The 72,089-nt window shown below is 36.4% G+C and overlaps 1 protein-coding gene across 4 annotated transcripts; it reads right to left on the bottom strand.

The window, feature by feature from the left end:
• Nucleotides 1-12,887: 12,887 nt before the first annotated feature.
• On the bottom strand, nucleotides 12,888-69,233 carry CD36 (CD36 molecule). Of its 4 annotated transcripts, none has more exons than XM_044245903.1 (15): nucleotides 69,190-69,233; nucleotides 44,098-44,191; nucleotides 43,420-43,629; nucleotides 33,205-33,365; nucleotides 28,770-28,917; nucleotides 28,155-28,334; nucleotides 26,807-26,898; nucleotides 24,860-24,906; nucleotides 21,781-21,850; nucleotides 20,479-20,666; nucleotides 19,318-19,436; nucleotides 18,023-18,096; nucleotides 17,406-17,460; nucleotides 16,160-16,324; nucleotides 12,888-13,810 (listed from the first exon to the last, which is right to left on the bottom strand). In XM_044245903.1, the coding sequence occupies exons 3-14, from the start codon at nucleotides 43,537-43,539 to the stop codon at nucleotides 16,160-16,162; spliced, it is 1,419 nt and encodes a 472-aa protein (XP_044101838.1). In that variant the 5' UTR covers nucleotides 43,540-43,629; nucleotides 44,098-44,191; nucleotides 69,190-69,233; the 3' UTR covers nucleotides 12,888-13,810. The 4 variants fall into 4 exon arrangements, with proteins under 4 accessions (XP_044101838.1, XP_044101839.1, XP_044101840.1 ...); XM_044245904.1 differs by lacking the exon at nucleotides 69,190-69,233 and adding an exon at nucleotides 57,978-58,062; XM_044245905.1 differs by lacking the exon at nucleotides 69,190-69,233 and adding an exon at nucleotides 52,177-52,195.
• Between the last annotated feature and the right edge of the window lie 2,856 nt (nucleotides 69,234-72,089).

Genomic DNA, 72,089 nt, shown 5'->3' with positions numbered 1-72,089 from the left:
ACTCTTCCACAAAATGAGATTAAAATCTCTTTCAGCTATAAAATTCTGTGGCACTATACTAAATCTTCACTTCATAGTAAAAAAAACAAATCACATTTTTAAATTGATACTCTTCCCCTATTTTCATATCTTATTACTTAGATTATTTATATGCATTAGTGTTATTAAAAGAAAATGTAGAAAATCAATAAACGAGGTCTTAAAAGATGATTAAAATAAGTCTTCTCTGTTGTGGGAAAAAGGATAAAAAATGCACATGAGAGAATCATTGAATCTACATAAAAGTAACCTATATGGATAGAATATTTTTGAATTTTGTGAATCACCACTTAAAATTTCATTTTATCTTCACAATAACCCTGGGAGGCCTTTCGAGCAAGTTTTATTACTACTGTCTGCCAGTGAGCAAACAGGAACAGAAATACTTAGTGGATCAATCTCACACAGGCTGGCAATTACAGAAAATGCATTAAAATTCAAGTCTGTTACTATGTGCAGAGAAGCAGCGTTAAGATCTCACGTGGAGCTTGTGAGAAATGCAGCATCTCAGACCCCAGCCCAGACCTATGCAATTAGAGACTGTGTTATCACAGGATTCCCAGGTGATCTGATGCCCATTCAAGTTTCAGAAACACCAATAGCCCATGAACCATTTATAGACCAAGATGTCTTTCCAAGATATTTAAAGTAGCCACGTGGCCTTGAAGGAGCATTTAAGTCACTTTTCATCTGAGTGAAAGACTTAAATGTGGGAAAATGTTGTCTTAGGTGAGAGGACAAATTTCGAAATAGCCAAATCTCTTGAGGTATGTAAGATATTAGGATGTTTTGAATAATTTCAATCAATTTATTTGGAAAATGTTAATCAGGGTGATTCTAGAGTAACAATACCAATTTTCTTGTTGGTGTATTTCTGTACAGCATATGATAACTAGCATAAGCCTTTTTTAAAAATCTAGAATTTTTGAGGTTAAAAAAAGTTTAGCTCACTTCTTTCGATTTATAGATGAGGCAAAGGAAATTTAATCAGACAGTTATTGGCAGCACAAAATTTGGAGCACCTGTCTGCTGGTCTATTACTCTCCAACCAAAACATTTTATTCCTCACAAATATGGATTATAGTTTGTCTGGATGACCGTTTCCCGGAGGCTGTTCTGCAGAACACTAGTCCTGCAAGTTGCTCTGGGGAAAAAAAAAAAAAAAAAAAGTTTGCGAAATACTGCTTTCTCATGGCTGTTCTTCATAAGTCTTGGTACATTCTTACAATGTGGTCCTGTTGTATGGAAATGAGTCTAACTCTTCACCTCCATTTACCAGGACCTGAATGAATGCTCTTTGATGTCCCCTTGTGCTATATTTCTTTCTCCTCCGGGCAGAAAAAATTCTGTAGTTTGAAGGGCTCCTGAGATTTATTTGGACCCACATGGATAATACAGGATAATCTCCCAACTGAAGTCTATAACTTGAATTACAGCTGAGAAGTCTGTTTGCCTTGTAACAAAACAGAGTCTCTGCTTTTTGGGATTAGGGCATAGATATCTTTGGAAGGCCAGTCTTTTTACTGCAAATGTCAAATCCTTGCAGAGATCTTCCCTGAGTCCCTAGTATTGAGGAACTGCTCAGCACTGTATCGTATTACTTAATTTAATTATTTATACCTCTCTTTTAAAAAATTGTTGTATCTGGTGATCCTGGAAGGATGTTTGGCACATAACAGGTGCTCAGTAAATATTTGATCTCTCAATTTCATCTAAGCCTCTAGCCTTTCCAAATGTATTATTCATAAAATTCAGGGTGCATGTTTGTTTGAGAAACTTAACATTCCATGCACCAAGGCCATTTTTATGTTCTACAGACACACACGTGCACACATGTATACGGTCTGCATGTAAGTGCGTGCATATTTGTGCACACACAAACCCTGGATTTCCTCCTTTTTGTCTGCTTTAAAACTTTACGTGAAACATGGATTTTTGTGTGACTGAGAAGTTAAGGGTCAGGTGCTTTAGGCACCCCACCAAATAATCTGTTTGCTTTTGAAGCTCGCAGGCTGCCTGCTGAAGTTCAGTGCCGTCCTTATTTATCTGTATCCCAGCACTTGCATAGGAACAAAGAGCTTCCTTTTTTGAGTCACGGTCTATCTTCTTTGTCTTATTTTATCATACCCATTATCCTGGAGCCCTTGAGCAATAGGAAATATACAGAATTCCTTTATTACACAGTAGACTGAGTGGGAAGAAGGTTTAAATGTTCTTCCACATCGGCATTCCCAAATTGAAATTTTTTAAGTCACTACTACAAATACTTATTGGAAAACACTGTGTTCCATGCTTAACTTTAGAAAACATTGGATTAAAGGAGTTCAGTGGTATCTTGGAACATATATCATGCTTATATATCTCACAACTCTCTAAGAGGGCTATTTAGTTTGTAATATCCTAAATATTTCACCAGAGGACCAATTTTTTTTTCCCCTATAGAACTAAACCAAGAATTAGTGTGCTAAGAGACACCACTTAGTAAACATTACTACAGGCTATCTTCAATCTCAGTATAAGGGTCTTCCAGGTTTCCGAATTTATTAACACAGTTTGTATATAGGCTGTTGGTGGCTCCAAAAACAAAAGAAACCGTTTGGAGGAATCCTTTTTTTTTGGAGGGGGGTGATCTTTTATTCAGATTTTTTTTTTTTTTTTTTAATTATAACAGACCCTTACAGCATAACTCAACAACTTATTTTCCATGCCATGTGTTTCCAAGTTGGGGCTGGTGGCTGTGATGCTGTCACTCAGGAAACCAGGCTTCCTCTGTGGTGGTGTCACGTGTAGCAACAAGTAACAACAATTTAAAAGCTTTTCAGTGTTTCTGAGGAAGTATTGCATTACACTTCTATCTGTAGACAATTAGCCAGAATTTATTGCCCAAGACCTAAATGTCGGGGTCTGAGAGATGCAGGGAAGTAGGCAAAATGTTCGGCACCTTCTCTGTTGTTACTAACAGTGCTTCTTCATTTCTTTTTATGAGTGACGTTTCCATGGCATTAGGAGCTTGTCTCCTGAATGTCAAGAGAGATTACTACATGTGTTGTGAGATGGTAAATAAAGTCTGCCGCAGAATGAGGAAATACTGAATGTGAGAGAAGATTAAAGCATTAGTAAGATACGTGTCATGTCCTAGTGAGAGAAGAATTTCAGAAAGTCTTGGCGAGGAACCAAAGGAATATTTGGCATTTGCTGAAAAATGGTAGCTGCGTAGTCCAGGAATGTGTCATGTGGCACACAAAGTTACTACAACAGTGCAGTCACTACCGTGATCAGATGATTAAAGTTAGTGTGTCAATGAAAGTCAGAGAGTAGGGGAAAACAACGGTTTTATTTTTACTTATTGTTAAAGATTTTGTTTATTTGAGAGAGAGAAAGAGAACAACAAGCAGGGGAAGCAGCAGGCAGAGGGAGAGGGAGAAGCAGACTCCCTGCTGAGTAGGGAGCCCGCTGTGTGGCTCGATCCCAGGACCCTGAGATCATGACCTGAGCCAAATAGTGCCCAAGACAGTGGTTTTAAATATTGAGCACTTTATATGTGCCTCCCCCCCCCCAGGCACTTTATATTCATGCGTTAAGGGTACAGTTATTTTACAGTGACTAAAAAAACAAACAAAAAAAACAAAACAAAAAACAACTGTGAGAAACAAGCAAAATAGGAACAGCCAATGGTGTTTTAAAGAATGTACTTAGCATTCATAAGTAATTATTCTCAAGCCAAAGGAATTCAGAGTCATAAAACATTGAGATCATTGAACAGTAATTTTTCCTCTTGGAAATTTATAGCACCTTAAAGTGTCTGAAAAGCTTCCCAGGAAGAAATCAGTTTAATGGTATTTACCCACATTTATCAAATAGCTATTTATCATATAGCTAAAAAGAGTGAAGAAAAACGAACCTAACACAAACTGCTTAGCCATGTATGCTCCTGAAAGAGATAGGAACCATCAGGCTTCTTGTCTTGCAGGATGTGCCAAGAAAGGAAGGTCCTAGCTATTTCTTAGGCAGTCCTTCTCTAAGGTTTATATTTGCAGTGATCGATGGAGAGAGGGATAAGCAAATGTCTCACTCCCATCCCAAACAAAAAGCAGCCTTGCTTACTATTTACTCTCCAAGTGGTGGATTCCTGAAACGCCATGTTCCTCAGCTGGGATACAAACCCACTATGTGCATACACACCCACAACACCCATCTGGGCCATATTCCATCGGCTCTGTGAGACTTATGGTTAAGAGCAGCTGAGAGCAAATACACTGTTGCTCGTGCTTTGGTGTACTACCAGTAACAGTCTTTTGTCTCTTTCCCAGGAGTATCCTATGTCTGCTGCCAATATCTATGAACAGTTTAGACTAAATTAATAGGGTATATTCACCTACAGGGGGCAACAGTACAACACGGTAATAATCAACTTTCAGCTCCTTCCAAAGGTTGATTAATTTGAACAATTTTTCCAGGGTTATGAGTTCTATTTGGCAGAGGAGAAATAGGAGTTATTAGACAATCCTCTCACAGTTGCTGGGGTCTACCAAATTTACACGGTCTTAGTTAGCGTCTGAGTGCTTACTCTGCCTCATTCACTGTTGAAAGCACTTTATTTTTGTTAAAGATTTTATTTGAGAGAGAGAGAGAGAGAGAGTGTGTGTGTGTGTATGAGCAGCAGGGAGGGGCAGAGGCAGAGGGAGATCTTGGCAGAGAAAGAGGGAGAAGCAGGCCTCCTGCTGAGCAGGGAGCCAGGAGCAGGGCTCCATCCCAGGACCCTGGGATCATGACTGGAGCTGAAGGCAGCTGAATGAGACACCCAGGCGCCCCTTGAAAGCACTTTGTTACCGCACTTAACCCTCAGAGCCACTCCATAAATGTCCTCATTTTACAGATGAAGAAACTAAGACATAGAGGGGTTAATAATTATCCCAAGACCATACAGTATGTGGTGGACCTGAAATTCAAACCCAGACGGCAGAACTAAATTTCTAACCATCAAATTAAGAAAAAGGAGATAAATTTTTAGATTTAGTCACAGTAGAAACCAGAACTATTATAACCAAAGTAAAAATAAAAAACCTAATTGAAGATTTTCTCAACTATCAAAACCCTGAATTTTCAAATATCTTCCCATAAAGATAAAAGCAAATAAAAATATTCTTATCCAACAGGTATAAAGAGTATCTGACAAAAGAGAAAATGAGTTTTGAACTAGAAGGGAGGGCCCTACCAGTTTCAAATATGATAATTCTTATTTAACCATTCAGATAGTATCAAACAGAGCAACCCCTGTGAGAGGGGCTTTTAGTCCCAAATATCAAGAGTTCCATTCTTGGTGTGGTAAAGCAACACAGTTAAATAGCTGTTCTTTATAGCCCCAATTTTGGATGACATATGTCTTATATAGCAATGATAGACTGGTTTAATATTAGTGTATAGGAAACGTCCCCATTAACCAAACCACTCAAAATAATCACCCATCATACCATAATTTACAACGTTTAAGTACTTCTAGCACAGGGATCCATAAACTATGACCTGGGGGCCAATTTTAGTCCATTCCTGGTTTTTGTAAATAAAGTTTGATTGGAATCCAGCCATGTTTGAGGTTGCTTTCATTGCTATGATGAGAGAGCTAAGTAGTAGTAAATGCCACAGAGCCCATTAGGCCCTGGAAAGCCTGAAATATTTTCTATCTGGTCCTTTCCAGAAAAAGTATGGCTGATTCCTATGTTAGTAGCTTAAGCACATTTTCATCAGTGTTAAGTACCTTAATGCATGTATGTGAAACCGAGTCCCATGTAACTTTGTTCAGAAGTAAACCCTAGGATTAATAAAACTTGGGAGACTTTTTCATGGTAATATTTCTACAATGTGGCAGTGAATTAAGCTTATTGATCATATGTTTATCCCATTGCAGGGTGTTAGTGTTTAAACCCACACATCAACTTGCCCATTTCATAGTTAACTTGAGGGACCTCCCCTTCCTCTAGAGACCAGGGATTTTTCTCTCCGTGTTTTCCATGATAGACCTTGCTAACTATTCAGGGCCTTTGGTTTATGCAGAACTTGGACCTGTCTACTTATCTTTTTCAGCCAGTTCATTCTTTTTCAACCAAACAATTTCATGCAACTACCATCAAACAGCTGCTAAATGAACTTATTTGCCATCTGGGCCTTATGCTGCATATACAATTTGTAATTTGTTGTTTATTTAGCAAGACTGTTAAATATTTTCCTATTTTGCATTGCTGAGTTACTCTAAACAAACTTGTTGATTGTTTTTTCAGTCCTACTAGAGGAACTATAGTGTTGTGTAGGAAACTTCTTGACTTGTAGTATCCTCTGAGTACGTCCAGGAGCTATCCCACAGGTCTTGGCACAGAACATCTCAGAGAACTTAGCTTATCTAATGCCATGATCTATCAATTTAAAATGCACAGTGAGGAGCTATGAAAGATTGAGTAGGTTTACAAACTTAGGACAGAGTGGAGGCCCCGCTATGCCTGAATCCCACGCTGTTGTGGCAGTCTACCCTGCTGATGGTGAGGAGAGTTAAGACCGGAGTTGGGATTTGAACAAGGGGGTCCAAAACACAAGGGCGCTTGGTGTCAAAATCCACCCTTGTTGAATTAGACACAGGAACAAGTATGTCTAGCCACAGCTGTGGAGAACCAGTGACCTGATAGACAGCCATGGCTTTGGTTTTTGCTTTTTTCTGTATGTAACGGGCAGGGGGGAAATGAGATATGTCTGTGTCTCTTATAAATGTATTATACGCATTTAGTGACTCAGACGTACTTGGTAATTTCATACCTTCCTATTTTCATCAAATGCTTAACTTTACGTCTAACATGTCACACAAACTACTTCCTTAGACACTTGGTTTCATCTCTCCATATTATTTCTTTTATTAACAGAGCTGAATATTCTTTTTTAAAATTGAGGTATAATTGACATAAAGTATTAGTTTCAGCATTACAACATAACAATTCGATATTTGTATAATTCTAAAATGATTACCACTACAAGTCACATCTCTCACTGTATGTAGTTAGGAAACTTTCTTTCTTATGATAGAACTTTAGAATTTATTCTCATAGTAACTTTTGAATCTGTAATATCGTTATCAATAACTGTAGTCACCATGCTGTACATTATGTCTCCATGACTTAGGCATTTTATAACTGGAACATTGCCGCCTTCAACCATTTTAATCCCCGAATACACACACCCCACCTCTAGCAACCACCAATCTTTTTATCTGTAAGCTGGGCCTTTTTAGGTATTTATTTATTTGGATTCCTTGTATAAATGAGATCATAGAGTATTTGTCTTTCTCTGACCAACTTAGTTCACTTAGCATAATGCCCTCAAATTTCATCCATGTTGCAAAGGGCATTTTTTATGACTGAATAATAGTCCATAGTGTGTGTGTGTGAGATGAATTGACAAATACTTGTGTTGTTTCCATATCTTGGCTATTGTACGTAATGCTGCAATAAACATCGGTATTCAGATATCTTTACTAGTTGGAATTTCTGTTTTCTTCAGAAAATACACAGAAGTAGAATAGCATAATGCTATAGCAGTTCTATTTTAAATTTTTCAAAAAAAGATTTTATCTATCTATCAGAACAAGCAGGGGCAGTGGCAGGCAGACGGAGAAGCAGACTCCCCACTGAGCGAGGAACCCAATGAAGCACTTGATCCCAGGACCCCTGAGATCATGACCTGAGTCGAAGGCAGATGCTTATCAGATATATCATTTACAAGTATCTTCTTCCTTTGCATAGGTTGCCTTCTGATAGTTTCCTTTGCTGTGCAGAAAGTTTTTATTCAATGTAGTTCTACTTGTTCATTTTTCCCTTTGTTGGCTTTACTTGTGATGTCAGATCCAAAAAGTCATTGCCAAGACTTATGTCATGGAGCTTTCCGCCTATGTCTCCTCTAGTTTAACAGTTTCAGGTCTCACATTCAAATCTGTTATCCATTTTGAGTTAATTTGTGTGCAGGTTGTAAGATAGTGGTCCAGTTTCATTCTTTTTCATGTGGTCATTCATTTTTCTCAATACCATTTATAAGGAAACTGCCCTGTATGTGTTGTGTATTTTCGGTTCTTTTGTTGTAAAGCAATTGACCATGTATGCATGGGTTTGTTTCTTGGGTCTCTATTCTTTATGTTTGTTTTTATGGCATTACCATACTGTTTGGAAATCAGTAAGCATGATCCTTCCAACTTTGTTTTTCTTTCTCAGGATTTCTTTAGCTATTCTATGGTTATACACAAATGTTAGGATTATTTATTCTGTTTCTGTGGAAAATGACATTGTAATTTTGATAGGATTTGCACTGAATCTGTAGATTGCTTTGGGAAGTATGAACATTTTAACAATATTCTCCCAAATCATGAGCATGGAGTATCTTTCCCTTTATTTATGTTACCTTCAATTTCCTTGATTAATGTCTTATAGCTTTTGCCATAAAGACCTTTCACCTCCTTGCTTAAATTTATTCCTAGTTATTTTACTCTTTTGGATGAAATTGTAAAAAAGATTGTCTTCCTAATTACTCTTTTACTGGTGGATAGCTATACTCTTTTATTGGTGTATAACTGATTTCTTTGTATGAATTTTGTATCCTCCAATTTATTGAATTCATCTGTTGGTCCTAGGAGTTTCTTGGTGGAATCTTGAGGACTTTCTACATAGTATCCTGTCATCTGCAAATAGTCACCATTTTACTTCTTCTAATCTGGATGCTTTTTACTTCTTTCTTTTGCCTAATTGTGGTGGTCAGGACTTCCCATACTATGTTGGATAAAAGCAGTGAGAGTGGACAGTCTTGTATTGCTCTTGATCTTAGAGTAAAAGCTTTCAGCTTTTTATGGTTGAGTATAATGTTAGCTGTGCTGGAGTCACATATGGCCTTTGTTGAGGTATGTTCCCTCTATATTCACTTTGTTAAATTTTTTTTTTTTATCACTAGTGGATGTTAATGTTGTCATATGTTTTTCATGTATCTTTTGAGACAATCATATGATTCTTCTTCATTTTGTTGTTCAGTGGTGTATCACATTGCTTGATTTGTGATGAAGCTGTAAGTGTTCTTTCTTCTTCTTCTTTTTTTTTGGAAGAGTTTGAGAAGGATTGGTAATAATTCTTCCTGAAATGTTTGGTAGAATTTACCAGTGAAGCTGTCTTGTTCTGGCTTTCTGTTTGTTGGGAGGTTTTTAATTATTGATTTAATCTTCTAGTAATCAGTGTGTTCAGATTTTCTATTTCATCATTTTTCAGTCCTGCTTGACTGTATATTCCTAGGAATTTTTCTATTTCTTCTAATTTTGCCAAATTTGTTGGCATATTTGTTCATAGTATTATCATGATTCTTTGTACTTCTGTGGTATCAGTTGTAATGTATCTCTCTCATTCAGATTTTGAGTTTTCTTTTTATTTTCTTGGTTAGTCTTAACTAAAAGTTTGTTAATTTTTCTCTTTTCAAAGTATCACCCTTATTATCATTGATCTTTTTCTATTTTCTTTTTATTCTTTTTTTTATTTATTTTTACTCTGATCTTTATTTTTTTTTTCTTCTAACTTTGGGATTTGTTCCTTTTTTAGTTCTCTGAGATGTAATGTTAGGTTATATACTTGAGAAATTTGTCTCTTGATGTAGACATTTGTTGGTATGAACTTCCCTCTTAGAACTGCTCTTGTTGCTTTCCACATGTTTTGCTATGTTTTATTTCCATTTTCATTTGTTTCAAGATATTTTTTGATTTCTCTTTTGATTTCTTCTTTGTCTCATTGTTCAGCAGTATGCTGTTTCATTTCCATGTATTTGTAACTTTTCTAGTCTACTTCTTACAATTGATTTCTGGTTTTATACCATTGTGGTCAGAAAAGATATTGATATGATTTCAGTCTTTTAAAATTTATTAAGACGTATTTGTGGCTTAACAGATGATCCATCCTAGAGAATGTTCCGTGTGCACTTGAGAGGGATGTGTGTTATCTTCCTTTTGGATGGAATGCTGTATTTATCAATTAAGTCCATCTGGCCTAACATGTTATTTCTTTACTGATTTTCTGTCTGGATGATTTATTCATTGATGCAAAAGGAATATTCAAGTCCCCCATTTTATTATATTGGTGTCTCTTTCCCTCTTTAGGTTTGTTAAAATTGGCTTTATATTTTTAGATGTTTCTATATTGGGTGTATAAATATTTACAAGTATTTTATCCTTTTGTTGGATTGATACCTTTATCGTTATATAATGTCCTATGTCATTTATGATAGTTTTCATCTTAAAGCATATTTTGTTTGCTGTAAGTATAGCTACTACAGCTTTCTTCTGGTTTCCATTTCATGAAATATCCTTTTCCACCCCTTCATTTTTTGTCTGCATGTATCTTTATACCTGAAGTGAATTTCTTGTAGGCAGCCTGTATCTTGGTCTTGTTTTCATTTTTTAAGTCCACTGAGTCATTCTGTCTTACGATAATAAAATTTAGTCCATATACATTTTAAGTATTTACTGATAGGAATGTGTTTTTGCCGTTTTGTTCATTGTTTTCTGGCTGTGTTGTAGTTCTTCTCTATACCTTCTCTTGCCTTCTTCTATTGTGGGTTGATGACCCTCAGAATGCTATGTTTACATTTCTTACTCTATTTTTTTGCGTATTACGAGAGGTTTTTGCTTTGTGGTTATCATGATACTTATATGGAAAACTTGTAATAGTTTAAGTTGATAAGAACTTAAGTTTGAATGCATTTTTAAAGCTCCACATTTTTTTGGCATCACATTTTACATTTTTTTGAATCTTGTGTGACCCTTAATTGGTTATTATAGTTTTTCACTGCTGTCTTTTAACCTTTATACTAGCTTTAGTAGTGATTAATCTGTAACATTTACTACATATTTATTTGTGTGATTTATATTTTATATGTTTTATTATTAATTAGTCTGCTTTTTTTTTTTTCAGCTTGAAGGCCCTCTTAAATTTTTTATAAGGCCAGTTTAGTGATGATGAACTCCTTTAGCTTTTTTGTCTGGAAAACTCTATCTCTTCTGAATAACTTTGCTTTTGGGTGGAACATTTTTGGTTGGGATTTTTTTCTTCTTTGTGCACTTTGCATATATTGTGCCGCTATACTGTAGCCTGCAAACTTCTGCTGATAATTTTGATAACCTTATGGGGAGTTCCCTTGTGTGTAACAAGTAGCTTTTTCTTTCTGATTTTTTTTTTTTTTCCCTTGTCTTAAACTTTCAACATTTACTTGTATGTCTCAGTGAGGCTCTCCTTGGGTTCATCTTATTTGCAATTTTATGGGCTTCCTGGATCTGGAGGTCTATTTTTTTTTACCTAGGTTAGGGAAGTTTTAAGCCTTTATTTATTTAAATAAGTTTTCATCTCTTTCTCTGTCTCCTTTTCTCTGGGTCCCCTTTAACTCAGATGTCAGCCTGCTTGATGTTTTCCTTAAGTCCTTTAAGCTATCTTCACATTTTTCCTTTTTTTGGTGAGTTCCTCTACCGTGTCTTGAATTCATTGACCCTTTCCTCTGTTTCATCTTGTCTTCTAATCCGTTGAATCCCTCTCATGTACTTTCAGTGCAGTTATTTATGCTTTAGCTCTGTCACTGCTGTTTGATACTATTATCTTCTGTCCCTCTATTGAAGTTTGCTGTGTTTATCCATTCTTATTCTGGGTCTTTTGAGTATCTTTATGAGAATTTCTTTGAATTCTTTATCAGGTAAATTACTTAAGTTTTATTATTATTATTTTAAAATTTGGAACATATTCTTCTGTGGTCTTCATTTTACTTGACTCTCTGTGGTTTTCTTTGCCTTAAATGAAATAGTCTTGAGTTTCCTTCTGTAGATGACCCTTATTGTTCAACCCTGCCCTAGCTCCTGTTCTTGAAAGTATTGTCTTTCCTATAGGGTATTTTTAATATAATTTACTTAATTTGCATATGTATTGTCTTTCCTCTTGTATATATTTTACACAATTTAAAGAAAATGTTGAGTAATGATAAAGATTAGAACATGCAATTAGCTAAATACTAAACACACATAAGTGAAATCTTTTTCCTGATACCTAAATGCTGTGAGATGATTTACTTTGTGAAGATTTTAAAGTCTGAAGCACTGCTTGGATACACAGATCTTGTGTGCGGTGGATATATATGTTTTTCCTCCAATTCTTCATCCCACTTAGCTGAAGGAATTAAATTTCCTTCATACATCTTTTAGATCACCATGTCAACTTTTAAGTATCAGATGTCTAGAATCTCTATACCTCACAGGGATACCTCTCTTCACCTGCTGCCTCTCAACTAAATGTAAAGACATAGATCAGTACACTTTTTGAGATTTTCTTAAGATCCCTCCAAACTGGAGGTGTCTTTGGGATTTTCAGTATTTGCCCTGGAAGATAATGTGAGAAAAACAAGTTATTTTTTTATTTTAGTATCCAAACCAGTTATGACTACTTGGTCATGTAAACCACTATGAATAAAACACAAGATAGAATGTGGTCTATTTTCCCTTCCTGTGAAAGCTTTTCAGGAGAACTAGTGCTCTGCATTAAGTGAACCCTTGCTAAAGAAAGAAGATTTACCTAAAGTAGGTCTCCTAATAAGAAGGAAAAATCCTTAAGCTCTAGATTGAAGTCCTAGTGCTGTCAAGGATGAAACCGAGTATATCTTTTGTTTTTCCTCATATGGGCTTAAAAACAGCCTAGGACAAAATGGTCATGGTTGAACTCAGCATAGTGCCAGAAGGAAATGGAGATTCAGACAGAATACTTCTTACAGAAAACTAGGGTAATTGTCTTGTGACAGAAGAACCACACAAAGTATAGGAAGGAAGAACGTATTTTAATGGTTGAGACCATTCTGAGGTGACTATGAAAGCAAGAACTATTACAAAAAATAACTTTAATGCACATTCTATGCTTGGTAGTCTTTCATATAGTAATTCTTTTATTACCATTTACATCTCTTAACACCTAGCACAGTATTCTGAAGGTGCCAAGTGTAAATTGTATGTAACTGAGTAGAAAGAGCACATATTCATATTGCCAGAAGAGCTACAGAATGTGGAAGATGGCAAAGTCCTTAAACATGAAGAGCCAAAATGTGCTGAAAACAATGTCCGTTTGCATAATCAGTGTCAAAATATAAGCCCATATTGTTATACAGTAAGAGAATGGTTACAATGCCTGCAGTTGCTGTACAGAGGATTCCATAGAGAGAGAATCTTGAGTAATATATAACTTTACTTTCCATTCTTAAATGTCTTTCAAAATAGTCGGTGCTCATGAACTGTGATGTACTGACAGTCCTGGGGTCAGTCTATTGCAAATGAATGGGGACACTGATGTTTTTCCCTTGATAATGAAGACAGGAGTTTGGGTCCAAGATTTGTTGAGAATGTCCACTGTGTTGAATTTGCCACCAGGGAACCAGTTAGTGAACCAGTACCAAATAAAAACAGTTGGTTCATTCTTGAGCCATGTCTATAAAAACTGAAATCAATTTGATTGTGCACATGATGAATTCTAAAAAGTTCCAGTTTTGTGTGCAAAGTGGATTTTACCAACATCTTAAAATCCTTTAGAAATGTGCTGCTGCTTAGTGAAAAAAAAATGCCACCATTTCTTTAACTAGAGGATAAGGTATGTTTTGAAAAAATAAAGCATCTTAAGTCTTCGTTTTGTAGGCCAACAGTAACAAAGGTCCTGACGTAGCTGGTACAGAAAGGTGAAAACTCATTTACTGCCTGAAAAAATAGAAGAAATTTTACTTCTTTAAAGCAGTGGAAAAATAAAACAGGTAATATTTATGTTCTATATATGCAAGATATCATTCTTTCTATTATTTAGCCTAATTTTTCAAATGACAAAGAAAAGTTCTCAGATGGACATTATGGATAAGGCACTATATATATATTCCCAATCATGGAAGGCTACTTTCTGACTCTCAAGAATTAGCCAGATAAAGAGTGGTAGCTAATTAAACCACTTTTTGCCATCCCTGCAGGCCACCTTTCATTTAGAGGTGTATACACTATTGCTTTTGAAAGAACTATTGGCTTAATCTGTGATCCATTGAGTAAAACCATATGTTAACTCCACCATTTTTATTCCCTCTTGTATGTCCATCTTAGTTTTTCAACTGTTTACAAATCTATCCAAAGACCTAACTTTTATAATATTCAAAACTGATGCTCATTAAAGGGAATCTATCTTCCATGATTTTTCTAGAACTAGTAATCTGCAAAGAAAATTTTTCTTCTCTTACAAAGAAATAGTTTTATAAAAAGCAGTAACTTTTTCTTGTAACAACATCATGTCAAAGCAAAACTAACATACTTGCTGACGAAGACACTCTGAAAGTTTTCACTTATTCACCTTAACTTAGGCATGTATGGACTGAAGAAATTTGACATTCAGGGCTTGTTAAACACTGATGAAATTTATCATGTAATTGTGCTAGAGAATACAGAAAACAAATTACAACTACAACCTTTTGAAAAGTATGCTTTCCCACTAGAACAAGTTTTTTGCAGTAATTTATTAGATAAACTGCCATATGAATATCTTTGTCTAATCATAACTTATTTTTTACAGTGTTAATGATAGGTCTTAAGGTGATGCAATATGTCCTCTATTCTAATGTGAATGTATGTAGGCAAAGTTATCTAGTCTACTTCCTAGTGAATAAATAATGGCTAAAATGATCAGAACAAGATTCAGCTGCTTTCCTAGACACCGGCTGTGAATCTCACACAAAAATATTGAACAGAAAATTCCACTGTACATTTTTTTTTTAGCAATCAATTTGACTGATTCACATATTAAAGATGAACAATTCTGCACTGTTATAATGTTCTGGAATGTGTCCAGAAGATAGAATGAATGCTAAATAGTCCCTGACTATTGGGAACTCATGAAATTTCATTAGGAATTAACTGTGATAATACATGAAAACTGTTTAGCAAGAATTAGCAAAAAATTTTTTCCAAGATTATTCTTGGTACAAAGTAAAAAGCTCCATAGTTATGGGTAGCAACTCCAGAATTTCTATATAAGACATCTTGGGGTCAACAGTATGATTTGAAGTTGTGACTTTCCAAGTAAGCATATTGCTTTTACTGAGGTTGTATTTTGTTGTTCTGAAGAGCTTGGGAAGAGAGACTGGTGGAAACATTTGGGGAAGTAGAAGAAACATAGGGGGAAATGGAAAATTCTCCCTTAGAGGCCATACCAATGCCACCCATGATGATTAAAGGCTTCCATTAGGGGAGATAGGATCAGGCTTTCATTCCTGTTTATGAACAAGGGGGCATGGGCACGAATACCTAAAACACAGAGATCTGAACTACTTCTACAATTTTTCTAAAACTCAAATATTGCCCACATTTAAGAGATTTTTCCTTTAAACTGAATAATTTAGTTTTGTTGTGTTGAACATGATCCTTTCATATTCTCTTGTACTGCTATATTCAAAGTCAAATCATACAACTTAATCATACATTGGGGCTTCCACAGAACATTTGGGGTGTACACCCTAATTTTAGACCAGCATGTCTATACGCAGCAATTCTGTTTTTATATTAACAAGTTTTGTTCATTTTACTTCAGTGTTCTTTTAACAGCATATTTTTCTTCTATCTCTATTGTTTTGTAATGAGTTTTTGTTTGTTTACTAATTTCTAGCTTAAGTTTTTTTCCCCCTTTCCCCTTGCATAACCTTCTCTAGGCAGTGATATATTAATTACCTTTTATTTCTTTATAATTAGTGAGAATCAAGAAATGAAGAGTCAGAATAAAGCTATATTCATACTAACTTTTCAAAGGTGATAATTTCATCTTTTATTTCATTCCTCCCAGAACTTAAGATGTAATGTAGTGATCTGCTTGCTATTCACAGGCCACATTTACTTGTCCAGTCTTCGTTTTTGTTCTAATTTAGACATCCCAAAACTTGGAGGGTATATTAAAAATGATAGTAGTCTAGACAAGTCTAGAAATGATCACAGCCTAATTTGTAACTCCTCTTTAGTAAAATGAAAACATATGAAAACTAATATTATTGAAGCACTATATAAATTTCTTGGTATACTTACTTATTTTACTCTCTTTGATCTGCATGCACAGTATGAAATCATAAAAGCAACAAACATCACCACACCAACACTGAGTAAGATAATTTCTACCAGGCCAAGGAGGTTTATTTTTCCAGTCACTTGTTTTCTGAACTTTTCTGCCTTCTCATCACCAATGGTACCAGTCTGTAATCAGATTAATAATTAGCATTATAGGAGTAGATCAGTGGAGCAAAATACTTGAAACCTTCCACTTACTTATTACTCTTTTCTCCAAACACTTGCATAGGTATTAGTCATCTGTATCTTTAAGACAAGCCAATAGAATTCACCTTGCACGTCAAGGGCAGCAATAAATACCAAGGTAGTATACTTACAGAGTGAAATATAATCCCCTTCCCTTTGAATATGTTGTAATAATCCCCTTTCCTTTGAATATGTTATATAGTGCTATTGAACATACTAAGCTTCATTGATCTTCAAAATGGCCTTATTAACATATCCACAATTTTCTAATAGATGTTTCCTATTGACAGATGAAGTGGCAGAGGTCAACAGTTCTGATCCCTCTCAAGTTTTATGTTCTGCATTTCCTAATTCTAGGGCTAATTAATTCCATGGTTTACACTACAAATATCTCATCAGGCAATAGGATAGATGGCCTGTACCTACTCTAACCGGGTCTTTACAAGCTTGGTTGATTTTATTAACAATGTAATATTCGCGGAGTCTTGAGTTATTTGGAGTTATGTGTACATATGACTTCTCCTAAAACAAGCACTATGACAAGAAAAAGTGCTTAAAAGATAAATTTTGAAAATAAGCAAAATGATAGAAAATGCTTTGACTTTTTAAAAGAAAAACACTGAAAACTAACACAAACTTGGTATTTCTGTCTGGTTGGGTTTTCTCAAATAGGTAGAATATATATCATACTCATCTATATGGGTAAGAAAACATACACAATTTCAAATACTATACATACATTTTCAGTTTTGAGACACCAAAAACTTTTTTTTTTAAAGATTTTATTTATTTATTTGACAGAGAGAGATTACAAGTAGGCAGAGAGGCAGGTAGAGAGAAAGAGGAGGAAGCAGACTCCCTGCTGAGCAGAGAGCGATGCGGGACTCGATCCCAGGACCCCGAGATCATGACCTGAGCCGAAGGCAGCGGCTTAACCCACTGAGCCACCCAGGCGCCCAAAACTTTTTTTATATACATGGAAGTTTACTGCTTTTAATGACAGAGATTAAAAAATACTAACCTCATTAAGCCAAAGAACAGGCACAATATAGTGTCGCTTCAGATTCTTTAATGCTCTGTAATACGTACATAAAAAATAATTATGAAAACACATATATGGCAGAAATTTCAATAAGTACTAATGTAAATATATGTTCAGAAATTAGCTGCTTTTGCAACTTGGTTAAGTTCCTTGATTTTTTTTTCCCCTATAATAAATCATTTAAATGTTAATGTGACTGTTTCTCAGACAACTTTCACTCTTAAAAAACTTTCCAATACCTATTTCTAATTAGACAGACTTTTTCTAAGCACAGATTTCCCATTTCCTCAATGGGAAAGTGAAATAGGAATTCCAAAAACTGGTCATAGAAATATTTGGACAGCTTACAAAATGAGAGATACCACCAAACACTCAAAACACTCCAAAATATGTATAGTTATCATTTCAATAAACACTGGATGTAATTCTAAGTTACAAATGAAAATCATCATATACATTTAATAATGATTTAATGACCTTAAGCCAAAGAGAAGTTGAAAATTTGTATTCTTTCCACTTACTTTAATAGACTAACTCACATTCTTACAAGAAAATACTAAAAATCAGGTAACCATAAACTTGTTCAAGAGACTCACTCAATTTTTCTTGCTGGCTTGACCAATATGTTGACTTGCAGCCGTTTTGCAAATCGTAAAGTGAATCCAGTTATCTAAAAAGAGAACAAACTAGTTATTAACTTAAAAAAATCCCCAATTTTTATTGTTATTTGGAAATTAAGATGAAATTATCCTACTTGAAACTTGTGAAATTAATTTTGACATATTAAGTATATTACATATTACACTGCGTATTACGAGAATCACATGTGTACATGCAGGTAAGCATGGGTACGCCTGTGTAAGCACACAATTTCCTCACCCAAACAGATGTCAAGGTTTTAGTTAGATGTGTGGTATCTACCAAAAATGGTTTTGGGTAATGAACAAAATACTGCAGTGCTGAGCTGATCGTATAGATTCCTGAACTCTGCATCATCAAATGTATATTTACTCAGAATCCATGTATCATCAGTTTAATTATAGTACTACCTTTCTCATTATTTAAACTGACACATGATCACTAAAATTTTGATATTTAACTTTTTTATTGATTTTTCTTCACACTAACTATAATAGATCTTGCCCCCGATTCACATATATCCATAAAAATCTTTTAATTCCTCATAATACGCACTATTTCCTCAGGCAAGCAATATTTATAGTTACAAAGTGTTTTTTTAAAGATTTGTTTTAGAGAAAAAGAGAGAAGAGGGTATGAGTAGAGAGGGACAGGGGCAGAGAATCTTCAAGCAGACTCTCCACTGAGCACAAGGCAGGTTTGATCTCAGGACCCATGAGATTATAACCTGAGCCAAAAGCAAGTCGGGGGGCACTTGGGTGGCTCAGTGGGTTAAAGCCTCTGCCTTTGACTCAAGTCATGATCTTAGGGTTCTGGGATCGAGCCCCACCTCAGACTCTCTGCTTGGCAGGGAGCCTGCTTCCCTTTCTCTCTGCTTACTTGTGATCTCTCTCTGTCAGATAAATAAGTAAAAATCTTAAAAAAAAAAGAGGCTTAACTGACTGAGCCACCCAGGTGTCCCATAAACTGCTGTTTTATGCTTATCTAATATTTACTGTTTTAAGCCAATTAGAAACTTTCTCATTGATATTCCTGACTTACGAACCACTGAATAGGCCTATAAAGTTCCATACGCTGAAAAACCAAGGTTTAATGACTTTGGCATTTTATAAGCAACAATAGAAAGAAATCAATGTAATTTTCACTGAAATGAAAATAGTAATTTATCAAGATTGTGGTTCAATAAATGTGATTAACAAGAAGGAGAGAATTTATTTTTTCTTTCAGTTTAATCAATAATATATTTGCTTACAGGTTCAACATCTAAGTATGTGCTATGTTCATCTTCATTTGGACTTAAGCCTTCAATAGGTTCTCCAATATCAGGACTCGCATGTAGAAAATGAGGAAGTGAAATGTATACAGGCTTTCCTGAAAACAAATTTAAAAAAATAATTGGGGATAAATCATTTCCCTCATTTCACATACCACTCAGAAAATATTTCCTTAAAAAAAAAAACTTTTTAAATAAAAGGAGGCATCGCGGGGCTTACACACTGACTGGGGAATAAAGGTGGGGAGGAAATGATATGACCTGATCACTACTGTACAGAAATAAAATACAAATCTCCTCATCATCCTAGGCAGTTAATGTCCAATGTCTACTGTTCTTCCTTAGGTGTTAATTTTCAGTATGTTAAGTTTAGCTGCTAAGCACAAAATTTCAAGCATTATGTTCATGTTTCAGGCAGTGATATATCTGTGAACTGAAAATTAATTTAAGAGGTTTTCTTTCTTCATTACATTAATCCCAGTACGAAGGAGGTAAGCTAAATAAGACAGACTTCCAAATTGCATTTTAGTCAATTCTTGCTTCAAAGACATACTGAAAACATATTTTTATTAACCAATTTCTTGGGAAGAAAAAGCTAGAAAAATGGAAGATGGATAAGTTGGGGTGCTCAGAGGAGTCTAGGAATTATTTTTATCTTATCTATCTGAAAAGACACAGGAATGGTTACAAACCAATATCCAATCAGTACTTAATATCAAAAATATACAATGATGTGAAGTGTGTAAACCTGGTGATTCACATACCTGTACCCCGGGGGATAAAAAATATATGTTTATAAAATATAAAAAATTATTTAAAAAAATACAATGAATTTATAGAAAAAAAAAACCCACAAAACACACCATGTAAACCCTTTTAAAAAATGGGCTAAGGACCTAAATAGGTATTTTCCAAAGAAGCAGAGAAAATAATAATGCCACCTAATAATAACTAAGTGGGACCTGAAAAACAAAACAAAATCAAAACAACACTTTTCTACCACCACATTTACTTCCTGGCCTTATTGCTTTCTTGCTTTGATTTTAAATTTTTGGTGGAAAGGGATCTTGAGTAAAGGTTGCATTCAAAAGAATACTGCAAATTGTATCATGGACTGTGCCACTGAGAACATTCACTCACCTTCTTTGCATTTGCCAATGTCTAGCACACCATATGATGTACAATTTTTTGAGATAACTTTTTCTGTGCAGAAACAATGGTTATCTGGATTTTGAAGTGGAGATGCAAAGGCCATGGATGGAAGAACAAATCTATAGACAGGGATTCCTTTCAGATTAATGTCTGCTCCAAATACAGCGTAGATTGACCTAAACACAGATAAGAAAGAGCTTTATTCAAGGAAACTGAACTACATTCTGGAGATTTTTTTTCTTTTATTTTTAGATTTCTATTCTTGCTTCAATTTAGAGAAACTGCTTTGGATACTCTTGTCAGAATTTTAAATTCTCACTTATTTCACAGGAAAAAAATTCTTGGGAAACTGCAAGGTATACCAAGACATACTACCTGAGTATTTACCTTTATGCTCAAAAGTTTCCAAGAGCAACTTTTGCTGTGAACTACCATGGGAATTTATATGGAAGACTTTCCTCACAGTTCATTTCCTCTATAGATTAAATATTCATATGACTTCCCTCAAATCTTTTATTTGTGGCCAGGTTAAATGAAATACAATTAAAATTTGTTTCTTTCAAAACTCAGTCCTGGAGAGGAAGACCAAGTACACACTGCGGCGTGTGCATGTGAGTTCTTGATATACCTATCTCATTATTTCCTAAGTGACTGCTTCAGGTACCAAGTACTCACCAACATCAAGGCAATGTGCTGGGACTCAATACATATTCGAATCCCCACGTAACTCAACGTAAAGAAACACTGCTCTCTTCAATGTCACAGGTAAGGAAAATATTGAGATATTTTCAAATGTTTTCCCATCATCTAGACTTTAGGAACAGGGCTAGGACTCAACTGGCCTAGGCTCCAGTGCTTTGGTGATATCTGCTGGGAGCCACCAATTTTAAGAGGCTGGAGTAGCAGAGCACGTGACCATTGTTCTGTGTTAATGGCATCCCCTTCTCTGGACATCATTAGAAAGATGGGCATGACCTTCTAGATGGGACTGTTATTGAATATAGTTTAGTGTAGTCAATAAATAAATAAATAAGGAAAAATAGGTCTTAAAAATTGAGAAAAAATAATTCGTATAATGTATATGATCCATCTGCAACCGTCAATTTTTATAAAAGTTATTAAGCACATTATGAATATTTGTTTATTCTGAATAAAGCAGGAAAAAATTTCCCTATGTGTCCTTTTTTCCCTCAGATAATATCATTATTAAGTGTGAGCTTTAGGTCTGTGTTTTGTCACTTGGGGAAACACGTTTTGACTTCCAGAACTGCATCATTGTCTTTGTATTACCTGCAAATGTCAGAGGAAAAGAAACGCAATACTCGTGTCTTCTCAACAAAAGGTGGAAATGAGGCTGCATCTGTTTAAAAATCAAGCCAGTGAAAAGAGATTAGATGTAACGTGTATTCTAGAAAAATCCTGTGATCTCTATGCCAGTATGATCAATAGAAATATAAGGCAACCTGTATATGTAATTTTTAAATTCTTCAGTAGCCACATTTTTTTTAGCAAGTAAAAAGAAACAGGTAGGGCGCCTGGGTGGCTCAGTGGGTTAAGCCACTGCCTTCGGCTCAGGTCATGATCTCAGGGTTTTGGGATCGAGTCCCGCATCGGGCTCTCTGCTCAGCAAGGAGCCTACTTCTTCCTCTCTCTCTCTCTCTCTGCCTGCCTCTCTGCCTATTTGTGATCTCTCTCTGTCAAATAAATAAATAAAATCTTTAAAAAAAAAAAAAAAAGAAACAGGTATATTTGATTTAACCCAGTATATCTCAAATGCCATCATTTCAGCATGTAATTGATACAAAAATTAACAAAATACAATGTGTATATTTATAGCACATTTCAATTCATAATTCCATTAAGCCCATTTCTTAATTTCTTTCCTTAATATCAACATGTGCTTAGCAGTTATCCTATTCAATAAGTCTATTAACTATATATATTCTTTGGTATTTAATTTCATATTAAATCTTCCCACTCCTTAAAAATGAAAGTTTACAAAAATAATGGCAAAATCACATGTTAAAATTGTGATTGTGTTTGTTTTTGAAATCCCTCACCCCATCAGTAGGTGGCACTTTTCTTACTATGAAGTTCCCTTAGAACTTCTGTTAGATTTATGTTGTTCTTTAGGGAGTGATACACTAGTCTGTCCTAATGGCTGATTAATATTTTTAAAAAATCATTTATTAAAATTCACTAACCAAAATTTCTTCCACACGCTTGGAAAACATACCTATCACACACATGATATATGAAGAAATAACTGGATAACTCCTGCATTTGGTTCTCTAGTTAGTTTCACTCAAATGAACCATACCACTGAATGTGTTTGTTGAAAACAGGAAAACCCCTCCCTCAATTATGCATTCAGGGTTCTTTTTCTGGTTAAATGCCTCAGCCTTGTGATCTTGTTACATTTCACTTATACTCTTGTAATAAGTGAAATATAATAGAAGATCTCAGGGAACTTGATTCCGGCATTGAGAGAACTGGATCTTAAGGATGGCTTGAACTCTCCAGATAGGTCACTCAATGGACATTGTCTACAACTGCCTTCCCAACACAGTGACCATTAAAGGAAAAGGAAAAAGCTCCAGGAAACAGAAGGTTTCAGATTGGGGATGGAGGGATGGGTTATCCTGGTAATGGGTATTAAGGAGGGTATTAAGGAGCACTGGGTGTCATATGCAAACAATGAATCATGGAACACTACATCAAAAACTAATGATGTACTGTATGGTGACTAATATAAAAAATAATTTAAAAAGCTCTAAGACTCATCATCTGAAACATCATTGAAGATTATGCCACAACTATTCTTAATTACCAGGGAAATAACTTACAAGATGCTGACTTTTTTTTTAAAGTTCAGATGTGTATTAATTTTTTCATTTTATGTCTCTTCTCACTTACTGGAGAAGGCAGAGGAGGCACTTTTAAATAATCATAACCTTTTCTGTTTTGTCAGTCTCTTTTCTCCAGTGCTATAAACCAAGAATCTCTTTCAGAGATCACATCAGAGTCCCCTGCCCTGTCCAATCTACCTCTGATCCTAGTTTGTTTTCCTTCTATTTTCTTCTTAGATACCTTTAACTTTATGCTTGATGCTCATATATTTATTTTTGTGTGTGTGATTAATGAATCCTTTACCTCTCCTTTTAAAACTCGCATTTGGATAGAATTTAATTGCTTGTTTTTTTTCTTAAACCCATAAAGAATCCTTTAGTATTTAGGAGCAGTACAATGTATTTCTCTGTATCTAAGGTCTGAAGTATTATGCTTCTGTAATTACGGAAGTGAGTAGCATTAGAGCACTTGACAATTTATTTGCAGAAATGCTTTACTTAGAGGCTTTCTTGAAATTCGGTACAAAGCAAACTCAACAAGGTTTTGCTGTTCTTTTTCTATAAGATAGTGGCAACAAAATTAAACAGATGTGTGAAACCCAACAGTACCTTTGGAAAAGTAAATATCCCGTGTTTCCTTTTTATTCCGTACCCTTTACATAACTTTGTATTTAACTGTCTTCATCTTTATTATATATTTTTTCCTACAAGGTACAGCCTCACCAACTTTGGAAACCTCATGCTTCTGTCTCAGCTTCTGCATTGCTGGGAGCTCTCCTCATCTCAAGTTTTAATTACCTCATGGTATTTGATTCCCATTTGCTTTTTAAAATCTTAATTCTTTAACTAATAGGTCTAGCTGCACTTTGCCTTCGCTTTTCTTCAAGGAGAGTAAGCAGCCAGATCTAACCCTGCTGTAAAATCTAAGTTCATACTACTTTTCCCCACTTCTAATTTAGAATTTTCATTTTGCACATGTTTTTCATGGAGAGTAGACCTCTAACCTTAAGTTTTTGTTCTCCCCCGCCAACCTGACCATTTATTCAAAAGAGATGGCTGTCTTGAGACTTCATGGATTCTACCTCAGCTTGAAATCCCATTTTGAAATATGTTTTACCTTTTGTAATTATCTTTATTTTAAAATTCTGTCAATTTTAAATTATCTGTACATTACTTATAAAATATGTGAATATTTTATAACTTAAAACTCTTTAAGTGTTTTTTTTTTTTTAACCCTTTACTTTGCCAGGAAGGTGGCTCATGAAGTTGAGCTTTTATATAGCAAATGTTTCCCTAGTCATGCAGGAAAGGCTAGTCCTCAGAGATAATCCTCCAAAATCCCATCACATTAGACAGACATTTACTAAGCCTTGTAACAATAGAGACTGAATGTTGTTGCATGGTTCTAAAGATAGGTAAATGCATATCCTTAACTTTCAGAACACTATAGGTACAGGGGTGGAATTTGTGCGATAGAGGGAGGCAGGTTCATTGTATTACCACGAAACAAATGCCCTTACCTGTACCATTAATCATGTCACAATAACTTGGCCAATAGGAGAGATTCCTGAGGAATAAAAAGAAAGGAAATCAACAAACATTCTCTCTTTACAGCCCGTTTCTCACATTACTTTATCTATTATGATTTGGTACTTCTGCTAAAATAAAGATTAGATGTGTGACAAAAGCCAAGTTGAAGAATTGTTCTAAACCACTGAGCCCATGTTTTGTCTGAAGGATCCATTAAGTGGCCAGATTATATATTAAAAATTGCCAAATGCTAATTCAAAACAACTTAGAGAACATTTCTGAAGAAAGAAAATGGAGAAATACATCTGAAATTTAGACCTCTACCTAGGGGAGAATTTTTTTTCACCCCATTGGGAAAGATGGACGAATTGGTAGTATTTTAAGTGTTCTAAATAAATAGGAGAAAAATAAGTGGTTAACTGATGTAAGCTCAGTCTGAGGGAGAAGAGGGGTGTGGGGAGAAGGAAAGAAAAGCAGATGCTGAAGAAAGAGAAGAGACTGGAAACCTGCAGATCATCAATTTATACTTTTCTCCCTTTTAACGCTTGCAGAAGCTGGCATTCAAGTAGGATGGAGCTAATTCCTACCCTGGTGTCTACACAAGATATATATATATATCTGGAAGCAATACAAACAACAGTAGTAATAGTTTCTCTGTATCTTCAGTCACTTTTTGGTGATGGAAAACCTTTTTCCCACTGGTAACATATCATCCAGTGACATGTCAAGGCAAGCTGGCTGTTGCTTTTTTTTTTTTTTTTTTTTTAACAGAATAAGTGGACAGTCATGCTCAGTCTTGCCAGGATCAGTAAAATTGATCTTGTCATAATCTCAAAATGCTGTGGAATTCTCACTCCGATTAGAAGCACTTAGCAACTCTCCTCAAAATGTCTCTGTAATATTGAAATGGCAGAAATGCTCATGTTCCCCAATATACAGTGATGCTATTTCCCCCAAAATAAGCATTTAGAAGTGTTTTTCTTCCACTAGACTTTTCTATAGAAAGATGTACTACCTTAGTGAATATTTAATGGCTGTATGCAAATTTTAGATAGACACTCAGTGTGAGGCAGTGGTTACTTATATTAATAAAAACATTTCATCTCTTTCAATTCTGACTACTGTATTCTTTACCAGGAAATAACTGAGCTAAAGCACATTTATTAACCTTGATTAGAAAAGGACTCTCTTCCCTGACACTTACTGAGAATCTTCCCATTTTTTACACATAGGATAAATTATGTATACTCCAGATGAACAGTCAGGAGCTAGGGGGAAAAAGCAAATCATGACTATATGAATTTATCTCATTCTATTACTTGTTCAAAGGAGGCACGGTCTTTATTTTCAAGTTTGATATGCCGATTTTAGAACTGCATTTGAAATACTAATTCCGTTTTTGCACTGATAAAGGCTTAAAAATGCTGATTTGCCAATACAGAAAATTATTTCAAGAAATTTTTGAAGGGAAAAGTCATGAAAACATTTGCATGGATTCATTAAGTTTTCATCTTTATAGACCCATGCAGTCATGCCGTGACATGAACAATTTTTGATAGGCTTCATAGAAGTGCAACACACCCGGCACACTGTTTTTCTAGCTGCTAGTTGTTGGCTTATGTATTGATTTTCATCTCTTCCTTTGCGGTCACATAACTGTAGACCCATCCTGCAGCAAAGATGGAAATAGTCCCTTTGGATTTCTTTACATAAGAGAACCTGAGCATGAGGGTAATCCAAATTCTCAACTGGGCTGATTTTCAGCAGCTACACGTGGGTGTGACCAGCTGTCATAACTAAAGGGTTAATACCAGGCAGAACAAACTTTCCAAGGCTGAGATACTGGAAGGTCTGGACCACAGTTGGTGCCTGTGCCTTGTTGAAGGAATACCACACTTGCCTCCCCGTACACACACTTCCCCTGGATACTTACTTACCTTTTACCTTTGTAAGTGTCAATTATGGCAACTTGGCTTATGTTGTCTTTCCCAGTGAAAACTGTATACACGCCATCTGCAGTGTTGTTGTACTGAAAAGATAGGTACAAGAAGAAATCACTTCTAGAACAAGCCATATTTTCCAAGTTTTAAAATATGTAACTCGCTTTTGCGTTTTTCCAGATTCTGGTGGTTTGTGATTACATGGCTGGAAATACATATGCAATGAAGGTTTAACATTATTGGTCTCAAACATTTTAAAAAGATAGCATATAAAAGGCACCTAGAAATAAGTGCTCGAGGTTGAGACAAAGGAAGGAAAACCTGTAGCAGAAGCTGACATGATCCAAACTGTAGTGCTCTTTGTCCTAGCTAAGCCGGTAAGGTAATTTTACCACTACTATTATACTGAGGTGAGGGGATATTAAAAAATACCTATGAGAACAAGGACAGACTTCTAGAGGTATTCCAAATGTCATGGTCTTTTCTTTCTTTCTAAATGCTATGATCTTTAATAAGCGGATACTAAAAATTAGGCCTACAAAATTAAAACAGAATTAGCCAAGGAAAGAGTTATGAGTTTTTGAGTTTAAAAAAAAAAAAGATACTAGCTGAATCTCTGATCCTTTTAAGGCTTTCTACATTCATATTTATTGACCTATATAGCCTTGCAATCCTGAACACTAAAACTAAACAACAACAAATTGGAGAATATAACTAATACTACATATAGTGCCAAATAAGCCACAGTCAAAATTCCAATTCGATAGTTAGCTTGTCCTGTTTATAATTTAAAACCTTAAGCTATAAGTAAGTGCATTGCCAGGTTCGCTCTTTCTGAAATCTGCCGTTATTTCATGACAAGCACATTAAAATAGGACATTGCTGATTCATCCGTCTCATTGTGTGCAAACTTAAATTTATATTAACACAAATCTGTAAGAGGTCTGAAGGAGGAATGATAAGATGAATCCATTTAACACAAATAAAAATATGATTATTAAACTTGATTTTTTGAGAAGGGAAATCAAAACCAAAAATAGAATTCAAAGCCTTATTTTGTATTTTACAACCTACTTTAGACAGATTGTGAATTTCTCCAAGAGTGGAAACCTAATTAAATCTCAACTTCTTCATTTTAAATTTAATTGTTAAATTTAGATGAATTAAGTTTTCCAACCAGGAAAGCTGAAGCCATCTGAGACAGAGATGTTAAAAAATTAGGATATTTATTCCCAGATCAGAAATCATGTAAACACACTAAATTATAAAATTATAGATTACCAATGCCATCATATTTATCCAATTAACATATAAAAAAAATCAACATTCATATTTGAGCACTCACGGGATAAAACACACCAACTGTCGTAGAAATAGGATATGGAACCAAACTCAAGAACGGATCTGTATAGCCCCACAAGAACTCTCTCACAGTTCTTCTTTGAAACATAGAAGATTTTGACTTTTTGATAAGTGAATTGAGTACCACTTGAACAAATGCATTTGGATAGAGATGGGGTGCAGCCTACAAAAAAAAAAAAATTACTGCTTGAGACATCAATTTTAGTACCTATTTAGTACCTAACAAATAGATGGATCCAATACTACAATTATGTTCAATGGGGGGAAAAAATCTGACTGTATCTTTAAAATTATTACCCAATCTTGCCAGGACAAAAAATGTAGTTTGTCCAATCCCTAGATAATTACATTTCTCTGCCTCAGTGCCAGTCACAAGGAGACATTTAAAATTAGACCCTATTTTTTTTTTAAATGGTATACTACTTTAAGTGGTCTTCTAATTCAGATGTTCTGTTCCAAATGTCCTACACTCCATTCAAAATGATGACATAGGAATGTATTTTTATAAAAATGACAAGAATATTATCTGATGATTGACTAATAATGGTCAGTTCTAGAGTATTTCAAAACAATTTGGTTATTTGTCTAGTCTACTCACAGCTACAGCCAGATTGAGAACGGTCAAAGTGTCATTCTCTGTTCCAACAGAAAGTGAAGGTTCGAAGATGGCACCATTGGGCTGGACAAAAGAGACTGTGTGGCTCTCGGAGTCGTGGGTTATATTTTCTTTGGCTAGATAACGAACTCTGCAAAACAGAAATCAATAAAATTCAGAATAAATGTCTCAAGTGAGCAGGTCTCCACTGCCATCCATTCAGGTAACAAATAACTTTTGAGTATATAGAATATGTCAAAAATTATGCTAACCAATTTGTTTAAAACGATAAATAAGCCAATGCTGGGTCTTGGGCAAATAGAGAAGGGGACCTAAAATCTGTATACATGGGAAAGGTAATAGGTGTTTATAAGAGTTTTCACAGAATCCATGGGAAATAGATACAAATCCAGGTTTATGATGGTAGGAGTAAGGGTTAAGACACAGTTTGGTAGCAATTCCATGTAAGTGGTCTGACTGACAAACAGAAGTTAAATGAGGAGAAACAGGGTAAAAGCCACATCATGTATTGTTAGAAATGCAAATTGTTGAATTTGGTTGGATGGCAGAGTGAGTAAGAATGGTGGGAAATAAAGCCATCAAAATAAGTAAGATCTCAAGCATAAAAGGGTTGCATCCTATCCTCTATTATTCAGTCTTTATCCTGAGGGTATGTAGGAGACCACAGAAAGGTTCCCTTAGGGGAATAGTTAAGTCCCCTTTCTTACATTAGAAAGAATGCTCAATGTATATAGCCTGTCCAGCACTGGTATTTCTATATTTTCTAGTACTTTAATGAGAATGAAAGATAACTAATGAAATAAATTTCCATTTTACAGGCCAGTTCCCCTCCCCACTCCTGCCATATATTAAATACTCATTAGTTCTAAGTTCCTGGCTGTAAAGAGTACCAACCACTTTTTAGGAACATGGTGAAGCCTTATTATTATGAAAGAAAAAATCTTTTGCAACTACAGGATATTTACTGAGACAAAATAAGTTACACATCATTCACTGCATTACCATATATGTGAATGTCTATAAAGGAGATGAATAGATAGCTGAGGTAAAGACTGAAAACACATGGGACTAAGAAAATGTAAAACCAAAAGACACAACATTTCACTCAAGTATAAGAAAAATGTAAATTGCTGGGTGGTGCTTGGGTGGCTCAGTAGGTTGCGCACTGGACTCTTGATTTTGGCTGGTGTCATGGTCTCAGAGTAGTGGGATCTAGTCCCAGGTTGGGCTCCATGATCAGCGCGGAGTCCCCTCAAGATTCTTTCTCTTCCTCTCACTCTCTCCCTGTCCTTGCTCATGCACATGCATGTGCACTCTCTTACTCTCTAAATAAATAAATAAATAAATAGAATCCTTAAAACAAAACAAAATAAAAGTAAATTTCTGTAGGGTAGAAAGTAGGAGTGTTTTATATCCCCAAGCACAGTGACTGGCACCTAGTGAGTTATGGATAAATAATTTTTGGATGAATAAATTAATTAAGGGATCACATTTCTTCAAAAGAGTTCACAGTGGGATGGAGAGATAATTTATTTTTAACATAATTTTGTCAAAATCTTATTAGTTATTCTTCTTGGAGTACTGTAGACATACCAGGAATATACAAATCTGAAAGGCAAACTGGACAGTCTATTACTAGTCAACTACTATTTTTTCTTATGTAATTATATCTTAAAATTAGACAACCTGCTATTAACATTCAAAACTGAAGCACTTTAATTTTCAGGAAGACTTATGTATGTGTAATAACTGAAACAATAGCAACATATGTGACCCAGATTCTAGCTTACTTAAGTTGTACTAACAATATTACACCAGTAGATGGCACTAAGAGAAAAAGCCTTTACACTGACGCCTGGGTTTAGAACGTACATTTAGAAAGAGATCTCTATCAAATAAATAAATAAAATCTTTAGAAAGAGAACATAACTGCTCACTTCCTTTGTTTAAAAAATAAGAATGTACATAGGTTTTGCAAAGTGTTAGTAAGGTCAAAGGGAGAAATGTGCCTTGGATTTTGCTGCATATTGCTTTCCTTGTACTTCTGCCAGAGCAAAGTAACTTAAAAACACAAAAAAAACAGTAATGTTGGATCAGAGATTCTCAGGGAATTACTGAATCTTCATAGAGACGATGAAATTGCAGTATACATAATTAAGATCTCAATCCAGGCAATTTCTGCTTTGACCCATGTTATACCTTGTCAATCAAAGTTTCACTGAACTCACTTTAGCAGACATGAGTCAAATGAGCCTGTGGTTCTGAGGGAGGGAAATCCTACTTCTCTGCCAGTTTCAACTGCATTCAGTGTATAATTTATGTGCAGGCAAGTTCACTTCAACCTATTAGCTATTAGGAAGACTCTGAAATTATTAACTTTTTCTGAAAGGTAACTGATTGTTTTCCCATTATTAAGGTATCTAAACAGACACTAATGGCTTCATTTTGGTGACATCATAAGGCAGGATGATACCTAGTTAATTAGAAATCCCTTTAACGTTGTAAAACAAATGGGAATTTATTGATTATAAACTTTAGCTGCAAATCCAACTTCTCTAATTCAACCTTCCCCTCACTGCCTCTCCAAGTCAGTCAAGTGTATCTAACCCTTCTGTTCCTTGGAGAGGTAGGCTAAAGTCTCTAAAAAGGAAATATCAGAGCATGACTTGGGCTGGATTCTGTATTATGTTTATATTTCTCCATATCTCAAGCAATATCCTTAAAAATAGGAAACGTGACCCTCCCCAAAACAAAAATAAAACAGAAAAGGAGTTCTCAAATTCTAACAACTATCTGCTTTCCTCACATGTATTCAGTTCACTCGGGTTGTAATTTTCTTAATAATTTTTCTTAGATTCTCATTAGTTCACATTGAATTCTAGATTTTCATAGGTATACATCATTGTTACAACATTTTTTTTTGGGGGGGGCAAAATACTCATATTAGGCTTTTGATAATGACATGAGAACTCTAAGACCATGAAAAAAATGAAAACATTTTGCAAGGGTTTTTTTTTTTTTTTTGCAACAATGAAAACCAAGTGTTCTTCAAGAGCACTGTGAATAGTTACAGAGGTGTGCACAGAAACAAGAGGCTTGGGGACAATCACTAGGACAGAAGTATGTATCATACACTAGGGCAACAGGCACTACTTTCAAAATGGCTGTTATATTACATTTTGAGTGGGAGTTGTCAATCTAAAAACATACAAATGTATAAAGAAATAAATTATGTAATTATAGACTAGCTAAAACATATTAAAATTATCAATTATAAGAAATCATTGTATATATGAAATTTTGTAATAATAATGGGTTATGCTATATAATGAGTTATAATTATCTTTGAGGGAAAAAAAATCACACATTGGTATAACGAATAATACAGTAGGACTTACCTAACTTCCCACATGGATATCATAAATGTATTCCCTATCCTTGGTGATGGTTAGTGCCTTTAGCACCTCAGTCCCTCCCCCCTTTTCCTTCCTTATAGTTGGAAAAACTACATCATCTTCAACTTAAATAAGGAAAAAAAAAAAACATACAAAAATCTAGGAGTCACCACTTCCTAGGTCTGTGAGAACATGGACACATCACTTCACTTCCTCTGGTGTCAGTTTTATTTAGTTTACAAAATGAAAACTTCTGGCTAATTATTCCCCTCTAGCATCAATACCTGAAGATTCTATTCAAAAGTATGTTAAACTATTAGGGAATATAAGATATAGGCGTAGCATCTTCAGTCTCAGTCCTGGAGAAAACAGAAGGATGAAACCACTGAATCGAAACAAACACCTGTCTGACTTGGGAATTAGTTTTGATAGAAATCCTTAGCAGATCCTGCAGTTAAATAAAATCAGTTTAATGCTATGATTTGAAAAATTGGTTATGAACTGAAATCACCCAGAGAGTCTGCAAAACTCACTCCTGGGCTCCAACCCAAGAGTCTGCCTCATTTGACCAGGGGTGCCATCTGAGAGTTTGCATTTCTAGCAAATTTCCAGGGGAGGCTGATGCCGCCGGGGCGCGAACCACACTTCGAGAACCACTGGTATAATGTATACAGTCAATTTGGATTTTAAAATCCTCTGGTTTTAAGAGTTCTCATAGATTTCTTGCTATTAAGCGTGCATATTTCAGAGTTGCCAAGAGTATGTGTCACAAGTGTGAAATGCCTATAACTTCTTAAATGTAAGGCAGTTATTTGATGCCGCCAAATTTCTAATAAAATTTGTATTTTTTATAATCATTAAATCTTTAAGATTAAGATTCTCTATAGGCAGGAATAAAATACTTCAATATATATTACTGGAAAAAATAATAAGTACATCTGAAAACATCATTTTGCAAGTGAAAGTCTTTTCAGAAATACAAATGGTGAAGGAAAGAATGTTACTAACTTGTGGGGACTCACCTGTATGTGTAAGGACCCCTTTGTTTGACTTTGATTTTGCTGCTGTTTGCAACCACTTCTTCTGGGTTTTGCACGTCAAAGATCCAAAACTGTCTGTAAACTTCTGTGCCTGTTTTAACCCAATTTTGAAAGGCAATTGTACCTTCTTCCAGTACAACTTGCTACAAAAAGGAAAACAAGTTTGTGTTATTTCTTTGTAATAAATATGGGCGCTTCTGGGAATTTAGAACTTTTGGTGAACCACTGCAAGGACCAAGCTCAAGGACCTTATTCAAGAGAACTCTTGCAAACCTGTCATACAATTGCAACAGAAATGTTTTCAATAAATTATTATAGCAACCTCTTTTAGTCAACCTTTTATAAAGGCAATCAGCATGTGATACTGCAGACATGGCTGGTGAATTAAGGCCATCAGTTGGCAAGGTTTACAGTGACTTTCTGGTAATATTGCAACAGTTAAACACAATTTATTAAGCAAATTTTATTAAACCTCTTCCAAAAAGTTCCTATCAGCTTGAGCATTAACTTCTCTTCTGCCCTCAGACTGAGGAGACAAAACAGAAAAGCGGAGAAAATCTGGCAGTATCGAAAGCTTTGATTTTTCCTCAAAAGTTGTACACTTCGGAGGATGATCACTTAACATTTATTAAATTAAGGGGGGAAAAAAGGCTTCTCGATGAAAAACACAAATCTGACTTCTCTTCAAAATCTTCAATCCTGGGGCAACTGGGTGGCTCAGTCAATTAAGCATCCAACTCTGGTTCAGGTCATGATCTCAGAGTAGTCAGATGGAGCCCTGAGCAGGGCTCCTTGCCGGGTGTGGAGCCTGCTTAAGATTGATTCTCTCCCTCTCCACCCCCCATGTCTGCTCCCATATTTTCTCTCTCTCAAAATCCTTCTCAATCCCTAACTCAATATATTTGTGGTAACTAAAAAGGACATGTTTCCAAAAGCTGCAATAGTCTAACATTATTGTTACCACTTTTAGAATAAAAGGATGAAATAACGAAGTTGTCTTATTATTCTTTTGTGGAATTCATTACAAATTATCAATGCCCCATGTAGTGAGGCTAAGCAAATAGAAAAAGTACCAATGATGGAACCACAAAACCATATATTAGAAACCTGTTCCCTTGTTTTAAATGCCGTGGGACTGAGTAGAAAGTCACCAGACCCCTCAGGGTCAATTTCATTACCTATTAATTGAGGGAGTAATGGGTGCTCTCCCAGTTTCTGTCCGTGGCTTCCACTCTCTGAGTAAGTCTGTAAAGCTATGGTAACCAGTGCAAACAAAGGTGATTTGATATTTCCTGTTAAGTACCTTAGGAAGAATGCCCAGAATGGAACTCCATCTTTGTGCTTGAGGAAGAGGAAGAAAAGTATTTCACAGAAAATGCGCCCAAACAAACCCATGAATACAGAACAATGTGACCTGTTCATTTCCCTCACCAGGAAGCATCAATTCATAGAATGACGAATTGGGAAAGGACACCGAAAATTATCACATTTTCTAGGTGAGCTCTCTGAGGCTCTGAGGAACTATGTGGCTGGCCCACGGGCACTCTAAGAGCAGCAGAACCATCATGAAAATCCTGGTCTCTGACTCTTCCACTAGTCCTCTTTTACACCATGCTATTACTATCTCCCCCCCCCCCCGCCGTTACCTCTGCACTTAGTTGGAAGAAGTCAAACTAAGTTTCATATCTTCAGGATAGATTACTTATTGCTTAATGCAGAGAATAAGGAAATTCCTTAGAGAAGAACAGGGCACCATGCTAAAATGCTATTACAAAACTCCACGCTGTTGCAATGCATTTTCACTGGGCTCACTGGAGCTGCTAAAATGATGTGAGACCATTATTTTTGCAACCACAGGTCCTTGAAAAACTTTTTATTAGCTCCCCATAAGTCTTCTTTCCAATACAAACAAGCTCAATATTAAGACAGAGTTACAAGTAGATGAAGTCTTATGGCTATTCTAAATGTAAAGGTATTTGATGAGGGTTTTGAAACTGACCCTAGGATAATTTACCAATTTCACAAGCCTGTATGAGGGAAAGAACACAAGAACATGGACACTACTACTCTTGCACTGTAAGAATCTCCAGAACTAATGCAATAGCAATTATTTATCATATAACTCCTAAGGCACACATTTTACTTTAGTTCTTCATGAAAGAAACTCAGTAAATGTTTATAGAATTGAAAAGGAACTGTGATGGAAAGTACTTGGCAGGACAAAAAGCCTCCCTAACCCTAAGGTGTGTGCATTTAAAATCAAAAAGACTGTCAGTGCTATCATGCTTTTCTTCTAAAGGCCAGGAATCATTCTGCCTTATTTGTTGATCGAGAGGTATTTTTCTTAAATGGGCAAGTTGAAACACAAAAATTGAAATGAACACATTGAATTATCAGCTGTTAGAAGTAGGGTCATCTATCTCTGTTGTATTCTCATACCTATCTCTGGTTTTCTTCAGTGGTAGAAATGAGTTCTGGAGAAATGAGTTCTGGAGAAAAGTCTCATTTCTAGATTTCCCCATAGAGAAATTAGTTCTTACTCCAAACTTGTGTAGTTTCTGTAATGCATGGTTTGATCAGAGACAATAAGAAAAAATACAGAAACTGTCAAAATAGGGATGCATTTCTTCCGGTCCTAAGACTACTGTAAGTATTAGAAAATAGTACAGCCACTCTTTAAGTACCAAGACCAAATAGGCCACAAGTTCCTCTAATTTTAAAAGGAACAAAGAATTTTATGCCTGGCTTTTAAGTTGGATTTGGGCTATCTAGCCAATTTTGCAAATCTCTTACTATATTCAAAGTATGGAGTCGATAATGATGTACATGAAAAAATAATATAATTTAAGGTCCTCTCACTTGGCTGACGTGTCCATCAGTACCTATTCCTGACCTTAAGCACACAGTCTACCATCCCCAGTTCTGACTGGACTCCAACCTGATGTCTCTCCTATGGCAAGGACTTCAGCTGGGTTGAAAGCTATTGACATTGGAACTTCTATTTTGCTACATTAATTTGAAAGCAGATGTTTAAAACAGTGGTGTCTTCCACCTAGTTACATACCCACTGGATCATCGCTATTGCAGGAAAACTGTTCATTACCACCAAGGGCAACTTTGGTGTCATTATTAAAATGCCCTTGATATCCTCTTATGCGTGGAATAGGTAGGGTACCAGTGTACCCAATATTGTCCCATTTCTCAAGGATCTCATAAAGTGCTAAGAGAATTATGTGTAGCAGAATTTAGTCTATGACTTAGATTCCCTTATCCTCACCCTGAACAAGCATAGTGGCTTCTTCCAACGAAACAGAGTGATATATTTAAGAATGCCACTAGATCCTATGGGGTTCGTTCCCAGTTCGGTCCTGGGCAAACCACTCAGACTGAGGCAGGTTATTTAATGTCTTTATACTGTCAAATTTATCATGTCAGTTTATCTGTAAAATAGGGATAAAAAATAGAATTAGGCTGAACCACATGAAATTAGCATTTCTGAAACTCAACATAAGTTGAATATGGTTTAATTGAATATTTAGCCTCCTAGTTGTAGAGATTAATAAATGTGAGCACTTCGAACAGTGTTTGCACATAGCTAGCAACATTCAGTAAATCTTAGCTATTATTCTCATACAAATCCTATCCACCCTTTGCGGGGCGAATTCTAACATCATTAGTCTCTAGGCTGCTTGAATTGTTTCATTAGTAGCATTTTTTGTCTCAACCAGTCATGTGGGGATAACTCACATAGAATTCTCTGGCACTTTTTTCCTGCTATTTAGTCATTTTAAAATTTATTCTCACCGCAGTGACATTAAAACTTCCTTAAAATGCAGAAACATACTGGAAATAGTCTTCACCCTCCCCATTCACTACCACAATTTGTTCCGTTTAGGACTAGTTACAAGCCATTTCCTCACATGCAAAAAATTGTGTGCATTATGCACGCAAGTGAGTGTGCACGTGTGCATGTGTACACGTGCACACCAACCACACTGAATTATGGTATTAGTGGCAGTTGTGCTGACAGTCAAAGAAGAGCTTCAGCCTCAAGTCATCAATTAAAACCCATAAGATTTGTTGAAACCCAGGAAATTAGCCTCCAAAAACTGATGTGAGAACTTAATATGGGAGGCTGTGCATTCAGTGTGAGTACCAAATTATGCTGATACATTGATACAACTTGGATGGGAAGCTGAAAATCATATACACATACTGCTGTTTCTTGAAACACTGATGTTAAGTAATTTTATTATCGCAGTTCAAATAAAAAATTTATGTAGTGTTTAATCCATTTTTATACCTCTAATTTAAAATTTATACTGTTTCATGTTCATGTTTATGTTCTCATATATTGTCATTAAATAAAGCAATTTCTACAAATCATTTTTTCATACCTGGAAACTCTGTAAGATGGTATTATAGAAGTAATATAAATATACTATTTAAAGTATGGACTATCAAGTCAAATCTGGGCTATTTTAATAAATAATTATCATTCTGATTTATTTTATCTGAAGGCATGTCTTATAATCTACCAAAAGGTTGTTCTTTTCAAGAATAGGGTGTAATTGACTGATGATATAATTTAACATCAGTCTCTTAGGAGGAAAAAAAGAAAGCTTTAATTTCCTTCTTGGTGTTCTATACTTACTATGATAGGGAAATTAAGATTTATTTAAAATTACCAATATTACACAAATATTTATCAAGTGGTATAAACAACATCAAGTAACCAATTATCTTTTGTACGTGGTGGCAGAACTTTGACCTTTTTCCAAAGTGCTGTGGTAGTTTCCACATTTGTGACAGCTAGTGCCAATGACTTTGTCTAGCTATGTAAGACTGCATAAACCTGCTGACTCCACAGAACTTTCTTAGCAATCAGAGTCAGAAGTACTGGTAGGAAAGTATTCAGCTGCAATCCGTAAAAAGCATGATGTCCCTAGAAAACATCCCTTAGAAAGTAAGTAAAATTAATGTTTAGTGTATACATACATGCACACACATATATATAAAAGAAGTAAAATTTCTGGACTATTTTAGACTATTTCAAGTGCTAACTGGGTGCGGTCTATATCACAGAAGACCTCATGTAGTTCCAACTCCACTTTATAAATGAGATAACAGGGGCGCCTGGGTGGCTCAGTGGGTTAAGCAGCTGCCTTCGGCTCAGGTCATGATATCAGGGTCCTGGGATCGAGTCCCACATCAGGCTCTCTGCTCATCAGGGAGCCTGCTTCCCCCTCTCTCTCTCTCTCTGCCTGCTTCTCCGCCTACTTATGATTTCTCTCTGTCAAATAAATAAATAAAATCTTAAAATAAATAAATAAATAAATATAAATGAGATAACAGCATAGGATGATTTTCTGACCTTTTTCTAGTAAACACTTCATTTTTTTTTAAAGGGTGTTTGTATGCAGGTAACAACTTGCCCAATTTGCTATTAGTCAATTAAATGAAGAAACTAATCTTCAGTGAGTTTCAGTAGCAAACAATAACCAGAACTAAAACATTTATATGTTTGCAAAATAATAGCTTTAACCTAAGTGCTCCTGAAGTAGGGGGTCTTAAAGGCACTGGGCTCCATGGGTTTACTCAGAGATTTGACTCCTACTCAGAGTCAAGCAGATACATGTTGCAATCTTATTTATTTATTTATTAAAGATTTTATTTACTTATTTGACAGACAGAGATCACAAGTAGGCAGAGAGGCAGGCGGGCGGGGGTGGGGGAGAGCAGGCTCTCTGCCCGGCAGAGAGCCCGATGCGGGGCTCAATCCCAGGACCCGGAACCATGACTGGAGCCGAAAGGCAGAGGCTTCACCCACTGAGCCACCCAGGCGCCCCTGCACTCTTATTTTTAGAACAGTTTTTGTAAACTGAAGAAAAAAGAAACAGCCTAGTATAATGAAAGAAAAAGTCCCAGCATCTTTATAGGACTAAAATTGACAAGATCAACGTGGCTCTATGGAAATCTGGGAGAAAATCAGGCTTAGTCTTAAATATGTCAGAGATTCTGACCCCTGAATGGATTCTAATGGTTCGTCTTAGTCTATGGACATGTGGCAGGCATACGATATAAACTATCAGGAGTTTTTTGAAACTTATTCTTCCTCAATTTGTTTTGTGCCTCCTTCTCCTTCTAGGTTCTAGAACCGTATTCTCCCACCTTGTCTTGTAAAAGGTTGCATAGACAACTCGTACTTCAACAACAAGAAGAGAAAGTCCTCCATCTCTATGCTGCATTTCCCTGCTAAATTTGTTATCCTACCCTACTGAATTTATAGATTCAGTAACCTTAGTGACATGTTCTAACCATTATTTCCTGAATTTTCATCGGCCTGAGAGCATTTGATTTTCTCTTTTCTGGAATGCTGGCCCCCCCCAACTTCCAAATTAATTACACTCTTTTGTTTTTATTCCTTCACATACAATTGTTTGTTTTTGTCTTCTTGCCTCTGAATTATGCATAAAACTTGTTGTGATCTCTCTGCTTTTTTGTCTCTATACTCAAGTTCTTGAGAAAGCACGACTGTTTAGTTTTATCTGTAATCTCTATAGCAATGATCAATCTGAGTTCTGACCTTTGAAATATACACTGATATTCTCATCAAAACACTCATAAAACCTCAGTCTTTTTTTTTTTTTTTTCCCCTCCCTCCTATAGGACATCTTTCCCAATAGCTCAGCGGAACATCTTGAAGTATTTTTACCCTCTTTCCTAAGATAGTTCCATATCCAAACTGCACCTACGTACTCTACCATGTGAGCCCAGAGCACCTTTGTGGTATCATGTGCAGACTGTGCAGAGATTTTGCTAAACGGGACTCTTAAGGTTCTCCCTGAAAGTGGCTATGTCCTACATAGGCTTTCCTTGTTCTTCTGTTTTTGGCCTCCTCACACTACAACCCTTTCTTTTTTTAATTTTTTTAATTTTTTTTTATTTTTATTTATTTATTTGACAGAGAGAGATTACAGGTAGGCAGAGAGGCAGGCAGAGAGAGAGGAGGAAGCAGGCTCCCTGCTGAGCAGAGAGCCCGATGCGGGCCTCGATCCCAGGACCCTGAGATCATGACCTGAGCCGAAGGCAGCAGCTTAACCCACTGAGCTACCCAGGCACCCACTACAACCCTTTCTATGGCAGGATCACAGTGCACAAGACTGTGTGTGATCTAGTCTCTGCCTACACACTGTCGGGGTTTGGCAACGGACTCTTCTGGCCACATGAGTTGGCATGTCAATTTAAGGTCTTGTGACTAAAATGGATAAAATAACTGCTTCTCATAGAGATCTGCAAAGATTAAATGAATTGGTATATTTGAAGCTCTTCACAGCTCTGAAGAAATGCTGGCCATATGATACCAATCTCTACATGCAGGTTTTGTTATCTCTTATGCCTACAAGAAAACAGCCACCAACTACTACTGCCTGTCATACAGTCAATTAAATATTCTTCTGCCTGATCTTCGAAGCTTCCTAAATTTTATCCCATGCTGTTTTTCTAATCATCTCTTTTGTTGATCCTGTATTTGGGCACATTTTCTGGATTCTTCCCTCCCTCTTCATAGCTGTTAGTTGCATTTTCACAACTTTTTCCATAATATTAATTGGTCCTCTGATGCATTTATTGCAGCCCTCTTTGGACTTTCAAAATCCTATGCTTGATCAAAATCCAACATGTTCACCTTTCTGAAGTTACTATTCTAAGAAAGAACTCCAAGTAGCATTTTCCCATATGATACATGAGGCTCACAGTTCTCTGTATGTTGGTATGATATACCTTCTCCAGTTAAATCTTAAACTTGTTGAGGTAAAAAAAAATATTTTCCTCTCTGTCACTATATAAAAGCACATTTTTGGCATCTCAAAACCCTTACTTTTCTCATGATTAGTTAATCATTCAATGTTACAAATGTAGAGATAAACGTTAAACAATTAAAATAGATGTTAGCACTTCATACACTGTTGACCAGAGAGGCTATCTGTACTACTGTTGTTGAATGAAGAAGAAAAAGATAAATGATCAATATTTAGCTACTGAACATCAATTATGTGTCAGAAAAAAAAAAAAGCCTAAAATTTAGCTGCACAGTGGGAGATTATGGTGACTTTCCATTCTGGAGACTTTCCCAAAAGATACATTGTAGCCTTTACATTAGCAGAGACACTGATTCTGTGCTCTCGCTACAGAAGTTCCAGAAGGGAAGCACAGTTGATAAAGTAGGAAGAGGACCATGCAGTGGAATTCCATCTCACAGGGTCACGTGAGCCCCACCTCACCTGCATCTGCTTGTCTCTCTTGAAGCAGATCATAAATAATAGCAAGAAAACTGGGAATTCCAAGGAGGGAGGGATAACATTCCATTTACAGTATATTTTTACTTTTTATTATTTTTTTTACAATATATTTTTAAAGTTGAAGTTAAATGCATGGGGTTTCAGCTTTGCAATGTGTTAGTAACAGCAATGCTAGAAGTGCTAGAAAAATACAGCACTCATATATAGGAGCCATTATCTCAAAAATGGCCTACTGTCCTATCTTGTATACTAAGACAATAGCTATAGTGAGACTATTTATTATTTTTTTAAATTTTATTTATTTATTTGACAGACAGAGAAAGAGGGCACAAGCAAGGGGAGCAGCAGGCAGAGGGGGAAGCAGGCTCTCCACTAAGCAAGGAGCCCAATGTGGAACTCAATCCCAGGACCCAGAGATCATGACCTGAGCTAAAGGCAGGTGCTTAACTAACTGAGCCACCCAGTGGCCCCGAGACATTGTCTTTTAATTTTAAAACTATTTATTATTTGGGACACCTGGGTGGCTCAGTGAGTTAAGCCCTCTGCCTTCGGCTTGGGTCATGATCTCAGGGTCCTAGAATCAAGCCCCATGTTGGGCTCTCTGCTCAGCGGGAGCCTGCTTCCCTTCCTCTCTCTCTACCTGCCTCTCTGCCTACTTGTGATTTCTGTCTGTCAAATAAATAAATAAAAATCTTTAAAACTCTTTATTATTTATACTCATAGTAAGAACAAGAGGTCAACAGGGATGAATGGATGAGGGAAGTAAAGGTTTTGGCAGTAACAGATATTTCAGTATAAATTGGTAGGTCTAGCCCGTTTTATGGATTTTTGTTGTTCTCCATTGTGTACTATGCTCCTTAACCCTCTCTGCCTGGGCCACTAACAGCTAGACAGGCTGTGAACAGCTGTGGCCAGCACTCAGATAGTTTTTTTACATATAATACTTGCCAAATAAAACCTAAGTATACATGCCCTGGGGCAGGACACATGCTCTCAGGGTTCACAACAGTTCCTGTTCTTATGTTATTTTGTTCTTGGAATTTTTTTCTTTCTTTTTTTTTTTTTTTTAAAAACCTTGTTTCAGAACCCCTGAAGACATTTGAATTTGCCACCCATGGTTTAGGACTCCAGCCAACCTGCTTCTTACTCTCATGCTCCGCCTCCCTCAGTCAAAGTTTGGTGGATGTGAAGCTCATTAGGAAGAATGAGGGTAGTAGATGAATTCTAGTTTGTCTAATTTTTGCTAAAACTACAGGCAACTCAATGCATATACGTTGGCTTATGTCCTACCTAACTTTCTGAAAGTATTTTCACAGAATAAACCTTTATAAATAGGAAATGTTTATAAGACAATCATATGTAATTACATATTATAAAAAGCAGCAGTTTGAAAAATAAAAAAGTTCATATCAATTTGACCAAAGATTCCTGCTTCATTATGAAATATAATCCATTTTAAATGTGTATGTATGTATGTGTGTGTATATATTTACCTACATATAAATATATTAACTTCTATCAGTATGAACCAAAGCACAACTAATTTTATAAATGTACTCTCACAAAGCACACTTATTTTTCATTCAAAAGCATATCAACATAGTCCTGAGATATAGTGAAAAGCAATCACTTCTACTAACCTGCGTACTTCTACACAGCTTTTGTCAGAATTGGAATATTATGCTTAAGATAGTGATGCGTTCATGTTCCATGTACATTATACTTTTAACATTTCTCTACCAGGTGAAGTTGCAATGGTTCATTACCCCCTTTTTATTAAAGACACAACGTTGCCTGTGACCATGAAATAGAAAACAGGTACAAAACAGGCAGCAAAACAGGGACAGAAGACAGACCGAATCCCAATGACAAGAAATGCCCTTTAGACTACTTGTACCTTCTTAATGGTCTTCTCAATAAGCATGTCTCCAACCGGCATCAGAATACCTCCAAACACAGCCAGCACTGCGCCAATGACGGCACCAGCGATGAGCCCACAGTTTCGATCACAGCCCATTTTCTTTATTGGGGAAACAGGACTGTTCAGCACCTGCTTCTTCCAAACTCCTGGCTTTGATTAGATGGTTTCAAGAGGCCTGGGTTTAGCCTTAGAAACAGATCATAAAACAGAAGCTTAAATAATCAGTAGGAGAAGATCAAAGTACAAAGACAACACAACTGAAAAGTCATTTTGCCAGTTATAAATAAACAGATACTTTTCCTTTTTGTTTTAGAGATGGACTTTCTAGGTTCGGTCCTTCCCTTCTCGATGTTAACTGTCTACTGGTGGAAGATCTAAAAGATTTCGTCGGAGAGTATTTCCTCAAAATTCTCATCTTTTCTACCGTTGGATGATGAGCACTGAAATCTTATCTCAGGAGAACATGCCTGCTGTACTTCTGGCCTCATCTGCTTTCCTGGGACCCTTGGATGCTGGCTAGTTCTTTATCTGGCTTCACTTCCCAAACACAGCCAGCCACAGCCTGCCTGGAGCTCTCCTGCTCATGAAGATGTGTGGACTGAGGTCTTCTCTGCCAAATGCTAATTATGATAACACACGCGGTCTCTACTATACCTTATTCACGAGTATCCAGCAAGATACAGATTTTAGAGGGAATGTTCTGAGCAGTCTCAGAAAGAATCAATTCTTCTAATCATTCGTAAGCTCTCTGTTAAAACAAAAATGCAGGGTTAAATTGGGAAAATAAACTGGGAATAATAGAATCTCTCTCATGTCACCAAAATTATAACCACTACTAAAAGAAAAATATCTCATTTTCATGAATATTGAGCTCATGCCTGATTTTTTGTTTTATAAATAATGTTGAAACCTGAACTATTTGAAAGAAGTGTACTTCACTTTCCATTTTATTGCTAATAACTGAATTTTGGATAGACCATAGATGTGAAGAATTTAAATACATGAGGTAGAGGATATGTAGTTTTAATGATAGGCACTGCTTTGTTGCGAGCCTCAGTTTTTATGTTTTTTGTTGTTTTTCTTTTTTGCATATTCAACTGCAGTATTATTTTGTCATCATGGGCAATTGCTTCACACCAGTTGTGCTAAAATCAACTAATTTGTGCTTGTATGTATTGCACCGATCTTATTTTTGGTATCTTTATACACTATGTGGTTATTTCACAAAGACTGAAAGGAAATTATTTCTGATATGAGTGGATTCTATTGTAAGAAATAAGAATTTGTTCCTTCTAATATTTGAAAGCACATTCCTATTTTTGGTTACAACTTATTTTTTTTTAAGTGGGGATGACCTGGCATTGACGAATAGTTAAAATGTGCCTTGTAGCTTAGAAACAAATATTCCCTGCTTCATTGCCCAAGACCGTGGAAAACATAAATGCCAAAAGAATGGAGACTGCAAACAAAACAAAACAAAAAAAAATCACACAAAATATTATTTGCCAACACTTTAAATTTAATAATAAAAATTCAGGGTGGCTGGGTGGCTCAGTGGGTTGAAGCCTCTGCCTTCAGCTCAGGTCATGATCCCAGAGTCCTGGAATCAAGCCCTGCATCGGGCTCTCTGCTCAGCAGGGAGCCTGCTTCCTTCTCTCTCTCTCGCCTGCCTCTCTGCCTACTTGTGATCACTGTCAAATAAATAAATAAATAAATCTTAAAAAAAAATAATAAAAATTCTACTTTTCTTATGGTCTCAGATTTTCCCTCTACAGCGTTGTTGCAACAAAAGTGCCACTCTTACGACATCATGAGCACTTATTTCCGTGGGAGGAACCATTTCTTTTTTTAAGAATATTACTTGTATAGGTAAGAAAATAAGAAAAATTAGACTTGTCCTCAAAATGGAGAAAGATAAGTGGTATGGTTTTCCCAGGGCAATTTTATTTACTTACCTCTACTCATTCTTATCTTTGTCATATCTCTTTACCCATGCCTTACACCCTGCATACTTCCACAGTAAATCAGGGTGCACTGAACTCATTCCACATGGAGGTTCTGATGGCTAAAAAGCCTGAATCCTATCAGTGTCAAACGTTTTTTCCAATGTAAAAAGCAAATATATAAGCCTAAACAAGTGACTTGGGTTTCCTGCCGTCTGGATTTGGCTTTTTATTAATTGCTTGGGGGTGAAGTGTGAAGAAAAGCTTTCCCTACTCTCTGAAATCATGTAACATGCATTGCTAACCTGGTGTTCTGTACACTATGAACAAATAATCGAATCAGGGTAGGTTATTAAGTAATATCTTACTGAGTGCTCATTTCAAAGACCATCCTCCAACTCCCATTTACACGTTTTACCTCAAGTAGCAATCCGAATACAGAGATCTAACCTAGTGTAGCTGAGACTTAGTACACTGACTAGAGATTAAGCCAAAAAACTGATCTGCAACTGTCTTGCCAGATGACGGGGTGGGGGGGGGTGGGGACCACTTAATCTCTCACACTTCAGTTTCCTCATGTGTAAAGTAAGATGCTACAACGAGATCTGCAATTTTCAAGGGGCTGAACTGGTTCTTCAGATTCTTACATGGGTGACAAATGGGCAGAGTGACTATGGAGTACAACCGTGGTGGGAACCCTGGGTCTAGATTCCAGCTTCGTCCCCCTCTCCCACCTGATACTCCTCCACACTGAGGAAGCTCTAGGAGAATCTCTATAGAAATCAATGGCTTTGCAAACCCATTTAAAAATTAGTACAGGAAATCCCCACAGTTAAATTGCAGTTCTCTTTATTAAATATCATAAATCTATTTAAAAAAAAAAACCTCAAATATTAAGTCATACCTTTTGGAAAGTCATTTTATGTTCCATATAAACTTCACTAAAAATCTTCACTAATAGTCATGTCATTTGCAACTCTCAGAGGGAACATAAAATGATTTAAAAATTAAATTCTACTGTTGCTAAAATAGATCCATGTGCATATATTTGCCCTTTTCCAGAGTTTGTACCATAATCAAGTCATAAATCGATCTCACTGTTTCCAGAATTATTTTCCTTTATTCAAGTAGCCCATGTACTAGAGGGAAGAGTCCCAGGAACATCTACCGGAAGACCCAGGGGACAGCACATGTTGTCCAATGCCTCCCTCTTGAACCAGGAAATCCATTATTGTGACTACTAAGGATCCAAAGATGTCAAGTAATGGGGAAACCTGGGTCCTGCCCAGGCTCTGTCTGTTTTAAACTTAAAACTGAAGTGAGATAATTTATCCATCCCACTGCTTGTGAGTTCTAAGTTCATCAGAAAACAGAAGTATCAAGTAATTTATCAAGTAATTTATCCTGTTGAATCTCATGGTTAGACAGTTACTGGGATAACACTGGTTTGGATGTTATGTAAGGAAAGCTACAAGTAGTAATCCGACATTATTTCACATGTGTATTAATATTTTTGAGAGAGAAAGACCGAGTTTGTGTCTTTTTTTTTTCCTCCACATTTTCAACCGATTCATTTTTGGTACACCGTTGTAACTTTCCAACCTTTTCCCCTAATAATAGGCAATATATTTGACATTACTTGGGTTCATTTATTTTCCTTCAGTGCCTTGATACCAGGAGTAATTAGGTATTGTTATTCAACTCATACTTTAACCTTATGCTTCATATTATAAAATTAAAATCCGTTTTATTCACCTGAGGCAAAGGAGCGCCAAACATTACATAAGACACACACTGCATACATAAGAGAAAAGCTCAGGTTACTGTACATTCTATTGAGTAGTTTTTCCACCCATGTTTATCTTCACGGAAAAAAAAAAAGTGTAGTTCCTTCCCATTCTTCTCTCACATTTAGCTAGGGCACGTAAAATGTGTGTCTTGCACATTTGATTTTCTTCAAAACATAGTTCCTTACATATTAAAATAGTAATTTATTTCACTTGCTAATTTTGGATTACATTTATTGTTATTTCTTCCTCATAAGAATAGACAAGACATTGATTATCTGCAATAATTTACTTCTTGCTTGAGATACTTAAATCTGGAAAGCAAAGAACAATCACAGGTACAGGACAGAAAACTAATGGCTGAACGTTTTCTAAAGAAGAGAAAAGAAAAAGGCATATTTAAAAATATCAGTTATCACATACCTTTCTTGAATCTATGGGGAGACCAGCTGTATCTTACAATTTACAGATTATAAATCCTATTCTTTTTGTAAAATTTGTAAGTGTATCTTATTCCCTTGGGTTATCTTTGAAAGAAGGAAGAAGAATACAATTTTTCTTTCTTCTTTTTTTTCCCTTGTCAAATCAAAGGAGTGTTTCCAGAATGAATTTAGGAGCATTGTGCATTTCCACTATGTTGGAAACCTGGCGGTAGAAACTGAGAGACTGAGCTCTAAGAAGCCTCTGCAATAAACAGATCAGAAAATCAGAGAAAATTCCCAGAAAATTCCCAGGAAAATTCCCTGTAATTCTTCCCATGTGTGGATAAAGCTGTGTTCCTCCTCCCAGGGAAACTGTGAAACTCCTCCCAGGGAAGGCATAACCTAGAGGTAAAATTTCCTGGGATGTGAACTGCAAAACTTGAAAAAGCTCAGATTACAAGAGTATTTGTACCATAAATGAATGTTAGGCCCTTCATGACATTTTCTTACTCATGAGTGAGTAGCTCAGAATTCCTATTCTATCCATAAACCTTCCTTGCATGTTTCCTTAGAACAGAAAACCAGATCATACTCTTATGTTTTCAACCACACACACATACATGTTCTTTTGGTACACAGGCCTTCCTCACCTAGTAAATATGGTGCCCACAAAACCCATTTTTGGTGTTATTGATTCAACAGGTTGCATGTGGATGATGAAAGTTAGTTTTCAAAATTAGATTCCTTTTCACACTCTGACCCTACACCATACCTAGGTGTGTTTACATGCCATGATTTCCTAGACATAAATATGATGCAGGTTCAAACCCAAGCTAGTTGCAATGGGTGTAAACCCATAACTTAAATCTGCTTGCATTTCATCATGTGGAAACAGAAGTCATTAGGTCCGTACCTTATAATCTTCTATTCAGAGACAGAATTCTTTACATGCAATTCCAGTGTATAAACATAGCTAAAAGAAAAGCTATTCTGGTTAAAGGGGGCAAGAAGTGTGGCCCTTTCTCCTTCCTGTCCTATTTTGCTTGGGCTCGGAGTCATCCTCACAGAAACCTAGGGCTCTGCAGAAAAATACTTCAATAACTAGATGAGAAGTCATCCAGTATCTTTTCTTACTGAAGTTACCATAGTCCTTTTTACATGTGCATTTCTATCCTACTAGAATATGTGGGGGTAGGGACACCTAAGTGGCTGACTCTTGGTTTCAGGTCAGGTCATGATCTCAGGGTCCTTGGTATCAAGCCCAGGGCTTCACACTCAGCAGGGAGTTTCCTTGGGATTCTCTCTGTCCCTGCCTCCTCTAAAATAAATAAATTAATTTAAAAAAAAAAAAGTGGAGGTAAAAATATACAACAGAAAAAAATTATAAACATCTATAATATGAAACAAAAATACAGATCACTAAATTATACTTTCAAATACTGTAATTTAAAACTTGTTTCGGTGGTAGTCTTTTTTTTTTTTTTTTTTAATTTTATTTATTTATTTGTCAGAGAGAGAGGGAGAGGGAGAGAGAGCGAGGACAGGCAGACAGAGAGGCAGGCAGAGGCAGAGGGAGAAGCAGGCTCCCTGCCGAGCAAGGAGCCCGATGTGGGACTCGATCCCAGGACGCTGGGATCATGACCTGAGCCGAAGGCAGCCGCTTAACAGTACACTGGACTTCATTACTAAGTCCATCTAGAAACAAGGCTACTTTTTGGAGTACTTGGAGAAATTACTATAGGTTTGAAATGATTTTCTTAAGATCATATCAGTTTAAATAGGACTGTCTAGAGCTTTTCTTAATCTTTGAACAGACAGGAATTCTATTTTTTCCCACCTTAAATTATACTATAAAGAGTAAGATATCATGTGCTTAGCAATGGTTCAGATTCTGGACTTTGAAGTCAAGTGATTTAGGTTTAATTTGGGTCTTGATAGGATAGTTTCTCTGTGGGTAAATTTTCTCTAAAATGGCTGTATCACTAATCAAATAAGGTTGTAAATTTCAAAAGTAACTTAGATTATGTATAAAATTTTCTATCATTTTTATTTTGGGGTGCCTGGGTTTCAGCTTGGGTCGTGATCCCCACGTTCTGGGATAGAGCCCTTCATCGGGTTCTCTGTTCAGCAGGAAGCCTACTTCCCTTCCTCTCTGCCTGTCAAATAAATAAATAAAATCTTTTAAAAAATGTTATTTTGACATGTTATCATGAAATATTATTTTGAACAACCATACAATTAAACAGTAAAATGTTATTTCATTCTGGCCAATTTTTTAATCTAATAAATGTATATAGTGTATTCAAGTAGGAACAATTATTTGCAAAACACTTAGATGACAATAAACTCTCATTAAATTTGTGTATATATATACAAATTTAATCAGATTTTTTATACATATATAGGAATATATATATATATATATATATATATATATAAACTTAAAGTTTATCACTCAAATGGGAGGTAGCTGCTAATTTAGGAGATGCTGCTTAAAGCTTTTAGCCATAACTTGGACCAGTGAATGAAAACACTTTGTGATTAAATCAAAAGACGGTTACAGAATTTCCTCCTTCAGAAACAGAAAACCCAGAAGATTCAAGTGTGCTTGAGTAAACAGGGCCAAACATTTTCGTAAAAAATAAGGGAGGCAACTATAAATTCCAAACTTTCCAGTACATCCTGTGCAAGTACTCTCCAATTGTAAGGTCGGTGTACCTCCCAGACTAAGCTGTTATCTGATGATGGTGGACTGGATTCATTGTTCTGCTATAATAATGATTCTGGTAAATAAAGATGTTCTACCATATTTTTCTCTCATAAAATCCAGTGGAGCACTTGACCCTACATAACAAAACCCTTTTAAAATTTCATTTTGGTCTTTTTCTGAACCAATATTGGAAGTAATGCTTCTTTTAGGTTCAAAAGACATTACTAACTCAAAACCACATAGGAGAGGACTGAAAAATGCATGCAAACATTTTAAAAACGTTTTTCACTATGTTTCTTAATAATTCCAGAAACTGTGTGAGATTTACTCCAGAGAATTTATGCCATTTCCAGTATGAATTTTAACTTGCTATAATTAAATTGAAACTTTTAATATTCCTAGGATGATTTATCCTTAATTTAAACTTAGGGGATCCTGGGCAGCTCAGTCTAAGTGTCCGCCTTTAGCTCAGATTACGATCCCAGAGTCTTGGGATCCAGCCCCTTACTGGGCTCTCTGCTTGGCGGGAAGTCTGCTTCTCCCTCTTCCATTCCCCCTGCTTATGTTCCCTCTCTCGCGCTCTGTCAAATAAATAAATAAAATCTTAAAAAAAAAAATCTTTAAAAAATAAATAAATTTGGTGTTATCATTCAAGGAAATAATTTGTGTTTGTAATAATGCAAATTTATTTATTTATTTATTTATTATTTATAATACTAATATTTATTTGTAATAAGTTTTCTACAGAGCCCAAAATATTAATTTTGATTTCTTTTTATTCTCCTATCTACTAAGTTTTACACAATTTATACTAATTAATTAAATCTAGAATCATTATTTGGAATATAATTTACCTTTCCAAGTAGCAATTATAGTTTCTTTGTTCATTAAGGAAAAAAATGTTTAACAAGAACATATCCAAAATACACATTGCATTTAACCATAGTGATAAAGTTCACCAGCAATTAATAGTATTCAAATAGAAAATTAAACACACTAATGACTCTGTCAAGTAATAAGTAGTTAATTGCAAACTAGAAATGTTGTGGACATAAGAACAGCAAGTCATTTATAATAATTAATGCATTATATTAATCTTACCATGAATTTTTATTCCTAAATTAAAAATCAGGTATAAATAGCTTAAGTGTACATTGAAAGTTTCACTGTAATCAAACTGGATCATAAATCATTTTAAATGTTAATAAATGTTTACAGATGTAAAATTTTGAACATCAAAAAAGAAAATGTCACTGACCATTGAACAAGGTTTTAATATTTTTTAAACATAAAATGTAGAAAGACTTGTAACTTGGAAAACAACACAAATCTAATTTTTAAAAAAAGCCTAATGACTTTGAAAAAACAGCTACAGCTTTATGTTGTTATTGTGCTACTTCTTAAGAGTGTTATTATACTACAGTCATCTATCATTTAGGAGATAGAAATCTTTTTTGTTAGAAACAAATCATATGACTTACCTTTAAATAGGCTAAGCAAGATTTTTCAATCAAAGGCTCAAACATTTGAACAGACAGTTCTTGGTAGGACCAAATGGTACTCTGCAGAAAAACTCTACACTAAAATCCTCATTACATAAAGCCTGTGAGTTTAAATATGCTTAAAAAAAAAAAGTACGATATCAAATCCCAGTGAGTGGTTTGTTGCCAGAGGAATTAGGAAAAAAAAAAAAAAGGGAAAAGAAACTCACCCACATCACACTACTGGTATGGCTCTTACGGGTCTATTTTTATGGTCTGGTGAGGACCCATTACCTATATCTGAGATACTCAGCAGACTTTTTTTTTTTTTTTTTTTGGCCATTTTCCCATCCAAGTAAGTCAGAGGCCAGAGAAACAAAAGATACTGACCTGCTGATCTGCCTCTCATATATTCTATTTTCCTGCGTAATCATTATTCCAGATGATGAACTGGGTCCGGGGGGTGGAAAGTGTAAATTAAGAAGAACTGGTAATCTTACTTCCTTGTCATGATTTAGCTTGCAAAACTCCACAAAACTGAAAGAAAATGCACTTCTCTAGACAGCATTAATCTAAAGTGCATGAAGACTAAGGATTTTGAAAACAAGTGGAGACATTGTCAATTAACAAGGATGATCAACTGACTTTAAAAAAGGAAACAGCATATTGTTCTAACTGGAAATTCTTAACTAATGTTTATCATTTTCTGTTAGTTTTCCACAACTGTCATGAGCTCAGCAAAATATCCATATGAAGACAAAAATGAAATTACCCTCAGGTTTCTTCATCCAAAAGACAACTATTCCATAACATTTAAATCGAATTACATTTAAGATGACCTTTTAATGTAGAAAGGTATATACGTAAGGTACTTTAAAGGAAAGGCAAGATTTTAAAATCTAATGAAGACGGAAGGTCTTGCTGGGGAGAGAGCATCAATACTAAGAATACAATGAAAATGCCAAAATCATGTAAGGAAGATCAACATCTTTACAAAGTTAAACTGCCATCTATCAGACAGGCCGCTGCATAAATGCCTCCAAGTCATCCTTGAAATAAAGCGAGCTGACAATAACAGGCAGGATATATTTAGTTCATTAGATCATATTTAAAGTAGTCCTCACTGGATTGGCTGTGTTCTCCCTTCTGAGTATGGGGGACGCTCTTCGTTTGTAAGCACTGCAGTACAACTGGACAGGAATCTCAACTGCCCTCTTTCCCTCAAGCTTTCTTTTTCCCAGGTATTTTCACGGATGCTTATATTTAAAAATGAATGCTTAGATATTAGTATTGGGTATTAGGTATTAGGTATTATTAGGCTTTTTCTTTCTAAATCTTGAGACCACTCCATTAAGATAAAGTAGAAATGAACTTGTACAATCCCCTTGTGATTTATGCTTTTCATTTCAACAAAAGAGCTTAGAGATTTCAGGTAACTTTAATAAGAGGAGTCCTTGAAAGGACTGTGACCTTTGCTGTATTAGTAAAATGGTAATAAAGGGCTATTTCAATAACTATTTTAAGAGTATCTATCTTATTGTTTTTGAACTGCTTTGATATATTTTCTTCTCAACTTGAATTCTCACACACTTCCCCCGCCCCCAACATGATGATTCAAAAATAGCTCATAGACACAGGAGTTCAGATAGCTCCTATTATAAAGAGCAAATTTTAAACATACTGCAGGGATAGTTAAATGACGAAAACATGAACACCATCACAGAAAGATACTTCAGAAAAAAATACAAGCAAAATAGATATTTTGACACTGAACTTACTTGGAACACTCATCAGTAGGCTAATGCTATCCAAACCCTCTGTCTCTGGAGAGAGAAATGTCACACACTCCCAAGCAGTCCAAGAATCAAATTTACATTCCCAGAGGGCAGCTGTGCTCAATCCCATAGACAGCAGTTCCTGAGTAGCTTTCCGAGTCTTGTGTGCTAAGACCCAGAAAGAGCAGAGCTAGGTAAAATCTGTAACCATACATTTGGATTTGGAGCAAAATCTATACCTGGGACAATAAAGCAGAAAAATGCTGCACCCATTTCTGAGTAAACAATGTTGAGGTTTTCATTTCGAGAAAAGAATATGTACCCACAGTATTTTGAAGGGATGTATTTTATATGAGAGTTCACCTTGCCATATGTACATCCACTAGAGCACTAGACAGATCTAGTAAAATGAAGGATGAAACTTGCAACAGAATAAAGTCTGTTTAGGCGCAGCTCTCTAGGAAGCCTTTTTGGTGACCACATAGGGTTTGAAATCACACAGACAAGTGAATCCTGAGGTTACTGGGCACTGGTTGAATCGAGTGGAGGTTAGTAGTTAAAGGACTTCTTACTCTTATTTTTTAATAAAAAAAAAATGGACAAAACTAAGTAAGAGAATGGTAAGAACTAAGTGAGGGACTTCTTTGCAACACATGACAGGGGCCTGATCACTAGCACTCAAATTCAAACCCCTTCCACTGGGCCCCTGCCCCTTTTCTCCCTTCTGTTCTATTATCTGATGATTATACAGCACTATTCTCCATAGATTTGGCTTATTTTTTTGTCCTGTTTTTGCATCTGCTAGAATACTGGCTCCAAGAAGAGGGAGACATTTGTCCAGTTAGTTCACTGTTCAATGCCCAGAGTGAAGACCAGACTCAAAGCTGGTAACCAATTAAATAAATGGATACACACAGTAATTTTCATAACCATAATATTTTAAAAGGAGTCAGAATGGGGGCCCCTGGGTGGCTCAGTAGGTTGTTTCTGACTATTGACTTGGGCTCAGGTCATGACCTCAGGATCATGACATCGAGCCCCACATCAGGCTTCATACTGGGCTTGGAGCCTGCTTAAAATTCTCTCTCCCCTCTCCTTCCCTCCCTCCCCCTTAAAAAAAAATAGCAAGGATGGTCAGAAATCAGAAGTTACTAGGCTGTCTGTTCATACCACAAATATTCAATGGTTTGAGATGCAGAGCATCTGCTTTGACAGTCAACGGACCAGAGTTTGAATTTGGAGTTCATCACTTCCTAAAGCATGTGCCTTATTGCTAACTACTTTGCCTCTCTTGGTTACAGTGGAAATACTGCCTTTTCAGAACTGTTGTAAAGATGAAGTTGATAATACTAAGGATTTAGCACAGAGCCTCACGTATAGTGTTTAATCAGCTATGGTGATCATTGGCTATTAATCAAATGTTTATGTTGGGGAATTTATTAAAGTAATATGGACAAATAAGAAATATTGAAAATTATAAAAATGTATAAAATGAGAAGTTTCGATCCCCAGTTTAGTTATGTTCTCCTCAACTTCCTTAGCTTTATGAATTTTAAATTTACATACATATGTATATGGAATACTACACATACCAAATCATACTTTCTGCAACTGACTCTTCTCAAACTATATGCCTTGGAGATATCCTATTTTGGATAGAGTTATTCTTCTCTTTCTCCATTATTGAAAAATATCCCATAGTGAAGGATGTATTGTCTTTGAAATAAGTGATCTCTTTTTTAATGGACACTTTCTTTTATTGGCAGTTCTATGATCTTATGAAAAAAAGCTAAACATTCATATACAGTTTAAAAAATTTTTTTTAAATTTATTTATTTGACAGACAGAGATCACAAGTAGGCAGGCAGGCAGAGAGAGAGAGAGAAAGAGAGAGAGAGAGAGGAGGAAAGGCTCCCTGCTGAGCAGAGAGCTTGATGCGGGTCTCGATCCCAGGACCCTGGGATCCTGACCTGAGCCGAAGGCAGAGGCTTTAACCCACTGAGCCACCCCGGTGCCCCCAGTTTTAAAATTTTTTGAGTGCATAAAAAATGAATTCTGGAACACTGAAAAGAAAATAAAATGAAAAAAAAATTTTTTTGAGTACAACTGACACACAATGTTAGTTTCAGGTGTACAACATGGTGATTCAACAGCTCTGTGTTGTGCCATGCTTCCAGGTGTCGCTCGCACCTGTCACCTACAACATTATATCATTGTATGCATATATAGTTTTGTTTCCATGTTCTAGGACACCGGTAAACAGCAGTGAGTGAAATTTCTAGGTCAAAAGTGTGTACTTTTTTTGCAGGAGTGGGGAGTAAAGTTTTACCAGATTTCTGTTTATACATCTACACCACAACGTGTGAGACTACCTGTCTGCAAACACACTCATACTGGTTTATACTGAATTTTGAGTTTTTAACAAGTACTTTTTTATTGGTAAATATTCAAACGAATGAAGTTGAACCTATTTTCTTAGGTATATTAGCCATTTATATTCTAAAATATTTGTGAGGGGTGCCTGGGTGGCTTGGTCAGTTGAGTGTCTGATTCTTGGTGTCTGCTCTGGTCCTGATGTCTCAGGGTCGTGAGACTGAGCCCTGCGTGGGTTCCATGCTCAGGAGCAAGTCTGCTTGGGATTCTCGCTCTCCCTCTCTCTCCGTCCCTCCTATGCTCGTGCACACACGCTGTCTCTAAAACCAATAAATCTCTAAAGTATTTGTGATTCTATTCTGGCCCATCTTTCTTCTATGAATTTGTTTGTGCTTTCCTTGTTAATTACTAAGGAACTAGCCAGTCTTCTGACATTTGACAGTTTTTAAAAAATTTTGGTAATATTTAACTTCATTTTTTGTCTAATTTTATACTACTAAAGTTTAAAGGTTTTATGCCATTAACTTTCACAGTAATTTCCTTTAACATATTGTGTCATACTTTGAAAGACTCTCTTCATTTCAAAAATATTAAAAGTAATCATTCTTTTAGTATTTGTAGGGTTTAAATAAAATCATTTGTAACGATATTTTTGGATAAGCTGATTCATGGAATTTAACGCTTATGAAGTAAAAGAGGAAGAAGAAAGGGAATTGAGTAACAAATATTGCAACATATTTGAGAAGCAGATGATGTACGCAGTGTGAGGACTCTAAAAGAGGGGTCACATGATCACTGCTTATTAACAACAACAAGATTTGTGGACTCTGTAACACACAGTCATTGTAATTCTGATTTCCTTTCATCACAAAGGGGATAATCATACAGAATTCACCTACACCCTCAGGCAGAAAGATCAAATCAGATATTAGGTTTAAACCTAATATAAATCTGTATGCAGCTTCTACTAGGAGATGGGATTTTTTAGGTGTTTGGCTTTTTTGTCTGTTTATTTTTGTTTTTGTTTTTTTACAGGCCAGGAAATGAAAAATCATCTTAGTATGATAGAAGAATCTTAGTATAATATACAATGCAATTTTAGTTGCATGGGTATACAAAGACCTACTAATTATGATGATGACATGAGGGAGCTCAGACACACTGGAGGCTTGTTGAACTAAGTCTTTCACCTGTGTTACCTCAAGGACCTGCAATACCACCTCCCTGTGCCTTTAGATAACTGAGGTCACAAAGCTGGTGTGCGTCAAAGCACGGAATAAAACCCAGATAGACTGAATGAAGAGCCTATACTCTTTTCTGAAAGAAAACAAGAAGAATGAAAAGTTCTTAATCAATACCTAAATTTGCATATACCCTGACACATTTGTACACACTGAACAACAATTTTTTAAAAACCTGATGTTACCTTTAGAAGAAAATGATTTCTAACCACAACAGAGAATGAACAGTGAATGTGTAGTCTGTAAGTGGTTACTAAGTGAATTATTTTGAAATTAAATAAAATCCTCCTAAAGGCCTGTAAATGATTTCAGAATATTAGCTACCAATGTCAAACCATAACTAAAATTTATCACTTTAATCTTTGGGGATAACTAATCATAACATACATACATATGTATACATATTTATGCATATGTATATACACACATAGACATATATATAATAGATACAATACATCTATTATTTTCAATTGCTACCTTGCTTATTTGTGAAAGCATCAAACCAATGGCATGTTTTACCTGCTTTCTATGGTGAGAAAGGACTTCACATGCAGGAATAAAAATAAATGAATACAGATGCACATAATTAAGACATAACAGTATAATGTCATGCTAGTCAAAGCTTGAGAAACTAAAACAGAGTCTTCTAAGATGGCCTTAGAAGAGAATTTCAAGGACACCATTAAAGGTAAAATGCAGAATGTCAGGGTAATTAAAGTTCAGATTTAAACCATGTAATCTAATGACTGGAAACACAGGATTAAAGCAAAGACACTACATTAAAATGAGAAAGTAAACTTACCCATATATTTAATAGAAGCCATGGTAGGAGCTGTGTGGAAAAGAGATTGAAGAGAGAACACCTCTGTATATGTGGCCAGTGCTCTGTGGGCAGGGCCAAATCAATATGTAAATTTCACAGGCCACCTAATAATGTTGACAGACCTAGTCTTTACTTCAACAGTTGGCTAAGCTGACTCAGCTCGGGAAGGGGGAAGAAAATAAGGCAATATTTAAATGATACTAAGAAACATAAGGAAAAGGTATGATCAGCATAGTTGTCAGAGTAATTTGTGCTCATGCACTAAATGGAAAATTATTAGGGGTAAAAACAAAAAATATTCAGGTGAAAGGATAACTAGGTCTGAAAACATGGCATGGTGAAATAGTAGGAAAGAAAGCACAATAATCAATAAGGAAAACAAGCCGTTAACAAATGCCAAATTAGAAAAGGTTGAGGAAAAAAATATATACAACCTATTATTTTGAAATTTCACAGGAGAAATATTTTAAAAAATGACTGAGCTGAAGAGGAAGCACATTTGATTCTTAAGAAATGTAATCTGACTATACAGATAGCCCCTGAAGTGGGGTCTTAAAAATGAAATAAAATAAAGAAGGCTTAGCAAAATCCGGTTACGTTTGTGTTGGCTCATGGCTTGATCAAAATGAGGTACTTTCAAATGCTAAAGATATCAGGGAAACCATCAGGGAAAATTGAAGAGTGTGGCGAAGGCATAACAAAAAAATTTACACAAAGAAATCAGCTGAATAATGAGAATCAAAGTGATTTTGTTCCGTTTCGTAGACATACTAACCACCTTAATTGTATGGACATCCATGCCACTGGACAATCTGTTACCTTAAGTTCAAAGATACACAACACTTGGACATCAGATTCCTGTAAGAGTTAAATGCACATGTATGTGCACACCACACACCCACACACACATGCACACACATGTATGCGCACACTTTTCCAGGAACATAGAAGCATACCTAATTAGGTCTCTTTAAAGGTGAAAAGAAGTTTCTAAGATGCAGGTTATACAACAACAATTTATTTTAAAAAATCACCACACAGGAAAAAATAGACTCCTGTTGCCTTTCTTTTTCTGTTTGTCTGAAGTGGAAGAGTTTTACACTACAAAGAATCACTTGGCACAAAGCCTACATTTGAGTGACACAGCCGCCTCTGCTAGAAGGTTTAAGGGAACATAAAACAGTCTATCAATCCTAGAGTGAAATCAAATCATCAGCGTCATTCAGGTTGGTTCTTAGTGGGCTTAAAGCAAGGGTTTGTTGCTCTTGGGCAAGCCTGAGTTTTCTGCCTTCAAAGAGACCCACAAGTTTAGGTTAGAGTGCTACGTTTCCAATGAGCTCCTTGGAAGAACTTGAAATATATTCTTTTTTTTTTTTTTTTAAAGATTTTATTTATTTATTTGACAGAGGGAGAGAGATCAAAGGAGGCAGAGCAGCAAGCAGAGAGAGAGGGGGAAGCAGGCTCCCTGCTGAGCAGAGAGCCCGATGTGGGGCTTGATCCCTGGACCCTGAGATCATGACCTGGGCTGAAGGCAGAAGCTTAACCCACTGAGCCACCCAGGCGCCCCAGAACTTGAAATATATTCTTAAGATTTCCAAGAATCCACTGGATTCAAGGTGGGAACATCTTACACTAGAGGTAGTTTTCAGTTTGAATAAAGCCTCGTACAGTAGTAAGAAAACAACAACAAAAACACTGAAAATATACACATGCACACACAGACTGTTTATATAAATATATATGATAGAGTTTCCAGAAGCAAATATTTACCTGGAAATGTTATGAATCATTTAGCTCACATCTTTTAAATATTTCAACAGGCATATTCCAGATACCATAAACATAAGAACCTAGATGGAATAAAAAGTGATACACTACCACTCTGTGACACAGTCGACAGATAGGTGAATTCAGGATAATTCTAAAATATCAAAACCCTGAAACTGGCCTCCATGTGTCTCTGTGATCGCAAGGTTATCTGCTCATGGCTCATCAGAGGTAGAGTAAAACCTTCCCCTCTGTAATCTCTACACTTTGGTTCTGAATCATAAAGAAGTTTGACTTGCCTATGAAACTGAATTTTGGCTGTGACATCTCAGTAGCAGCAGCATTAAAGCCTGCACTGGTGGGGCGCCTGGGTGGCTCAGTCGGTTAAGCATCTGCCTTCTGCTAGGCTCATGATCCCAGGGGCCTGGGATAGAGCCCCGCATCGGGCTCCTTCTCCCTCTCCTCCCACTCCTGCTCTCTCTCACTATCTGTCTCTTTCTCTCTCAAATAAAATCTTAAAAAAAAAAAAAAAAGAAAGAAAAAAAAGCTTACGTTGCACTTTGGGGCATTGAGAGTAAAACTGATAAAGGAAATCACCTGGCGGTAACTGTACAGGGGAGATTTAGGTGGATTTAGGCAGTATCCGCCCTGTCTCTCTGCACAAGTCTCTGTCATCGTCCTAGCTCTGCAACAAGCAACCCAGGACCCAAAACATGTTTCTCATGACCATCCCTTTCAGATTCCTGAAGGTCACTCTTCTCTTTTGTTCTGAGGGTGTGACTCAAGTAAACAGCAGCAGCTTGTAGAGTATGAATTGCTACGGAATGTCAGCCTCGCCTGACTCTCTCAGTCCTGCTGGTTTTGTTCTGCTTCATGACCTCCTCTCTCCTCAGGGACTGCTAGGACCCAATTGTTTTCCTGGCCGTGGGGGCCTGAGGTCTGTCCGTTGTGGTATGCAGGCAGGCAAACTGTACCCCTCCTCCATGCCTCCAGCTCATGGGTAAGGAGACAATTGTGAACTGGAGTGCTTCTGTTCTCTGAGGGCGTTTCACTGGAGGCTCTTCTGTTAACAGCACAGTACTTTCCTGTTCCGTGAATGCTGAGAATATGATTGTTTTCCCAAGCCACAGATACAGGGCTCGGAGCAGCATCCTCCATGTATTCCAAGGGCTAAAAACCATTTCCTGGATATGATCCAAGAATGAGGCTAGGCCTGTTTTTCCTCTCATTTCCTACAACTCCTCAGGGAAAACTGGGTCATCATGGTAGGCTGGAGGAAAGGCAGCTACCTCGGGTAATACTGGGAGCTGAAGGGAGTCCATGAAAGCATGGAAACCATACCATTTCATGAACTACTCATTTCAAAAATAGAAAGCATGAAAATATTTCCTAAGTTATAAAGAGGCATGTCTGCAAATATTGTTTTTATAATAAGTCTCAGCATAGATTTCTACCTTTCATAAGCTTCTCTTTTAATTTTTCCTTCTTTTCCTTGGTCACCCTACATGTGTTTGTCCTGGTTGGTTTCTATACACCTCTTGGATATTTCGTTTTTATTTTTCTAGTATTTCGTCAAAAGGGTCCACGATTTTGGTTATATAAACTTTGGAGTTGCATCCAAATTACTTCGCGCAGTTGCATTTACAGAAGCATGGCTATTCCTAAATCAGCGGAAATCATGAATTCATTTGACCCTTCGCTCCTTTTACAAATAGGCTAACATTATCTACTTAACAGATATTTCTGTTTTGAAAGGCATCCAGCCTCCAAATGGGAATTCAATATACCAAATGTTATCAGAAAATACTTTTGCCTAAACTTTGCCTTATTTTGTCACTTGTTCTTTTAACCTCATATTTACCACCCTGTGAAGTATAAAATATTTAAATTCTTCAAACCATGAAACTAAAAAAATGAAGATTAAATTATATTTGTACTATTTACTAGTAAACTTTCTCTGGCTCATGTCAGCTAGGTTAGGGGAAAAATACTGTCTGATTGTCTTTTTAAGTCTTTTGGTGCAAATTTATTACTTGGAAAACTTTTCTTTCTAGAATAGTCTACTATTGTATAGGTCACTCTTTCAATCTTCCTCTGATCCTAGGGGAATAAAATTAAAACTGAGAATAATTCTTTTTTTTTTTTTTTTAAAGTCTAGTACGTAAGTGTTAAGACATGTTTTGGGAAACTGGCTTTGATTTTTAAAGATGAAACATAATGAATAAATCTGACTAAATTCAGTCATTTTAACTGACTAAATCATGATCTGTAAGGGGTATTTCATTATGCTTGAGAACTTCCCAGAGGAAAGACAGACAGTAACATTTCTTCAAGAGCTTCACACCCTCAGATCCTTAGTGCCTCCCATGTAGGAAGGAGCAGCTTGTGACATGGAAGCCATGAGTGGCTGACTCAGCTTTTAGAGATGCCCTTAAATATTAAGTTCAAAAGGAAAATTCAAAAACCGCTCCCTGTTTTCATTTATAAAGGTTTTGATTCTAGAGACTCTCCTCTAAAAACACAAATGTTCCATTTAATACTTTCCTTTAATTAAATGGAGAATGTTACCAGAAAATACATTTTCCCTCAGGACTCAAAAAGACATTGGTCAACATTGCACAACATTGGTGGGAATCACTCTTTCTACTATTATTTCTCCCCCATCCCCATCCTCAATGTAGAAGAATAAGGAAACACATAGCATGCTTCTGGAGAACTTCTCAAAATCTCAAGGAAAGTCAATCCAAGTCAAAGACAACACCCCAAGAAAGGAAAGAACAGAAAAAGTTAAGGAGAAAGAACTAGCAAGTTTGATCCAACTATGCGTAAAGACTACTAACTGGAGTTTTCAGTTATGTGGACAGCCAAAATTCCCTGGGTTGATTCAGCTAGCTTGAGTTAAAAGCACCCAAACTGATACCTTGAAAGTCTATGTAAAATGTGGACCTCAGGTCACATATATTTCAAGCAACTAAAATATCTAACCATAGTTCTGGTTCATTAAGTGTGGTCAAGAAATAGGACTTAACCAGGAGGACTTTAAAAAAAAAAAGCAAGAAATATGGTTTTCTACACTACATGCTACAAAGATATTAATATTAAGCACATATAAAATACCATGTGACTATATTTTCTTCTATGTATCTCCAGAACTCCTTAGTGTTATACTCATAAAAGGTGTTATAAAAAGCTCAATTCATCGTTTGTTTGTTTATTCATGACTTACAAGGGAGTCCATCACCATGGATCTCCCTATAATGTACTCACTGGGAACTATGTCAGTAGTGTTTATCATTATATCCCAGATTTTAAAATAGTGCCTGCCACATAATAGGTGTTCAAATACACATTGAATAGATACTGAAAAACCTATAGGAGAGGTACCACAGCATAGATAAAAAAGAGACATGGATATGTTTAATACTTTGGTAGAAGAGGAGTTACCAGGTTATGGGACATCAAGTTTAAAAGGACTGCTTATCTTTTGCACAGCAAAGGAAACAGTCAACACAACCAAAAGACAACTGACAGAATAGGAGAAGATACTCGCAAATGACATATCAGATAAAGGGCTAGTATACAAAATCTATAAAGAGCTTATCAAACTCAACACTCAAAGAACAAATAATCCAACCAAGAAACGGGCAGAAGACATGAACAGACATTTCTACAGAGAAGACATCCAAAGGTCAACAGACACATGAAAAGGTGTTCAATATCACTTGGCATCAGGGAAATAAGAATCAAAACCACAGTGAGATACCACCTCATACCAGTCAGAATGGCTCAAATAAACCAGTGAGGAAACAACAGATGTTGGCAAGGATGCAGAGAAATGGGAACCCTCCCATACTGTTGGTGGGAATGCAAGCTGGTACAGCCACTCTGGAAAATGGTATGGAAGTTCCTCCAAAAGTTGAAAATAGAGCTACCCAATGACAGAGCAATCGCACTATGGGGTATTTACCCTAAAGGTACAAATGTAGTGATCCGAAGGGGTACATGCACCCCAATGTTTACAGCAGCAATGATGACAATAGCCAAACTATGGAAAAGAACCTAGATGTCCATCAACAGATGAATGTATAAAGGTGTGGTATATATGTACAACGGAATACTATGCAGCCATTAAAAACCCCTGAAATCTTGCCATTTGCAATGACATGGATGAAACTAGAGGATATGATGCTAAGCCAAAGCCAAGTAAGTCAATAAGAGAAAGACAATTATCATATGATATCTCTGATTAGACTCTGAGAGGAAGGGTGGGGTGGTTGTAAGGGTTAGAGAGGGAAAAAATGAAACAGGATGGGACTGGGGAGGGAGACAAACTATAAGAGACTCTTAATCTCAGGAAACAAACTGAGAGTTGTTGGAGGGTGGGGGGTTAGGGAGAGGGTGGCTGGGTGATAGACACTGGGGAGGGTATGTGCTATGGTGAGTGCTGTGAATTGTTGATTCAAGACTGTTGATTCACAGACCTGTACCCCAGAAGCAAATAATACATTACATGTTAATTTAAAGAAAAAAAAGTCTTCTTATTTTCTAGGTGTGTGTGTACATATGTGTGTGTGTGTGTGCGCGCGCACGTGCATATATATATATATATATATATATATATATATATATATATTTTTTTTTTTTCCCAGTAGACACCAGGCATGAAATCAAACAAAGTACAGTTGGGATCTGCTTTCAGAAAAAATCTGCACATATTGAACCAACAGTCTGATTCTTCCACATGAGACGATGTCCTTATGAAGGGCTTTACTTCTATCAGTTCACAGACATTTACTGAGAACTGCAACGCAAGGATGAAGGACATGGTCCTATATAATAAGATCTTTGCAAGTGTTTTAAATGAATCTAATATACCAATTATGTTTACCGGTCCACAGCAAGGAAGAGACATTTATTTATTAAAATGAAGATCTCTACAGTCGCCTGAGAGTTTCACTTGTTTGGGTATCCAACTCTTGATTGGGCTCAGGTCATGATCTCGGGGTCAAGGGACTGAGCCCTGTCATGAGCTCTGCACTTGGAAGTCTGCTTCTCTCCCCCTTTTCTCCACCTCTGTTCCTCCCCCACCTGTGTGTGCACATATGCACTCTCTAAAATAAATCTTTAAAAAAAAACGAAGATTTCCAAATATTTTTTTAAAGATTTATTTATTTATTTATTTACTTGACAGACAGAGATCACAAGTAGGCAGAGAGGCAGGCACAGAGAGAGAGGAAGGGAAGCAGGCTCCCTGCTGAGCAGAGAGCCCGACAGGGGGCTCGATCTCAGAACCCTGGGATCATGACCTGAGCCGAAGGCAGAGGCTTTAACCCACTGAGCCACTCAGGCATCCCTGATTTCCAAATTTGTTAAAAAACATGATTCAATACTCGATGTAGACCATAATAAGTAAGTGTTTTTTTTAAAAAAATATTTTATTTATTTATTTGACAGAGATCACAAGTAGGCAGAGAGGCAGGCAGAGAGAGAGAGGGGGAAGCAGGCTCCCCGCTGAGCAGAGAACCTGATGCGGGGCTCCATCCCAGGACCCTGGGATCATGACCTGAGCCAAAGGCAGAGGCTTAACCCACTGAGCCACCCAGGTGCCCCAGGGTGTATATTATTTTGCCTATTAGAATTTTTCCAAGTTTTCCAAATATTATACTCTAAACTTTTTACATGCCAATCTATCTTTTTGCAAACTAATTTAGGTAATCCTTTGCTAATAGTTTAACTCCTCTGGGTTGTCTAGAAGACTTGTTCTGGACTCCTCACTTATTTTGTTACAAAACAGTGGGCCTTTATCTGACTTCAAAATGCACCTTTGGCAAGAGGGTTAGTATGGTGCAGTCATTGGAGCCTTAAACAGGCATCCCTGGGAAGTGGCTTTTCTGTTCTGACAGGAGTTGGTTCAAGAAAAATGACCTAAGTTCCGTCTTTGTACTTCTTTCCATCCATGAGATGAGACATATTATCATTAAGCTGGGCATCAGCCAGCTGAAAAAGACATGCTGGAGGATCCAACACACTGATCAGTTTCAGAATTCTGTCGAAATGAACAAAGTACAAAGAACAAATTGGAAATATCACCAAATGTATCCTTCCTTGTCCCATGAAAACCTGAGCCACACTGATTTTTTTTTTTTTTTCTCTCAGGAGAACCTTTAATACAATGAACTCTTAAATATCAAAACAAAATGCATAAATGCCAAAACCCAGGAGAGAAGGACAGCAGGTAGAACCTGGTAGCATTCTTTCCTCAGGAGAGGCTGCAGGCTCCAGCTCTGCTAGGGAGTGGAATAAACACGGGGAAGGTGGGATCAACAGGGAGAGGAGAGGGATTCGGCACCCACCTATGGAGAGGTGCAGAGATTACAGTCAAATAGAGCATGAATATACAAAAAGTATGAAAAGATGTCATTAAAATCTGAAACCATGTCTAAAAGCAGAAAGGACAAAATAGTTGCAAAGGTACTACAGGGAGCAAATATTCAAACTGAGGATGAGAGTAGGTCTCTAAGGTCTTTTCCATTATTGCAAAAATGTGCTTTCCAAATAAATTATCTAATATATTTGTGTGTCAGATGACATGGCATATCACTTAAAGCACAAGATTTAAAAAGAAAAAATTTGTGTAAAACACATTTACTGTATGCAAATAAAGAGTTAATATAAAACGAAAATATTGCTAAAATGTTTAACATAACATACATAGATATATTTACAGATCATTTGCATGGAACGATTAATCTAAGTCAAATTTACAGAACCTTTTTATTATCACATAGATTAAATACTTTACTAGTCCTGCTTTCTCATGCTTTCAATTTAATGAAAATCATTTGTATAAAAGCAAGGTAGGCAATGGACTAATAACCAGCACACATAATATGCTGGAAATAACAAAAATTACACCGTAAATGGAAGCTTAATTTTCATGTAGTTTCTACCCATTATAAACTATTATAAACTACCCATTAGGTCACTATTTTGAAATCTGGTAGTCTGTGATTTTATTTTTAGTTTGACTCTATAAATAATAGAAAGTACTGTTACAACAGAGGACCTGATCTGAATATTCTTACCAGCGAAGTACGGAGATGTGGCACCGCGCCAGCTATGCTGGCTCTGCATTCACTGATAAACTGGGTTACCATAGCAAGCCCATAGTCACTCAGTCTCTAAGCAACCTAAGACTCCGCAGACTTCAGATACTTAGGAATTCACTGATCTTTCATCATCCTTAAGGGAGAAATACGAAAACCCGTGGTATCAAATTTAGTGCGGGATTCCCTGATGACCCAGTAGATCTCCTGTAAAATACTCCTGTGTTGACACCCATTTAACTTATTAAATAATAGTATTTGATTTTATATATATATACACACACGTGTGTATATATATATGTATATATATGTAGAATACATATACGTATCTATGTATATGGAATTGATGATCAGAGTGTTAAGTGGGTGATATCAGGTACAGAAAATGATCAGTACCAAGTACGGGCTGGGCAGACAAATATTCATTCAACAAATATTTGTCTGCCCAACCTGTACTTGGTACTGATCATTTTCTGTACCTGATATCATCCACTTAACACTCTGATCATATATATATATGTATCTATCTATATATATATATATATATATTCATATTCAAACTGTCTAAAGACAAAGTCATCTGCATAATGCTGGCATTTACAAAATCCTGACCCTTTAGTAGAAAAACTGTATCTGTTTAGTTGCATTACCTCACAGCACATCATTTCAATTTTTTGTTTGTTTTTTTTCTATTGGCTTATATTTAGGTAACATATGTAATGGCCTGTAATCTGGTACTGCAATGTTTAGTTATAGCATGTCCAGAATGCTTAAGTAATATTAACCACCCAGATGTCAAACAGAATTGTATAGGTCTGAGGTACAAGCAAGGTCACAAATGATTCTTTGAATGAGGTTCTATTAGCATTTCCTGTCCCTAGCTCTATCAAACACTCTCTCTCCTTGGTCCCCTTGTCTTCACACAATACCCACAGATGTGAACTGAAAGCTGTCTTATAATTCACAAGGTTTACTTTCCAACTATTTAATATAATTTAAGTTAAGGGATACAGATATCATTTGTTCCTGCAGAACACTGTATCACAATGCAGGTCAAAATAAAATGCCATGACTAGAAATGATTGTATGTGACCAGTAAAATGTCTATGTCTGAAATCTGTAAAAATGTTACCAAATTCTAGTATCTGGTCTTTGATACCTCCTATCATCATTCCATGTGGCTGGTTCTTACCATCAGAAACAGTGTAGGAATGATGTGCACCTGAAAACTGCCTTTAATGGGATGGCTCATTTTTTAATGTTAATTCCTATATCTTCTTAGCCTTTGAATCAAAGATTTGGTAATCACAATACGATGACCAAGTTTTCTCCCCTAAGTATAAAAAAATAAAGTTGCAAAGTCACCTCTCAAACAAGTCACAGGAGCCAGCTGTCCACTCGAGTCACACCAGGAATGTCCGCAGGACAAACTCCGCCTGTGACCTCTAGGGATTACTGCTGACTCTAAGTGTGGAAGAGAGCCGCTCGCTGCTTTCTCCAAGACTGGGGAGAGAACACTCTGCCTTACAATCTTAATACAGGCGAGTTCAAAACTTGAGTAATGATATTGTAACTGCTTCTTCACGTAAGAAATGACCCTCTCCAACAGTCTTCCTGGGCATAGGTATTCTTAAGGGTAAAAGACAACAGAGCATGAATTTGCCCTTTAGTATGTTATTGCTCTATTAAGATATTCCTCCGTTGCTGTGTGTATAAGCACTTATACATTGGAGGGTCTGAAGACTTTCAAATATCTTTGAATAACCTCTTATCACTTAGCATTGTACTTCTCACTGACAAGATCACAGCAAAGTTACTACACCTGACCAACTCTTTCCATCTTCTTTTACATATAACTTCTTATCTAAAAGCTTTGGTTAGGCTGCCTGTAGGTGCAGGTCTCAAACACTCACTGAGAGAAGAGAAAAACTACAAGTAGAGCTTACAGTGGACAAGAAGAAAGCAACGATCAGATCAACGTAGAGATCTGAGTGTTGCAGGCACTGGTCTTGAGTCCTACGTTGTTAAGCTAGAAAACTTCAAAGTGATTACATAAGCATAGTTACCAGTTCGAAGTCCGGTGAAAAAACCCAGGGCCGCCAATATTAACTCACTTGCAAGATGCTGGTTGGAAGACAACGGAATTAACACTGATAACTGTGGTTGAGTCTGGCCCAAGTTCGGGGTCAAGTCCCTGCAGTACATCAGTCAGCCCCACCTCCAAGTATCCAAGAATGGCTGTGGACTTTTGAGTGACACTCCACTTAGGCAGTGGGATTCCTAAGCCACAGTAAACCCTGCCGCCAGTGTTTACCAACCTCCTCAGCAAGAGAGTGAGCTGCTCCTCACTCTGGTTCTTTCCCTTAAAAAAAGAGAGAGAGAGAGAGAGAGAGAGAGAGAGAGAAACAATTACTCTGTGACGTTTAAAAGAACACAGAAGCAGGTCCCTCTCCAGGGATCTCCCTACTTATTTTCTCAAGGCAACTCCCTAGACTCTTTTCATCCTGTGTCTTTGTTACAGGACTCTGCAGTCCTCCTAGGAACCATACAACAACATGCATGCTTGTCTTTAGGATAAGAAACAAAGCATTGATGATTATTCTAGTTTGTGAAAGCTGGAGAGAAGAGGTTTCTGGTGCAGGGCCTCACAAAATGAGCAAATTCAGGTCTACAAGAATCATGACATTCTTTGGCCATAGAAGAGAACCAGGATAGCAGTATTTGGTGGGCATATTATTATATATGCAACTCATTAGAATAAAAAGTTGAAACAAAGACACTCCAAAACCAAATCAAGCCAATATGGTATATGCTAAATTGGGACAAAATGAAAGCTGATTTTCCCCACATCATTTAGGCAATAGTTCCCTGGGGACGACTGTTGATGACATGAGTCCTTATCCATACACGGGCTCCATAAAGATTTATCATGTGGCCACGAAGTGCCCAGAAGTCCGTTCCAAAAAGGAAGAAAGCATGACTCCTATTGTGAGGTTTTCTGTAAAGTACTTCAAATTCTTCTATAGGAAAACAGCTCGCGAGCTCTAAGCATTTTCTAAGCTACCTTCTCAAACAGGCTGCTATCCTGGCTACGAATGCTCATCGTCAAGCTATTTAGCATGTAACTGAAGTCTATAATTTTATTATCTTTATCTCCTAAAGTCAGAAAATGTCCCTAAAAAATGTCCACTGAAAATCATAAGGTTTTCAGTGGTGAAGTGAAAGATTTATGAGTTGGCTAGACATATGGCTAACTCCCTCCTCTTACATCGTAGGCTCTTTATACCCACCAAGCCTGGTTGTGTAAGGCTCAGCTGAGAAATGACCCATTGTCTAGCTTTTGATTTGGGGGCATTCCTGGTTATCTGCCTGGGACTGGGTGGTTAGCTGAATTCCATTGTGAGCATGTTACGCATATGCCTCCGACTCATCCATGTAAGACGTACTGGGCCTACAGAGAGCGAGGGGTTCCCGGAGCATGAGCACCAGGTTGAGTTCCTGCTTGTTACTCATCTGTTTCAGTCAGAAGTTGATCTGAGAGAGCTTTCCCTTTGTCTATTGTGGGCAGGAGATCTGAGCTCTGTTAGTTATTGAAGGCTACCACTATTTACTAAAATAACCTGGTAATAGTGGATGCTCAAATTGGCTTGGATCCTTGAGCAACACCTACCTGCAAGGAGCTCTCATTCTAAGGATATAGCTCACACACAAAGGGCAATTCTACATAAATCTTCTAGGGTAAAAGACCACAGAGTTTCCTGGGTTCCCAGAACATCCACATGTATTCAGATATAAATAGCTGTGACTCTTCGTTCAAAGACCTTTTGCCCACTTCTGTGTATGACACATTTCTTCTCTCTGTTCATGACCTTTACACTGCAGAAATTGAAGGAACCTTAAGAATCATCTGATCCCGATCATTTAACAAAAGAGGTTACAAAGACCCAGAGAGCTGGAAATGCTTGTTCTACATCGTCCTAACCAAAAACAAAACCAGAAAAAATGCAAAACAAAACGAAATAGAACAAAACAAAAACCTCAACCAGAATACTGCTTTTTCTCCCTACGTGTCTATTTTCTCCAATTTTTACCTCTTTTTCACGTATCTTCTTCCAGGTTCTACCTTGATAATTTGCTAAGGCAATGCTTTAATTTTGTGTGCATTCTGTTATAGTTTGTTCTTCTTCAGCAAGGTTAATTTAATATTCAGTTTCTGGATAATTAGAATAATTTACCCCTCTTTTTGATTCCCATATGCTAGCCCCTGTTACTAAAGTTTTGTAAAACTATTCTGGTTCTTGCTTTTTTGACCTCTCAAATTTGATTTTAAATCTTTAAACATTTTAAAAGTTACTTAAATTACTAAATATAAAAGAAAACATTTCTATTTGATTGATATATTCTACTTCTTCCCTTTCACATGGGACAATGTGAAAATTCTAGGAAAGGGCAAGGGAGAAGACAAGTATTTGTTAACACTATACCATCATGCTAAATGCTTCCATGTGTCATTATTCAAGTCCACAAGAAACTCTGTAATTAGGTGTTATTAGTTACATTTTTACAGAAAAGATAACTAACTCAGGGAAAACTAGGAAAATTAGACAAATGCTAAGATTTTCAGTATTAGTATGAAATGTATGACCTTGAGTTTATGCATCTAATGACAAGTAGTATCAAAGATTGGTAGAAAAATGTAAGTATATATGGTTACATATAACCATTTCCTTGCCAAGATCTAAATCTTTACCTTTTGTCAAAATAAAGCTCTCAGCATATGCATTTTGCTAAGCTACTTTGAGGTTTTAGAATTATTTTCATTACTTTTATGTAGAGATTATAGTTAAATAAAATAATAAATTTGTGGTCTTAAAAATCTATTCCTCTTGGCACTGGGTATTTCTGGGTGCAGACATTATGAAAATAAAAAAAAATAAAACCTTAGCTTCATGGAGTGAGACAGACATACAGAAAAATTACTATACTAGGACAACAGGTGGTCTGATGGAAAGTTTATGGTGCAGTAGGTGACTTGCAGGGGGGGAGGTTCTAGAAGGAGAGATGCCAGGGTTCACAGAGGAACTATTTCCAGTTCCTTCCACAGGCACATGATTCACACACCAATTACCATGTATTGGCCAACTCGGAGAAGGGTGAAAGACAGACGATATTTCTCCATCTTCAGAAAGATATAGCAATTTCTACCAGAAAGCTAGTG

This window comes from Neovison vison, chromosome 4, assembly GCF_020171115.1.
Source record: "Neovison vison isolate M4711 chromosome 4, ASM_NN_V1, whole genome shotgun sequence".
Lineage (NCBI taxonomy): Eukaryota > Metazoa > Chordata > Mammalia > Carnivora > Mustelidae > Neogale > Neogale vison.
This window is presented reverse-complemented; position numbering and strand designations above follow the sequence as displayed.

Bases quoted from the DNA above. Each gene is read 5' to 3' on its own strand.
- CD36 (XM_044245903.1), bottom strand. From the start codon at position 43,539: ATGGGCTGTGATCGAAACTGTGGGCTCATCGCTGGTGCCGTCATTGGC. The intron at 28,918-33,204 runs GTGAGTCCCCAC...TCTGTTTTGCAG, and splicing joins AGGGGTCCTTACACATACAG to AGTTCGTTATCTAGCCAAAG. The intron at 26,899-28,154 runs GTGAGTGCTCAA...CTATCTTTTCAG, and splicing joins CAGTTGGTGTGTTTTATCCC to TACAACAACACTGCAGATGG.